The following is a 72,089-nucleotide window of genomic DNA, read 5'->3' on the forward strand; positions in this document are numbered from 1 at the left end:
CCACATCACAAGTCCACATAATTGTTCTCTAATTGCTAAGAGTATCAAAAATCATGGAATTTGTGCATATTGTTGAGAACTCAAGATTAAATATAGCTAACAGTGACTTTTCAGCACAAAAATATTTTTCATAATAGGCCAACACATTTACAATATCATGCATTTAACTCAAACTAACTCATCAAAAAATTTCAATTTTTCACACATCCCCAAACATAAATACGTGCATTGTCCTTGACCGGCTAAATCGGTGTGATTAAAAATCAACTGACAAGCGCACCAGGTCAAATTATAATATAGTGAACAAAATTCCAGATGTCGAACCCACAGGGACTGTATATATATGAATATCAAAATATATTTATTTCTACTTAATCTAGACTAATGAATAAAGGTGATTCAGATTTTAAACTAATAATAGAAAGTTTCAATTAAAATTAAATTAAATAAAACGCATCTGGAAATTTTAGATTTAAATCAAATTTGGGAAATACTCGATCAAGGACACACGTAGGTACCAGACAATTCAAGTAACAAGCAGTCAATCTAAGATATCAGACTTAATCTTAATTCACGAGAATTTTCCTAATTTGTTCGAAGGACTATTTCTAGAACAATCAAACCTATTCAAATATTGATGAACTAATCTTTTGTAATTCTAATCAAATTTGAATGCATGAATAACTATGAAAATTCAGTAAATATCTAAACCGCATAATGAAACCGAATTCTATTTCTAGTCAGTTTTACACTATGTTGATTATCGAAGTGATCAAAATCGAAACCTCCTCTGTCGAATTGGAATCAATTAACATGCAAGCAAATAACAGGCCAGGAAATTCACAAGGCAAATATAAATTCAATAAACAATAAATTCAAATCAAGTCTAAAAATTTCAAATAAACAAGCGAGTTTTCTACATCAATTGTCTGGCCCAATCACGTGGCCTTGATCGAATAAAATCTACTACTCACTAATAAACATGATTAAATAAATCAAGTCTAAAAACATAAAATAAAAAATACTAGAGTGGAAGATGTTGTAGAACTCGGCGATCAGATCAATCAGGATTGATACCCGGTGCAGCGGAAGTTTAAAATTTTTGTATGGAACGATTCCATAATAGGTATCAACCTTACGATTAAATTGTGTGTGTAAAAATAAATAACAATTATAAATTTTTACCTCCAATCTCGAATCGAGATTATGGACACCAACAGATTGCTCTTCTCTTGTTGTATATCCCTGGAACTGATGGACGAACTGTTCTTCAATCAGGTCCACGAACGGATAATTAATCCCTCTGATAGATTGCACTAGAAAATCTATTAGAAGTTTCTACGAAGAGAATTAACGAATTTGATCCGTTAAACCAGACTGTAATTCAAAATTCACAGGCTGGATTTTACCGAGTAGAGAAGGAGGGGGGGGGGGCGGCCACTATTGATAGAAAATACTTAGGTTTTCGAAAATTGTGACCTGTTGTATGTAATTTTTGTACTGCAATAACTTATTTATAATGTAGGCCACTAACAGCTTAGGGCCCATTAGTCATAAGTTCAAGCCCGACAAGCAAAGCCCGCATGTTCAGAAATTAATATAAAATTCATCGTGACTCCGATTGATAAACCGATTTTACCAATGTGCACAGAAACCATTTCTGCATCTTTTAAAGTCAAGATAAATTTTTCTGAATCCGAATTCAGTGGTTTCCAAAAATGTCCATCCCTATGTCATTTTAGGAAATCTTACTCCTCTACTCTTAAATAAGAAGTCCAACTTCTTTGTTCATTAAATTTAACTCTTTAAATTTAACTATCTCAACGGGGATTAAAAATCCAGTACACTGTGTGACCCTCAATGGTTCAGGGATACAGCTAGCCGTGGGTTCACAACTCCTTGTGACTCGGAACAACAATTTCCGACTTGCCCATCGAATCATGGTATGAGCGCCTAGCAACATCGCCCCATGATTCCCTAGGTATCACTGATAGTGCCTACAAGAACCAATAGATTTTGGTTAGCGTACAGTACGATCCCTTCATCCAAATATCCCGATCGAATCAACAACCATTGGTATATCGAGAGTCGTTCGAGATTCGATAACTATGCAATACATCTTGAAGATCAAATAGTGACATTGCATGTGCTACTAAGAAACCATTTCTTAAATCACATCATGTACTCTGGCCAGAGATTCGTCACACTAATATCTCCTCAGATCGTATAGGATATCCACACTCGCAAGTATGTGGTGAATCCTTGACAACAAAGCATCGACTCCTATATGTGTCGTAACTGTACCCAATCCCGACACCTGATGACCCCAATAGAGTCGGTAAACGAGTCAAAGCACAGTACTAGCATATAGAGTCTCAATGATGTTTCAAGTAATAAGGACTAATGGTGTACAACCAAAACCGCGGACTATATCCACTCGATAAGTGATAACCACTTGGAAAGTCCGAATAGGGTAGTTCGATCATTCATCATCTGAATATCCATTTGCATGCTTCGAACATCTCTATGTTCCTTACCAATGAAACGTGGTACTCCGCATCGCAAATGCTAGTCTCAAACTCGAGCGATCCTTATCCTTATTATCGGACGGCTCAATCGACTAGGAACAGTTTAGAATATACAGTGACTATAAGATGTGTTTCATGATAGACATCTCCATGTTCTACCACATCTTACATACACTATAGTATATTCAAGGTCTTTATCAAAACAACAATAGTATATCACAATATCACAATATGAAGAAAGATAAAGTCATTGCCTTTAATAAAAGTGTAAATAATATTAAACAAAAGATTGTTTATACAAAGAGTCATCAAAGCCCTTAGCCACAAGTTGGCTCACCGGGCACCCACTCTTTCAATCTCCCACTTGCCCTATAGCTAACTATTCATACTACGTAGACCCATTGCTTCGCGATGTTTGTCAAATAATGGTCCTGGCAAGGGCTTAGTAAGTGGATCAGCGATATTGTCTGCAGAGGCCACTCTTTCGACAGTGATGTCTCCTCTTTCCACAATCTCCCGGATGATGTGGTATTTCCTCAGTACGTGTTTGGATCTTTGATGAGACCTTGGTTCCTTTGCCTGAGCAATGGCACCCGTGTTGTCACAGTACACCGGGACTGGACCAACAACTTCAGGAATAACGCCCAACTCTTGGACGAAATTCCTCATCCAAACGGCCTCTTTAGCAGCAGCTGATGCTGCAATGTATTCAGCCTCAGTGGTGGAATCCGTTGTGGTGTCCTGCTTGGAACTCTTCCAAGAGACAACACCGCCATTGAGCATGAACACAAATCCAGAGGTTGACTTCGAGTCATCCACGTCACTTTGGAAGCTAGAGTCGGTATAGCCTTCCAATTTTAGTTCTCTTCCTCCATATACCATGAACATATTCTTAGTCCTTCGTAAGTACTTAAGAATGTCCTTCACGGCTTTCCAATGCATTTGACCGGGATTAGCTTGATATCTGCTCGTGACACTCAGAGCAAATGCTACATCCGGTCTGGTAGATATCATCCCATACATGATACTACCTATGGCTGACGCATATGGTACATGTGTCATTTTCTCTATCTCTTCATCCATCTTGGGACACATAGACTTGGATAGAGAAACTCCATGACACATGGGTAGATGTCCTCTCTTGGACCCATCCATTGAAAACCGTTTCAATATGGTGTCGATGTAGGTTGATTGAGTGAGTCCTATCATTCTCTTAGATCTATCTCTATAGATTTGTATCCCAAGAATATAGGATGCCTCACCCAAATCCTTCATCGAGAATCTACCTGATAACCATATCTTTGTTGACTGCAACATCCCTACGTCATTCCCAATGAGTAGGATGTCATCAACATAAAGTACTAAGAATGTCACAGCATCCTTAACTACTTTCTTGTACACGCATGGTTCCTCCGGATTCTTGATGAAACCAAAATCCTTTATTGTTTCATCAAATTTCTGGTTCCAACTTCTTGATGCTTGTTTTAGACCATAAATTGATCTCTGAAGCTTGCATACCTTATGCTCGCTTCCCATGGATGTGTACCCCTCAGGCTACTTCATATAGATTTCTTCCTTAATGTCTCCATTAAGAAACGCAGTCTTCACATCCATTTGCCATATCTCATAGTCATACCATGCAGCTATGGCAATAAGGATTCTTATGGACTTGAACATTGCAACTGGTGAAAAGGTTTCATCATAGTCAACTCCTTGTCTTTGAGTATAACCTTTTGCCACCAATCGCGCCTTGTAGGTCAATACCTTACCATCAGGCCCAAGATTTCTTTTGTAGATCCATTTACACCCTATTGGAACAATTCCATCGGGAGGATCTACTAAAGACCAAACTTGGTTTGTATGCATCGAATCTATTTCCGACTGCATAGCTTCAAGCTATAAATTTGAATCTGCATCAGAAATTGCTTCCTTGAAGTTTCTTGGATCACATCCAACATCGGGTTCATCTTGATCCCCTTCAAGAAGAAGACCATATCGAATAGGAGGTCTAGAAGTCCTCTTGGATCTTCTAGGTATAGGCGTGTCCAGCAATGGTTCCTGAGGTGTAGGATTGTTATTTTGTATTTCGGGTTCTTCTCGAATTTCTTCGAGTTCCATCATCTCGCTTTTCTTATTCAATAAGAACTCCTTCTCCAAGAAGGTGGCATTCCTTGAAACAAACACCTTTGTTTCAGCAGGATAATAGAAATAATATCCGATTGAATTCTTCGGATACCCTACAAAATAACATAAGCTGGATCGACTATCCAACTTATCTCCCACTGTCCGCTTCACGTAAGCAGAACATCCCCAAATCCTCAAGTACGAATACTTAGGAGCTTTGCCATTCCATAACTCGTATGGTGTTTTGTCCACTGCTTTAGTGTGGACGTTGTTCAACAACAATACCGCCGTTTCAAGCGCATAGCCCCAAAACGAAGGTGGAAGCTCAGTGAAGCTCATCATGGACCGAACCATGTCCAACAAAGTTCGATTACGACGCTCCGATACACCATTAAGCTGTGGTGTCATAGGAGGAGTCCACTGAGAGAGAATTCCATTCTCTTTTAGATAGTCCAAAAACTCGGTACTCAAGTATTCTCCACCTCGATCCGATCGAAGTGCTTTAATACTTTTACCTAGCTTGTTTTCTACTTCAGCCTTGAATTCTTTGAACTTTTCAAATGCTTCAGACTTATATTTCATTAAATATAAATACCCATACCTTGAATAATCATCAGTAAAGGTAATGAAGTAGGTGTGGCCATATTGAGTCCCAACTCTAAATGGACCACAAACATCTGTATGGATCAAATCCAACAGATTTTGACTACGCTCAGGTTTCCCCTTAAAAGGAGATTTAGTCATTTTTCCTTTTAGGCAGGATTCACAAGTAGGTAGAGAGTTAATATCAGACATATCAAACATGCCCTCTCCCACTAGCTTGTTCATCCTCCTTGAGGAAATATGACCTAGCCTAGCGTGCCAAAGGTTTGCCGGGTTTTGGCTATCGATTTTCCTTTTGTTTGTTGTTGCCGGTTTATCAACATAATTTATTGGAACGTCTTTTAGTGTTAAGTTGTATAGATCGTTTTCAAGTTGTCCATTTCCAATCAAACATTCATTCTTGTAAATATTGCAAATCCCATTCACAAAATTGCAAGAATAACCATCTCTATCAAGCATAGAAACAGAAATAATGTTTTTAATCAAATCCGGAACAAATAAAACATCTCTTAAAAGTAACTTAAAACCGTTCTGCAAAAATAAATAAACATCTCCCACAGCTTTAGCTTCAACTCTGAAACCATTCCCGAGCCTCAGCTGGGTCTCACCCATTCTAAGCCTGCGACTTCTTGTTATCATTTGCAACTCATTGCAAATATGAGATCTACATCTGGTATCCAATACCCAAGAAGTAGTATTAAGAAAAACATTTATTTCAATGTAAAATATAGTCTTTGCAGTTCGCAACTGCTCGAGGTATTCCTTGCAGTTACGTTTCCAATGACCGGGGTTCTTGCAGTAATGGCAAACTTGTTTAGACTTGTCCAATTTTGCATGTAACATTTTGCCTTGAGAACATGGTACAACCATTTCTCTAGTTCGGCCAACCTTTCGGCAGTTACATTAGCCGGGGCTGTTTTCGGAGAAGCCTTTTCTAACACTTAGAAAATCTTATCCGAACTTAGGACAATCTTGACTTTATGGAACCATTCCGTATAGTTGCACCAGAAAGTTTGTTTTGTTCAAGAACATGTGGATTACTAATTCATTGTAATGAAATACTGAGTTGAAACAGACAATAATCGATGATTGTTTAATGAATTTACTAAGACATAAAATAGGCGAAATTTATTTTATGAATCTCACTCCCACTATTTTAACGATTTCACTACCCTCTAGTGAAAACGGGAAACTGTTTTTCTTAGTGGGAATATGGAGTCCAATTGACAAACTTATGGTCCCGAATAATATCAGCCAACCATAATTTTCAAAAGGTAGAGCCCAATTGCTTCCAAAGCAACCTCCACGTTTTTACTTCATGTCCAATAAGGGCCCAATAATATGACACCGATTATTGTGACATGTCAAGATGACCCATCAATATTAAGTTGTGATGGACGGTCGCCATGTGGATCCCCCAATAATATGAGCCGATCCCATGGGAGTTCCACCCAACTTACAACATGTGTCGATCCAATGTACAGCTTTCCGACGAACGGGCCCCCCCAATAATATGCGCCGGACCATATCCGCGGGTATCATCTCATACATTGATCGTTGATGGAAGGTAGGAACATTTAAACAAATTTAAATTTCCTTTATTTATCTTGATATCAATTTTAAATCATATTTAAAATGAGGGATTTTAATTATAAAAATTTGTCTCATCATTTTTAAAATTTTGTTTGCTTGCCGAATTCACACAATTATGTCTAAAACATGCATACAACTATAATATCACATATTATATAGGATGATCGATTCCATTTCTAATCGACCCGTGGTTGCCAATCACGAGTCTTAGTCCAATCCTAGGTAATATGCAGTATGCAATGCAATCCTATTACATTTGCTTCCAATTTACATTTCTTCTGTCTTTATTGTCTGCTGGGCCCACCTCCATCTTCAAATCTTGATCTCCCACTAAATCTAATGTATTTACAATAAATAACAATGACAAGTAGGGGATACATTTTTAAGGGGTGGGAACGGGCCATAAACCAAGCCCACTTTTTATTACATATGACATTCATATTGGGCCATAAACCAGGCCCATTAATAAAACCAACAACAATAAAACAAATGTAAATTCCTAACATACACCTACAAAATTGGTCATGGCAATTGATCATCCTTATCCAATAACATTTAATTCAAAATTAATTTATTGGATAACATGCAATGGCATTTTAAATTTAAAAGGATAAAATCATATTTCATACATAAAATCTTATTTTACATACAAAATCATATTTTATCTTTTTATCAAATAAAATCATATTTTATCTATAAAATCCAATTTTATACATAAAATCATATTTTACTCAATATATCCATAAGATCATATCTTATCATCAATTGTACCAAAAATAATTAATTTCAAAATTCAATTTAACGGATAAAATATTTAAATTTTCCAAAAATTCAAATTTATCCAAAAATCAATTTTAAAATTTTCGGACTCGAACAATTCGATCCGACGCCTCGTGGACTAATCAAAAACAATTTTCGATCGGATCAAAAATAGAATTTTAACATATTAAAATTTAATTTAAAAATTAAAAAATAATTTTTCCCGCGGGCCGCCCGGGACATTCCCGGGCTGCCCGCGCCCTAATGGGGTCGGGCCGGGCAGCCCGGCTGCCCCTAGGGCAGCGACGATCGCTGCCCTGGGCAACGCCGTGCGCCGCCCTGTGCAGCGCCCAGCGCTGCGCAGGGCCGCGACCCTCGCTGGGCCCCCCCCCCCCCCGGGCAGCGATCCAATCGCTGCCCGGGTTTTTGCCCGAAATTTTTTTTTTATTATTTTTAAAATATTTATTTTGTTTCAAAAACCGAGGCCAAAATTTTTTTTGTACAATCGATTAATTTAATAGCTTGATCTGAGCAACCTGGCTTTGATACCACTGTTGTAGAACTCGGCGATCAGATCAATCAGGATTGATACCCGGTGCAGCAGAAGTTTAAAATTTTTGTATGGAACGATTCCATAATAGGTATCAACCTTACGATTAAATTGTGTGTGTAAAAATAAATAACAATTATAAATTTTTACCTCCAATCTCGAATCGAGATTATGGACACCAACAGATTGCTCTGCTTTTGTTGTATATCCCTGGAACTGATGGACGAACTGTTCTTCAATCAGGTCCACGAACGGATAATTAATCCCTCTGATAGATTGCACTAGAAAATCTATCAGAAGTTTCTACGAAGAGAATTAACGAATTTGATCCGTTAAACCAGACTGTAATTCAAAATTCACAGGCTGGATTTTACCGAGTAGAGAGGGAGGGGGGGGGGGGCGGCCAATATTGATAGAAAATACTTAGGTTTTCGAAAATTGTGACCTGTTGTATGTAATTTTTGTACTGCAATAACTTATTTATAATGTAGGCCACTAACAGCTTAGGGCCCATTAGTCATAAGTTCAAGCACGACAAGCAAAGCCCGCATGTTCAGAAATTAATATAAAATTCATCGTGACTCCGATTGATAAACCGATTTCACCAATGTGCACAGAAACCATTTCTGCACCTTTTAAAGTCAAGATAAATTTTTCTGAATCCGAATTCAGTGGTTTCCAAAAATGTCCATCCCTATGTCATTTTAGGAAATCTTACTCCTCTACTCTTAAATAAGAAGTCCAACTTCTTTGTTCATTAAATTTAACTCTTTAAATTTAACTATCTCAACGGGGATTAAAAATTCAGTACACTGTGTGACCCTCAATGGTTCAGGGATACAGCTAGCCGTGGGCTCACAACTCCTTGTGACTCGGAACAACAATTTCCGACTTGCCCATCGAATCATGGTATGAGCGCCTAGCAACATCGCCCCATGATTCCCTAGGTATCACTGATAGTGCCTACAAGAACCAATAGATTTTGGTTAGCGTACAGTACGGTCCCTTCATCCAAATATCCCGATCGAATCAACAACCATTGGTATATCGAGAGTCGTTCGAGATTCGATAACTATGCAATACATCTTGAAGATCAAATAGTGACATCGCATGTGCTACTAAGAAACCATTTCTTAAATCACATCATGTACTCTGGCCAGAGATTCGTCACACTAATATCTCCTCAGATCGCATAGGATATCCACACTCGCAAGTATGTGGTGAATCCTTGACAACAAAGCATCGAATCCTATATGTGTCGTAACTGTACCCAATCCCGACACCTGATGACCCCAATAGAGTCGGTAAACGAGTCAAAGCACAGTACTAGCATATAGAGTCTCAATGATGTTTCAAGTAATAAGGACTAATGGTGTACAACCAAAACCGCGGACTATATCCACTCGATAAGTGATAACCACTTGGAAAGTCCGAATAGGGTAGTTCGATCATTCATCATATGAATATCCATTTGCATGTTTCGAACATCTCTATGTTCCTTACCAATGAAACGTGGTACTCCGCATCGCAAATGCTAGTCTCAAACTCGAGCGATCCTTATCCTTATTATCGGACGGCTCAATCTACTAGGAACAGTTTAGAATATACAGTGACTATAAGATGTGTTTCATGATAGACATCTCCATGTTCTACCACATCTTACATACACTATAGTATATTCAAGGTCTTTATCAAAACAACAATAGTATATCACAATATCACAATATGAAAAAAGATAAAGTCATTGCCTTTAATAAAAGTGTAAATAATATTAAACAAAAGATTGTTTATACAAAGAGTCATCAAAGCCCTTAGCCACAAGTTGGCTCACTGGGCACCCACTCTTTCAGAAGAAAATTTGGAGAAATTTCTTCAGCAGCCGCCTTGTGTTTCGCGCGTACTCAAAAAGACAAAGTCTGTAAAAAGAGCATAAAATTTCTATTTATAGGTCCGTGCCAATTGGAATCCTCGTAACATTAAAATTCTCGGACTTTGCACCTAACGAACATGCTCGCGCGCGCATGGCACAGCTCGCGCACACGTAGCTTTAAAAACAGTGGCCTCTAGAATGCCTCGCGCGCGCGCGCATTCCCTGCATCTCTTTGGACAACTCTTCTGCGCGCGCGCGGGGCAGCAGCACGCCCACGCGCGCCTTGGCTCGAATGCCTCTGGAAACTTGTACTGTGCAGGCGCGAGCAAGAGGCTCGCACGCGGCTTGTCCGCACAGAAACTCCCGAAAATTGCTTATTTTCCTACAAAATTCAACCAGGAAAGTATAATGCATACACATAAAATAAAACACTAATAAAACTCACGAAAATAAAATAAATGCATGTAAAATAAATATAAAATGACATAAAATAATGCATACTAAACACACTTATCAACACCCCCATACTTAAACCTTGCTCGCCCTCGAGCAAGACATGCAACAACAAAATGCACAGATAGAAGTATGAATGAGTCATGTTCAAATTAGCCTCAGACGAGTCCTAAGCTGATTTCCCAAAAACTAAAACAACTTTCGATCGTCCACAATATAGTGTCAGTTGAACGCAAACGTGTGTGTGTGCCATGTCAATCGAGCTTCATGCAACTTTAAAAGAATCTGTCCTAAGAATGCTTAGTGACCTATGACAATTTAGTGTAAGTGTCACAATATCCAGTACTCCGTTATCTCAACAATCTCAAACAAAAACATGTACTTTCTTGTGATTAATACGTAACTCCGGATTTTGCACCCGGTATTTTTAATAAGCCCCATTAATTACCCGCAAAATTAGCTATAACTAAGATAGGATTTGATTTTCAATCCCCTCATCTATAACCCGGATGGAGCATCAATCCCATTTAACCCGCAAACTTAGCAATGGCGCAATGATTAGGATTTCAATCATTGTCCAAGCCCGGATGGAATTGTTACTTTAAAATTTTAAATTTATTAACTCCATGAAATCCGCATACTTAGTCAAGAACAGAGATTAGGATTTCAATCTCTGCTCATAACCCGGATGGAGTTAACTTAATTTTCAACAAAATTGTTTTAAAAATTTTATAGGTACTCCCAAAATCATACATGCAATGTCTAACAATCATCAAGAATCCAAAGACACTATCACGATCCACAAACACCTATTGCCGTGCAATGGTCAAACAAACACGAACATCATCAATTACATCGCTACACTACACTAGTCTAACATGCGTGCTTAAAATTATTCACGAGTCGACTGACAGCTTTTCATGTGCAATCAAGAGCAAAAATTTAGCAAAAAATTTTTTCAACACAAGTTCTCTTTTCCACTCAATCATCATTGGCTAACATATTTCATTCAACTCGCATCATTAATACAGACGACAACAAAATTAAATGCAATGAAAACAACTAGATGCAACTAACGGCACAAAAAGAACGCAAACGAATGCAAACAGAATGAACATGACACATGATAACTAAACAACTAAACACCCCCCCCCCCATACTTATCCAAAGCATTGCTCTCAATGCTTCAGAATACAAACAACGACAACCGAAACAAATTGCAAATGAAACAACAAAAAGTGAAACAAAAAGACTCCCCTGGTGACTAATCTTCGTCCTCGTCTGGAATGGAGGGATCCTGTGGTGCAGCCGAAGCAAATTGGGCCGGCATTTTAGACTGGAATGGGAATGGAGGCGGATAGTGCGGTGCTGCACGAAATCCCGAATTATCAAGTCCCAACTGTGTTGCCATGCTGCGCATCATGTCTTCCACATTTTGTAGATGAGTGGAAGTGGCCTGAAAATAATCCATGGCATAGTGGTTGAAAGCAGAGCTCTCAACGGCCATGTCCTGAGCGGTGCGGTGAGGAGTGGCCTGAGGAGGTGGTCGACTGCTAGAGGAGCTCCCAACATGCTGCTGACCGCTATAGAATTCCAAATTGCGCTTCGCCTGCTTAGAAGTAGCAAGCTTCTCATCTACGGTCTTGAAAGGCGGGAGCCACTCCTCATCGGGACTAAACTGCACACCCGCTTGGCGACATAGGGCTGTGATGGTGTGGGGAAAGTAGAGGCCCACCGTCGGAGTCCGCATCAAATAAAGAATGGAATCGTGGACAAGAGAGCCCACATCAATCGGCCACCTCTTCGTGATAGCATATACAAGAATAGCCCTATCTGCCTGAACGTCAACTATGTGGAGTACGGGTAAAAGTCGCCGGGCAATGAAGGCATACCACAATGCCGGCTCAAGTTTCAGAAAACGCTCCAGGAAATGAGTGAACCGGAGGGGATCGTGCCAATGAACACCCGCATAACACATCTCTCTCAATATCAAATAATAATCCGAATTCGCATTAAAACTCCTAAATTGGCTATCATCCACAACAGGAGTATCAAACAACCTATTCAATGTTTCGGCATCAAACGATACAAGTGTTCCTCGGACAAAAGCTTTCGAGTCCTCTCGGGCAGGGGCATTAGCATAAAATTCCCGAACCACCGGAACAATGGCGGGTTCGGGCACTTGACAAAATACAGTCCATTTTCTCTTAATAATCCCCAAAGCAACAAATTCATTACAATCCAAAGTTATTCCACGCTCAGCAATAGGATTGCGATTGAGGCGAGCATGTTCGTACCTTTCTTGGGCTTCCCGAGAGACGAACCTATTGAAGATGTCCGCGGAGGATGAGAAGATGGAGATGATAGGGCCGGACGAACGAAATTGCTTGGTTGGCATGGTGGTGGTCGACCGGAACAGAGGCGGCAATCGGCGGTGGCTGACGGTGGTGAGAGGCGGCGTTGCGGTGAGGAGCACTGAAAGAGTGGGTGCCCGGTGAGCCAACTTGTGGCTAAGGGCTTTGATGACTCTTTGTATAAACAATCTTTTGTTTAATATAATTTACACTTTTATTAATGGCAATGACTTTATCTTTCTTCATATTGTTATATTGTGATATACTATTGTTGTTTTGATAAAGACCTTGAATATACTATAGTGTATGTAAGATGTGGTAGTACATGGGGATGACTATCATGAAACACATCTTATAGTCACTGTATATTCTAAACAGTTCCTAGTCGATTGAGCCGTCCGATAATAAGGATAAGGATCGCTCGAGTTTGAGACTAGCATTTGCGATGCAAAGTACCACGTTTCATTGGTAGGGAACATAGAGATGTTCGAAGCATGCAAATGGATATTCATATGATGAATGATCGAACTACCCTATCCGGACTTTCCAAGTGGTTATCACTTATCGAGTGGATAAAGTCCGCGGTTTTGGTTGTACACCATTAGTCCTTACTACTTGAAACATCATTGAGACTCTATATGCTAGTACTGTGCTTTGACTCGTTTACCGACTCTATTGGGGTCATCAGGTGTCGGGATTGGGTACAGTTACAGCACATATAGGAGTCGATGCTTTGTTGTCAAGGATTCACCACATACTTGCGAGTGTGGATATCCTATGCAATCTGAGGAGATATTAGTGTGACGAATCTCTGGCCAGAGTACATGATGTGTTTTAAGAAATGGTTTCTTAGTAGCACATGCGATGTCACTATTTGATCTTCAAGATGTATTGCATAGTTATCGAATCTCGAACGACTCTCGATTTACCAATGGTTGTTGATTCGATCGGGATATATGGATGAAGGGACCGTACTGTATGCTAACCAAAATCTATTGGTTCTTGTAGGCACTATCAGTGATACCTAGGAAATCATGGGGCGATGTTGCTAGGCGCTCTTACCATGATTCGATGGGAAAGTCGGAAATTGTTGTTCCGAGTCACAAGGAGTTGTGAGCCCACGGCTAGCTGTATCCCTGAACCATTGAGGGTCACATAGAGTAATGGATTTTTAATCCCCGTTGAGATAGTTAAATTTAAAGAGTTAAATTTAATGAACAAAGAAGTGGAACTTCTTATTTAAGAGTAGAGGAGTAAGATTTCCTAAAATGACATAGGGATGGGCATTTTTGGAAATCACTGAATTCGGATTCAAAAAAATTTATCTTGACTTTAAAAGGTGCAGAAATGGTTTCTGTGCACATTGGTGAAATCGGTTTATCAATCGGAGTCATGATGAATTTTATATTAATTTCTGAACATGCGGGCTTTGCTTGTCAGGCTTGAACCTATGACTAATGGGCCCTAAACTGTTAGCAGCCCACATTATAAATAAGTTATTGCAGTACAGAAATTACATAACAGAGGTCACAAAATATTTTTGAAAACCCTAGCCTTGTTTTCTCTGAAGTGGCCGCCCCCCTCCCCTCTGCTCGGGAAAAATCCAGCCTGTGAATTTTGAATTTGCAGTCTGGTTTAACGGATCAAATTCGTTAATTCTCTTTGTAGAAACTTCTGATAGATTTTCTAGTGAAATCTATCAGAGGGATTAAATCTCTGTTCGTGGACCTGATTGAAGAACAGTTCGTCCATCAGTTCCTGGGAGATACAACAAGAGCAGAGCAATCTGTTGGTGTCCATAATCTCGATTCGAGATTGGAGGTAAAAATTTATAATTGTTATTTAATTTTTACACACACAATTTAATCGTAAAGTTTTGATACCCATTATGGAATCGTTTCATATAAAATTTTTAAACTTCCGCTGCACCGGGTATCAATTCTGATTGATCTGATCGCCGTTCTCCAATAGTGGTATCAGAGCCAGGTTGCTCAGATCAAGTGATTAAATTAATCGATTGTACAAAAAAATTTTTGCCTCGGTTTTTGAAACAAAATAAATTTTTTTTTTTAAATTAAAAAATTTTTCGGGCAAAAACACGGGCAGCGATCGTCGCTGCCCTAGGGGCAGCTGGGCTGCCCGGCCCGAGCCCCTTTGGGGCGCGGGCAGCCCGGGAGCGTCCCGGGCGGCCCGCGGAAAAATTAATTTTTAATTTTAAAATTAAAATTTTAATATGTTAAAATTCTATTTTTGGTCCGATCGAAAATTGTTTTTGATTGGTCCACGAGGCATCGGATCGAATTGTTCGAGTCCGAAAATTTTAAAATTGATTTTTGGATAAATTTGAATTTTTGGAAAATTTATAGATTTTATCCATTAAATCAGATTTTATGAAATTAATTATTTTTGGTACAATTGATGATAAGATATGATCTTATGGAAATATTGAGTAAAATATGATTTTATGTATAAAATTGGATTTTATATGTAAAATATGATTTTATTTGATAAAAAGATAAAATATGATTTTGTATGTAAAATAAGATTTTATATATGGAATATGATTTTATCCTTTTAATTTAAATTTCCATTGCATGTTATCCAATAAATTAATTTTGAATTAAATATTATTGGATAAGGATGATCGATTGCCATGACCAATTTTGTAGGTGTATGTTAGGAATTTACATTTGTTTTTATTGTTGTTGGATTTATTAATGGGCCTGATTTATGGCCTAATATGAATTGTCATATGTAATAAAAGTGGGCCTGGTTTATGGCCCGTTCCCACCCCTTGAAATGTATCCCCTACTTGTCATAGTTATTTATTGTAAATACATTAGACTTAGTGGGAGATGAAGATTTGAAGACGGAGGTGGGCCCAGCAGACAATAAAGACAGAAAAAATGTAAATTGGAAGCTCAATGTAATAGGATTGCATTGCATACTGCATATTACCTAGGATTGGACTAAGACTCGTGATTGGCAACCACGGGTCGATTAGAAATGGAATCGATCATCCTATATAATATATGATATTATAGTTGTATGCATGTTTTAGACTAAATTGTGTGAATCCGGCAAGCATAAAAATTTTAAAATGATGAGACAAATTTTCAAAATTAAAATCCCTCATTTTAAATATGATTTAAAATTGATATCAAGATAAATAAAGGAAATTTAAAATTGTTTAAATGTTCCTACCTTCCATCAACGATCAATGTATGAGATGCTACCCGCGGATATGGTCCGGCTCATATTATTGGGGGGCCCGTTCGTCGGAAAGCTGTACATTGGATCGACACATGTTGTAAGTTGGGTGGAACTCCCATGGGATCGGCTCATATTATTGGGGGATCCACATGGCGACCGTCCATCACAACTTAATATTGATGGGTCATCTTGACATGTCACAATAAACGGTGTCATATTATTGGGCCCTTATTGGACATGAGGTAAAAACGTGGAGGTTGCTTTGGAAGCAATTGGGCTCTACCTTTTGAAAATTATGGTTGGCTGATATTATTCGGGACCATAGTTTGTCAATTGGACTCCATGTTCTCACTAAGGAAAACAGTTTCCCGTTTTCACTAGAGGGTAGTGAAATCGTTAAAATAGTGGGAGTGAGATTCATAAAATAAATTTCGCCTATTTTATGTCTTAGTAAATTAATTAAACAATCACTGATTATTGTCTGTTTCTTTTCAGTATTTCATAAAGATGAATTCGCGTAATCCACTATTCTCTATCCTCGAACAAAATAAATTGACTGGCGCAAACTATACGGAATGGTTCTGTAAGTTGAAGATTGTCTTGACTTCGGAGAAGATGCTCTACGTGTTAGAAAAATCTCCTCCGAAGGAAGCACCAGCTGATGTAAGTCCGGAAGAGTTGGCCAAACTTGATACATGGTGGGACCATGATATCAAGGCCAAATGCTATATGCAAGCCTCGATGTCTGATGAACTCCAGAGGCGATTTGAGGATACCGTGAATGCTGCTGACATTCACGTACAACTCAAGGAACTTTTTGGGGCTCAATCGAGAGCTGAAAGGTTCGCTACTGTAAAAGAGCTAATGACGTGTTGCATGCGTGAAGGGACTTCGGTCCGTGATCATGGGGTACGAGTGATTTGGCTCATACAGAAGTTGGTAACGCTTGATTTGGTGTTGGAGCATGAACTCAACGTGGACTTATTACTTCTATCTCTTCCTTCTTCGTTTGACGGATTTGTGGTAAATTTCAATATGAACAAGATAGAGGCCTCCCTTGAAGAGATGGTCAATATGCTTGTAACATATGAATCCACTTTAAAGAAGGATAAACCGGCTTTCTTGGTGGGCTCCTCTTCTTCTGCTAAGAAGGGGCCAAGTACAAAGGGTAAGAAACGTTCTGCCCCACCCAAGAAAACAGAACCCGAGAAGAAGTACAAAACAAAGGCTTCAAACATGGAAAAGTCCAAGGATGTTTGTCATTACTGCAAGAAGCCCGGTCATTGGAAACGTAACTGCAAGGAATATCTAGAGCAGTTGCGAACTGCGAAGGGTATGTTCTATATTGAAATAAATGTTTCACTTAATACTACTTCTTGGGTATTGGATACCGGATGTGGATCTCACATTTGCAATGATTTGCAGGTGATGACAAGAAGTCGCAGGCTTAGAATGGGTGAGACCCAGCTGAGGCTCGGAAATGGTTCCAGAGTTGAAGCCAAAGCTGTAGGAGACGTTTATTTAATTTTGCAGAACGATTTTAAGTTACTTTTGAGAGATGTTTTATTTGTTCCAGATTTGATTAAAAACATTATTTCTGTTTCTATGCTTGATAGAGATGGTTTTTCTTGCAATTTTGTGAATGGGATTTGCAATATTTACAAGAATGAATGTTTGATTGGAAATGGACAACTTGAAAACGATCTATATAACTTAAAATTAAAAGACGTTCCAATAAATTATGTTGATAAACCGGTAACAACAAACAAAAGGAAAATCGATAGTCAAAACCCGGCAAACCTTTGGCATGCTAGGCTAGGTCATATTTCCTCAAGGAGGATGAACAAGCTAGTGGGAGAGGGCATGTTTGATATGTCTGATATTAACTCTCTACCTACTTGTGAGTCCTGCCTGAAAGGAAAAATGACTAAATCTCCTTTTAAGGGGAAACCTGAGCGTAGTCAAAATCTGTTGGATTTGATCCATACAGATGTTTGTGGTCCATTTAGAATTGGTACTCAATATGGCCACACCTACTTCATTATCTTTACTGATGATTATTCTAGGTATGGGTATTTATATTTAATGAAATATAAGTCTGAAGCATTTGAAAAGTTCAAAGAATTCAAGGCTGAAGTAGAAAACAAGCTAGGTAAAAGTATTAAAGCACTTCGATCGGATCGAGGTGGAGAATACTTAAGTACCGAAATTTTGGACTATCTGAAAGAGAATGGGATTCTCTCTCAGTGGACTCCTCCTATGACACCATAGCTGAATGGTGTATCAGAGCGTCGTAATCGAACTTTGTTGGACATGGTTCGATCCATGATGAGCTTCACTAAGCTTCCACCTTCGTTTTGGGGCTACGCGCTTGAAACGGCGGTGTTGTTGTTGAACAACGTCCACACCAAAGCAGTGGACAAAACACCATACGAGTTATGGAATGGCAAAGCTCCTAAGTATTCGTACTTGAGGATTTGGGGATGTCCTGCTTACGTGAAGCAGACAGTGGGAGATAAGTTGGATAGTCGATCCACCTTATGTTATTTTGTAGGGTATCCGAAGAATTCAATCGGATATTATTTCTATCTTCCTGCTGAAACAAAGGTGTTTGTTTCAAGGAATGCCACCTTCTTGGAGAAGGAGTTCTTATTGGATAAGAAAGGCGAGATGATGAAACTCAAAGAAATTCGAGAAGAACCCGAAATACAAAATAATGATCCTACACCTCAGGAACCATTGATGGACACGCCTATACTTAGAAGATCCGAGAGGACTTTTAGACCTCCTATTCGATATGGTCTTCTTCTTGAAGGGGATCAAGATGAACCCGATGTTGGATGTGATCCAAGAAACTTCAAGGAAGCAATTTCTGATGCGGATTCAAATTTATGGCTTGAAGCTATGCAGTCGGAAATAGATTCGATGCATACAAACCAAGTTTGGTCTTTAGTAGATTGTAACGCCCCGATTTTATCTTAATTGACTTTATTTGAGATAATCGGAGATTTGAGAGTTCAAGAGCCGACTTTATTTTGTTCAGGGTCCTTTTTGCAAATTTCAGATTTTTGAGGGACTAAAATGCAAATATTGGATTTGTTAGATATTTATAAGAGATTTTACTATTCTTTTCACTGGATCACCTTCCTCTTCACGCCTCCCTCCTCCATTGTTGAAGAAATCGATTCTCCAAGCTTTCAGATTTCATCTCGAGCTCGATCCGTCCGTTGGAATTTATTTCTGAAGGCAGATTAGCGATCACGGCTGCGAGAGCTTCGTTCTACCGTAAGTATTTCTCCGATCAGATACGTTCTAGTTTTGGGATGTCGTTAGAATCGTTTGAGATTCGAGTATGTTGATCTTGGCAGAGTTCTGATCGTTTATTCTCTGTCGGTTTTGAAATAGAGTGTCGTTTGGAATTGTTATGAATTTTTGAAGGGATTTTCGAAAATGTGAGTTTGGATATGTGTTGGATTTGAGTTTGAATTTTTGAATGTTGATTGATTTGAGTCTATTGGATTGATATTATGCTGTCTGCATTTCCGGTTTGATCAGATTATAGCCGTTATGCCGCCGGTTTGAGTTTTGGATTGTCTATCGGTTCGAATTGTTTGAGCCAAGCCTTCGATTGAGTTGTATGTTAATCTCGAGCCTTATTACTTTTTGTACAGATTGATTTGAGGCCAGTGGAGTTGCGAGATTGCAGCTTTGTGCAACTTGGAGATTGGAGCCGGTATAGTATCGATTCTCTTATTATCGACTAGGAAGTTTGATTGAATCTTGAATTGAGGAATCGTTGTTGTTTCCAGGTTTGGAGCATCGACGTTGTTGAAAAGAGGTATAAGATGACTTAGACTGGAATGGAACGTGTGACTCGAATCCGACTTGATTCGAGTGTTCCAAAGAATCACATATTTGCATGTTATTGCTCTTGAATTTAGTTGATTGAGTTATGTTTTGCATTGCATTCATCTTGAGCCAGAATCCTTGATTTGAACAGCGGGCAGGACGACCCTTTTATGATAGACGTTTTGGGGATTATATTGTGAGTGGTCTGGGTGTAGCCATTTCACCTAGTGCTAGCATACTCCTTATAGTCGCACCAAAGTCTAGAGGATGGAGATACGTAGCACCACCTCGATCGGGAGAGTCGGTGAGTTGTTTACGTGACCTCGTCCTCGGGATCCCAAAAGCAAAAGCAGCAACTCTTTTGATTATCCGACTTGATAATCCCAGATTTAAAGACCTGCATTGCATTTATGCATCTGAATTGAGTTTATATATGCTTTCGAAATTGCATGGTTGTTAATTGAATATCTGGAAGTTGATGCATTTCGTTTGAGATGTTTTTATGATATGCATGTTTGTCTCTTTTACTGGGAATTATATTCTCACCGGATTATCCGGTTGTTGTCTTTGTTTGTATGTGTACTTGGCAACAGGTGGGGCAGGACCGAGTCAGAGGCAGCATGGCTAGGTGGTTGAGATGATAGACGTGAGGCCTTGTTGTTTTAGAAGTCGAATATGTAATCGAACGTAGATTGTATTCGAACTCGTTTTGTATCGGTTATGGAACTTAGAAGTGATGCATGTTCTACTAGATTGATTATTGTACAACTCTAGAACTTCATGTATTGTATTTTGACAGTTTGGTGTATCAATGCATGCTTATGATTAAGTTGGTTTATGGCTTTGCACTTTCCCAAGCTTTAGTTTTGCTTTTTGAGAGTGTTTTTCAGTGCAGGTCGAAGGGGCAGCGCGCCCGCACGACTTGAGGGGCGCCCGCGCCTCCCCTGAGCTTGGAATTTTGCATTTTGCGAAATTCCGGCGCGCCCGCGCCACCAAGAGGCGCGCCCGCGCCTGAAGCTCGATTTTTTTAAAAAAAAAAAAATTTGTTGTTTCGCGACGTGATTTTGCGTCGCCAAATGTCCGATTTTGCGTCGCCAATTGTGCTGGATTAATTTTATGTTTTCTTTGTCGAGATTTGATGATTAGAATTCGAGGTCTCACATTAAATGGTCAAGATTTGATGATTAGAATTCGAGGTCTCACATTAAGTGGTATCAGAGCATAAGATTCTTGGACTGAATTTAGAAGTGAGCGGGGTAGATCGAGTCCGCATGAAATGAATTCTCGCATGCGATTGAGTTATTTAAATTGATTGTTTAAATACCATGCGAGCATGCTTTACTTATTGAGAATTATTTGAATTGCATGATTTGTGATTTTTATTGTAAAGCATGAATTATCTGGGATATAAACTGTAACTGTTTCTCAATTGCAATTGAATATTTTGAGATAGAAGAAAATTGTTGAATAGAGATTACAGACACAAGATGATTGAGATTGAGATTGAGATTAAGATTGAGATGTTTGTGTCCTAATTCTCTCGAAATTGAGATGTGTGTTTCTCGATGAATTTGGAACAGGAGACATGCCGCATCGGAATTCGATTGAACGAGGTTGTTTCTGCGACTGAAGAATGGACATTACCCCGACGTCGATGGAAGCCTTGTTGATGAGGTTCCAGACCTTTCAACCCCCAATCCTGAAGAGTACAGAGAGTGCGGTGGAATGTGTAAGTTGGTTAGAAGAAATCGACCAGTTGTTTGATTCTCTGGAATACAACGATGACCGTAGAATTCGGTTAGTTATGTACCAACTGAAAGGGACTGCCAAAAGTTGGTGGATTTCTAGGAAGAAGGCATTAGAGAATCAAGGTTTGGTTGTTTTATGGAGTTTGTTTAAAGCTGAATTTCTTAGACAAATTCCGTTTCAGAAATCAACTGAGTACAGAGGAAGTACCAATAGGGGTCTTTTGCAACCCAGAGGTCAGTCATTCAAGAAGTATGGGAGTAGTTCTTCTAGCTCCAGCGGATCGAAACAGTCTAGCTCCGGACATAGCTCAGGATCTTCCGGTGTATCTTGCAATAATTGTGGAGGTCAACACCGCAGTGAGCATTGTCTGGGAATTTTTGGATGCTGCAATATCTGCCTTCAGCCAGGACACTTTGCTAGGAGATGTCCTCAACGTTATACCATTGGATCTCAGTCGAGGAATTCTTTTAGACCAATGGTTCAACAGGAGATACAAACTCGTGTGGTGCACTCATTTCAGCCGCCGCACCATAATCGACTTAGAGGCTCTTCGATATTGAATCAACCTCCGATTCAACAGACGTCGAATCTTGCTCTCAATGAGGATCCGCAGAATTGTGTTGCACCTGATGATGACACAGAAGGTAACCGTTGAGTATGATTTTATGCTCTTATTCTAACAGTTCTATTACGCTCCTTACTTTCTTAACTGAGGGTATTATTAGAATGCTCGGTCTGCTTTTAGCTTTTGAATTTCCGTAGTTTCTCTTGTCTGTCGTATGACTGCTTGATTTCAGAATTGTACGGAGGAATTCTCTTTGTATAAAGTTGTTGTCCTAGAATCTAGCCCGAATTTGTTGATAACCAGTGGTTTGAGAGTTTGCTGACATATTCCAGATGAGATTTTTTGGATTTCCTCCGAGTCACGAGGTTAGATTCAGCATCAACTTGAGATCGGAAATCATCAGCTGAGAGTTAGTAAGAAAGAGGTTTGGAAGACTGGATTTGGAATGAGATTCTTCAAGAGATTCTTATCGTCGTGGAGCCAATTTCTCAGTTATCTTCAGAGTTTGCACGTTTGTCTGAACCAAATTTTATGAGACCAGTTCTTATTGATTAAAGAAGAGTTTGATCAGTGCTTCATTGTTCTTTATTTTCTTCTATATTGATGACCTTACGGTGCATTGCACTTCTTCTTATCGAGATTTTGGGATGTATTCTTATTCAGTGGAATTGCGCTGTAATCTAGACGTCGAGACAGTTGAAGACGCTCGAGACTCAATGTCTGAATCTGGACTTTGAGCTCGCAGCGATCTTATTTATTAGAAGATCTGTTTTCTATTGTCTTATGAGGAAATTTTTGTGATCTGTTCTAATCTTAGGAATTGGAGTATTTGTTTTCGCAGACGGAACTGATTTGGAGACAGAGAAGAGGATTTGATAATATGAGATTCTGACTGCGAATCTTTTCTGAGGAATTGTATGCAACAGCTGATGCTCTGAGCCGAAATATATGTTCTTATTTTATCTACTATCGGTATTTTCTTTGATCGATGATTGTTACACTTCTGTTTAGAGTTTGAAATAGATAGGAGGCCTATCAGGAAATTTGATTTTGAGCCGAATCAGAATGGGATAGAGATTATGTTCGAGGGATACATTGCGAGAGTTCTGTGATCTGTTTGAGTTGAGTTTTTATCTGTGTATGATTGACGATTATTAAGCTTCTATTGTTTCTCTACGGATTGGTTCTCAGACATAATCAGATGATGGATATTCTGTCAGAATTTTTGTCAGATTGTTTTGACTGTCGGATTTGGTCATTTCAGACAGAGATCTTTGTTATTCCTTTTCTTCTGGATTAGTCTCCGTAGAGGTTTTGTTATTCCAGTACATCTGAGTTCAGTTGATATCCTCAGAACGAAGGATAGTCAGATCAGACAAGGCGAACCTTAGAGGAGATGCCATGAGTTGTAGTGCTCGACTTAGCACTAGTTGGCAGAATTCTTGTTTCTTGTGAAGACTTTGTACAATGTCAACTATTTGATGAGTTATTGGAGGCACTTTGCAAGACATGTACGAGAAGAAATGAATATCTCTGTGTTTTCGAGATAATTCCTATGTCATTTGTTCTGGAACCAGAGATGAGTCGAATTGTGACTGAGCTTAGAAAGATTTTCTGACGTAAAGGAGTCGACTTTTGATTGACGGACTTGAAGGAGTGACTTGAGAGACACAGTTCGTGTTGGAACCGTGTTTGATTTCGAGGACGAAATCTTTTCTTAGAGGGGGAGAATTGTAACGCCCCGATTTTATCTTAATTGACTTTATTTGAGATAATCGGAGATTCGAGAGTTCAAGAGCCGACTTTATTTTGTTCAGGATCCTTTTTGCAAATTTCGGATTTTTGAGGGACTAAAATGCAAATATTGGATTTGTTAGATATTTATAAGAGATTTTACTATTCTTTTCACTGGATCACCTTCCTCTTCACGCCTCCCTCCTCCATTGTTGAAGAAATCGATTCTCCAAGCTTTCAGATTTCATCTCGAGCTCGATCCGTCCGTTGGAATTTATTTTTGAAGGCAGATTAGCGATCACGGCTGCGAGAGCTTCGTTCTACCGTAATTATTTCTCCGATCAGATACGTTCTAGTTTTGGGATGTCGTTAGAATCGTTTGAGATTCGAGTATGTTGATCTTGGCAGAGTTCTGATCGTTTATTCTCTGTCGGTTTTGAAATAGAGTGTCGTTCGGAATTGTTATGAATTTTTGAAGGGATTTTCGAAAATGTGAGTTTGGATATGTGTTGGATTTGAGTTTGAATGTTTGAATGTTGATTGATTTGAGTCTATTGGATTGATATTATGCTGTCTGCATTTCCGGTTTGATCAGATTATAGCCGTTATGCCGCCGGTTTGAGTTTTGGATTGTCTATCGGTTCGAATTGTTTGAGCCAAGCCTTCGATTGAGTTGTATGTTAATCTCGAGCCTTATTACTTTTTGTACAGATTGATTTGAGGCCAGTGGAGTTGCGAGATTGCAGCTTTGTGCAACTTGGAGATTGGAGCCGGTATAGTATCGATTCTCTTATTATCGACTAGGAAGTTTGATTGAATCTTGAATTGAGAAATCGTTGTTGTTTCCAGGTTTGGAGCATCGACATTGTTGAAAAGAGGTATAAGATGACTTAGACTGGAATGAAACGTGTGACTCGAATCCGACTTGATTCGAGTGTTCCGAAGAATCACATATTTGCATGTTATTGCTCTTGAATTTAGTTGATTGAGTTATGTTTTGCATTGCATTCATCTTGAGCCAGAATCCTTGATTTGAACAGCGGGCAGGACGACCCTTTTATGATAGACGTTTTGGGGATTATATTGTGAGTGGCCTGGGTGTAGCCATTTCACCTAGTGCTAGCATACTCCTTATAGTCATACCAAAGTCTAGAGGATGGAGATACGTAGCACCACCTCGATCGGGAGAGTCGGTGAGTTGTTTACGTGACCTCGTCCTCGGGATCCCAAAAGCAAAAGCAGCAACTCTTTTGATTATCCGACTTGATAATCCCAGATTTAAAGACATGCATTGCATTTATGCATCTGAATTGAGTTTATATATGCTTTCGAAATTGCATGGTTGTTAATTGAATATCTGGAAGTTGATGCATTTCGTTTGAGATGTTTTTATGATATGCATGTTTGTCTCTTTTACTGGGAATTATATTCTCACCGGATTATCCGGCTATTGTATTTGTTTGTATGTGTACTTGGCAACAGGTGGGGCAGGACCGAGTCAGAGGCAGCATGGCTAGGTGGTTGAGATGATAGACGTGAGGCCTTGTTGTTTTAGAAGTAGAATATGTAATCGAACGTAGATTGTATTCGAACTCGTTTTGTATCGGTTATGGAACTTAGAAGTGATGCATGTTCTACTAGATTGATTATTGTACAACTCTAGAACTTCATGTATTGTATTTTGACAGTTTGGTGTATCAATGCATGCTTATGATTAAGTTGGTTTATGGTTTTGCACTTTCCCAAGCTTTAGTTTTGCTTTTTGAGAGTGTTTTTCAGTGCAGGTCGAAGGGGCAGCGCGCCCGCACGACTTGAGGGGCGCCCGCGCCTCCCCTGGGCTTGGAATTTCGCATTTTGCGAAATTCCGGCGCGCCCGCGCCTGAAGCTCGATTTTTTAAAAAAAAAAAAAAAATTTTGTTGTTTCGCGACGTGATTTTGCGTCGCCAAATGTCCGATTTTGCGTCGCCAATTGTGCTGGATTAATTTTATGTTTTCTTTGTCGAGATTTGATGATTAGAATTCGAGGTCTCACATTAAGTGGTCAAGATTTGATGATTAGAATTCGAGGTCTCACATAGATCCTCCCGATGGAATTGTTCCAATAGGGTGTAAATGGATCTACAAGAGAAAGCTTGGGCCTGATGGTAAGGTATTGACCTACAAGGCGCGATTGGTGGCAAAAGGTTATACTCAAAGACAAGGAGTTGACTATGATGAAACCTTTTCACCAGTTGCAATGTTCAAGTCCATAAGAATTCTTATTGCCATAGCTGCTTGGTATGACTATGAGATATGGCAAATGGATGTGAAGACTGCATTTCTTAATGGAAACATTAAGGAAGAGATCTATATGACGCAGCCTGAGGGATACACATCCATGGGAAGCGAGCATAAGGTATGCAAGCTTCAGAGATCAATCTATGGTCTAAAACAAGCATCAAGAAGTTGAAACCAGAAATTTGATGAAACAATAAAGGATTTTGGTTTCATCAAGAACCCGGAGGAACCATGCGTGTACAAGAAAGTAGTTAAGGATACTGTGACATTCTTAGTACTTTATGTTGATGACATCCTACTCATTGGGAATTATGTAGGGATGTTGCAGTCAACAAAGATATGGTTATCAGGTAGATTCTCGATGAAGGATTTGGGTGAGGCATCCTATATTCTAGGGATACAGATCTATAGAGATAGATATAAGAGAATGATAGGACTCACTCAAGCAACCTACATCGACACCATATTGAAACGGTTTTCAATGGATGGGTCCAAGAGAGGACATCTACCCATGTGTCATGGAGTTTCTCTATCCAAGTCTATGTGTCCCAAGACTGATGAAGAGATAGAGAAAATGACACATGTACCATATGCGTCAGCCATTGGTAGTATCATGTATGGGATGATATCTACCAGACCGGATGTAGCATTTGCTCTGAGTGTCACGAGCAGATATCAAGCTAATCCCGGTCAAATGCATTGGAAAGCCGTGAAGGACATTCTTAAGTACTTACGAAGGACTAAGAATATGTTCATGGTATATGGAGGAAGAGAACTAAAATTGGAAGGCTATACCGACTCTAGCTTCCAAAGTGACGTGGATGACTCGAAGTCAACCTCTGGATTTGTGTTCATGCTCAATGGCGGTGATGTCTCTTGGAAGAGTTCCAAGCAGGAAACCACAACGGATTCCACCACTGAGGCAGAATACATTGCAGCATCAGCTGCTGCTAAAGAGGCCGTTTGGATGAGGAATTTCGTCCAAGAGTTGGGCGTTATTCTGGAAGTTGTTGGTCTAGTCCCGGTGTACTGTGAAAACACGGGTGCCGTTGCTCAGGCAAAGGAACCTAGGTCTCATCAAAGATCCAAACACGTACTGAGGAAATACTACATCATCCGGGAGATCGTGGAAAGAGGAGACATCACTGTCGAAAGAGTGGCCTCTGCAGACAATATCGCTGATCCACTTCCTAAGCCCTTGCCAGGACCATTATTTGACAAACATCACGAAGCAATGGGTCTACGTAGTATGACTAGTTGGCTTTAGGGCAAGTGGGAGATTGAAAGAGTGGGTGCCCGGTGAGCCAACTTGTGGCTAAGGGCTTTGATGACTCTTTGTATAAACAATATTTTGTTTAATATAATTTACACTTTTATTAATGGCAATGACTTTATCTTTCTTCATATTGTTATATTGTGATATACTATTGTCGTTTTGATAAAGACCTTGAATATACTATAGTGTATGTAAGATGTGGTAGTACATGGGGATGACTATCATGAAACACATCTTATAGTCACTGTATATTCTAAACAGTTCATAGTCGATTGAGCCGTCCGATAATAAGGATAAGGATCGCTCGAGTTTGAGACTAGCATTTGCGATGCAGAGTACCACGTTTCATTGGTAGGGAACATAGAGATGTTCGAAGCATGCAAATGGATATTCATATGATGAATGATCGAACTACCCTATCCGGACTTTCCAAGTGGTTATCACTTATCGAGTGGATAAAGTCCGCGGTTTTGGTTGTACACCATTAGTCCTTACTACTTGAAACATCATTGAGACTCTATATGCTAGTACTGTGCTTTGACTCGTTTACCGACTCTATTGGGGTCATCAGGTGTCGGGATTGGGTATAGTTACAACACATATAGGAGTCGATGCTTTGTTGTCAAGGATTCACCACATACTTGCGAGTGTGGATATCCTATGCAATCTGAGGAGATATTAGTGTGACGAATCTCTGGCCAGAGTACATGATGTGTTTTAAGAAATGGTTTCTTAGTAGCACATGCGATGTCACTATTTGATCTTCAAGATGTATTGCATAGTTATCGAATCTCGAACGACTCTCGATTTACCAATGGTTGTTGATTCGATCGGGATATATGGATGAAGGGACCGTACTGTACGCTAACCAAAATCTATTGGTTCTTGTAGGCACTATCAGTGATACCTAGGGAATCATGGGGCGATGTTGCTAGGCGCTCTTACCATGATTCGATGGGCAAGTCGGAAATTGTTGTTCCGAGTCACAAGGAGTTGTGAGCCCACGGCTGGCTGTATCCCTGAACCATTGAGGGTCACACAGAGTAATGGATTTTTAATCCCCGTTGAGATAGTTAAATTTAAAGAGTTAAATTTAATGAACAAATAAGTGGGACTTCTTATTTAAGAGTAGAGGAGTAAGATTTCCTAAAATGACATAGGGATGGGCATTTTTGGAAATCACTGAATTCGGATTCAGAAAAATTTATCTTGACTTTAAAAGGTGCAGAAATGGTTTCTGTGCACATTGGTGAAATCGGTTTATCAATCGGAGTCATGATGAATTTTATATTAATTTCTGAACATGTGGGCTTTGCTTGTCAGGCTTGAACTTATGACTAATGGGCCCTAAGCTGTTAGCAGCCCACATTATAAATAAGTTATTGCAGTACAGAAATTACATAACAGAGGTCACAAAATATTTTTGAAAACCCTAGCCTTGTTTTCTCTGAAGTGGCCGCCCCCCTCCCCTCTGCTCGGGAAAAATCCAGCCTGTGAATTTTGAATTTGCAGTCTGGTTTAACGGATCAAATTCGTTAATTCTCTTCGTAGAAACTTCTGATAGATTTTCTAGTGCAATCTATCAAAGGGATTAAATCTCTGTTCGTGGACCTGATTGAAGAACAGTTCGTCCATCAGTTCCTGGGAGATACAACAATAGCAGAGCAATCTGTTGGTGTCCATAATCTCGATTCGAGATTGGAGGTAAAAATTTATAATTGTTATTTAATTTTTACACACACAATTTAATCGTAAAGTTTTGATACCCATTATGGAATCGTTCCATATAAAATTTTTAAACTTCCGCTGCACCGGGTATCAATTCTGATTGATCTGATCGCCGTTCTCCAACAAGCACTAAATATGAGGATTCGGACAGAAATTGGCGGATCCGAACTTGAAGCGCGATGATAAACTCCAACAATCTGCAAATTAAGAGCAAGTATGTCAAGAATTTATGGAGGAATTGGAGGGGCAAGATTTGGGGATTTAGGGTTTATGGGAGGGAGGAGAGAAAAGAGGTAGAAAAGAATGGGAGAGAAAGAGGGACGCCCGTTTTTTTTTTTTTTTCAATCTGCGTCTCTCGCGCGCGCGCGAGACTTTTAGTGTGCCTCTGGACGATTGTATTGCCAAGCGCGCGCATTCCCCTTAGTGAGTCTCTGGAGTACTAGCCTGCGCGAGCGCGAGAAAGGGACCTCGCGCGTGCGCAGTGCATTAGGGCAGAAACTTTGGCCTTCAAAATAATTAAAACCCAACAAAAATACTTAAATAAAAAAAAACGAAATAAAACCAAAACAAAACTAAAATAAAAAAAAACAAACCATAAAAAAAAACACTGGGTTGCCTCCCAGATAACGCTAAATTTATAGTCTATAGCCCGACTGTACCTCCCTTTTTAATTTAACGGGTCTTGCAAGTTGACGGTGGTCTGTGTTTGATCCAAGATACCACCTCGATAAACTTTTATTCTTTGCCCTTTAACTTTGAATGCTCCTGTGGCAGGACTATAAATTTCTACCGTACCATACGGAATTACTTGCTTGATAGTAATTGGTCCTGACCATATCGAACGTAGCTTTCCTGGCATGAGCTTCAAATGTGAGTTATATAATAAAACAGTTTGGCCTACCTCGAGTTCATTCAACTGTAGCAAACGTTCTTCACCTGTAGCCTGCACATCAAAATTCATAAATTTAGTGGCCCATAGTGCTTTATGCTCAAGTTCAATAGGAAGATGACACGCTTTGCCATATAACAACCTAAAGGGAGAAGTTCCTATAGGTGTTTTAAAAGCAGTTCGATAGGCCCATAACGCATCATCTAATTTATTCGACCACTCTTTCCTGTTCGAATTCACCGTTTTTTCCAAAATTCTTTTCAACTCCCTATTAGAAATCTCAACTTGCCCACTAGTCTGGGGATGATAAGGTGTTGCCACCTTGTGAGTGACCCCATATTTTGTCAAAAGTGTATCAAATTGTTGATTACAAAAGTGGGTTCCTCCATCACTAATTATGGCTCTAGGGGTACCATATCTAGAAAATACGAATTTTTTCAAAAATTTCACAACCACCTTAGAGTCATTCGTCCTACATGCAAGTGCTTCAACCCATTTAGACACATAATCGACCGCAACCAAAATATATTTGTTCCCTTCAGACACAGGAAACGGTCCCATGAAATCTATACCCCATACATCAAAAACTTCACAAACCAGAATATTATTTAGGGGGATATCGTGTCTCCTAGAAATATTAACAACTTTCTGACAAGCATCACAAGCAATCACATAGGTATATGCATCCTTAAACAAAGAAGGCCAATAAAATCCCGACTGAAGTACTTTAGCGGTGGCACGACCCGCGCCGAAGTGACCTCCAGTCAGACCTGTGTGACAGTGTGAGAGTATAGGGCTTACCTCCTCCGGTGGAATACACTTACGAATTATACCATCTGCACATATCTTAAACAAAAAATGATCTTCCCACAAAAAATATTTCAACTCAGAGAAAAATTTCTTTTTTTATTGATACGTTAAATGCGAGGGAAGAAACTTACTTGAGAGGTAATTTACTATGTCTGCATAACATGGTAGTTTCGTTACCTCAAAAAACTGCTCATCTGGAAAATCATCATGAATTATTTGCGTTTCAGTTTTGTGATTTTCCAAGCGTGAAAGGTGGTCTGCAACTTAATTCTCCGCGCCCTTCCTGTCAACAATTTTCAAATCAAACTCTTGCAACAATAAAACCCAACGAATTAACCCGGGTTTAGCATCCTTCTTGCTCATCAAATACTTCAATGCCGAGTGATCCATGTGAACTATGACTTTGCTTCCCACCAAATAAGACCTGAATTTATCCAAGGCAAACACGACTGCGATAAGTTATTTTTCAGTGGTTGCATATTTCAGTTGGGCGGCTGACAGGATGATACTGGCGTAGTAAATAACATGAAGTACTTTGTCCTTCTTTTGTCCAAGCACGGCTCCCAATGCAGTGTCACTATCGTCACATATCAACTCAAACGGCAGATTCCAATCAGGCGCTACTATCACTGGTGCAGTTGTTAATTTTTGCTTCAAAATCTGAAAGGCCTGCAAGCACTCAGCATAAAAATTAAAAGGCACCTCTTTGATTAACAGATTAGTAAGGGGTTTAGCAATAGAAGAAAATTCCTTAATAAATCTCCTATAGAAACCCGCATGCCCAAGAAAACTCCGAATTCCTTTCAAATTCGTGGGAGGTGGAAGTTTTTCAATTACTTCAAGTTTTGCTCTGTCCACCTCCACACCTACCTCAGACACCTTATGTCCTAAAACAATGCCCTCTCTCACCATGAAGTGACATTTTTCCCAATTCAACACGAGGTTACTCTCCTCACATCTTTGCAACACTTTTTTTAGATTAAATAAGCATGCATCAAACGACGATCCAACCACAGAGAAATCATCCACAAACACTTCTATAAACTTTTCAACCATATCATGAAAAATAGCCATCATATCCCGCTGAAAAGTGGCAGGGGCATTACACAAATCAAACGACATCCGTTTATATGCAAAAGTACCATAAGGACAAGTAAAAGTGGTTTTATGTTGGTCCTCAGGTGCTATAGGAATTTGCATATATCCAGAATAACCATCCGAAAAACAATAAAACGCATGCCCTGCAAGTCTCTCAACCATCTGATCAATAAAGGGAAGGGGGAAGTGATCCTTACGGGTGGCATCATTCAGTTTCCTATAATCAATACAAACCCGCCACCCCGTAACAGTTCTAGTAGGAATAAATTCATTATTTGCATTTTCGATTACAGTCATCCCTCCCTTTTTAGGCACTACTTGAATTGGACTCACCCATTCACTATCAGATATAGGATAGATAATACATGCATCAAGGAGATTGATTACCTCCTTTTTCACTACCTCTTGCATCGCCAGGTTGAGTCGCCTCTATGGTTGAGTAGATGTCTTGTGCTCCGCTTCCATCAATATTTTGTCCATGCACATGGTTGGACTAATCCCCTTGATATCGGCCAAGCTCCATCCGATGGCTCTTATGTGTTCTCGAATCACCCGCAATAGTTTTTCCTCCTTACAACCTGTCAAAGAAGATGAACAAATTACTGGCAGTTTATCATTTTTTAATAAATACAAATATTTTAAATGAGAGGGGAGTGGTTTAAGTTCAAGGGTGGGGGGCTCCTCGGTGGATGGCTTCAGTGGTTTTGGAGTATGGTTAAGCTCCCCCATCTTGGTATTGATGAGTCTGTCGAAGGGCAGACTCCAATCCAAGTACCGTGCTACTTCATGAACTTCATCACTAATATGTTCTTCATTATTTGTACCTGTCAAACATATTTCTAATGGATCCACCGACAACTGTTCCTGCAGAGAACACTCAACCAAATCATCAGTAATATCAATTCTGAAACAATCGAAATTGTCTGCAGGATATCGAATGCCCTGAAAAACATTAAAAATTACTTTCTCATCATTCATGCGCAATATCAACTCTCCTTTATGCACATCAATCAATGCTTTTCCAGTGGCTAAAAATGGTCTACTCAAAATAAGAGGTATCTCACGATCCTCTTCCATATCAAGCACAACAAAATCCACTGGAAATATAAACTTATCAACCTTAACTAACACATCCTCTACAATCCCCCTTGGATATTTTATAGATCTATCAGCTAATTGTAGGGAGATAGTAGTTGGCTTAACTTCACCAATTCCTAGCTTTTCAAAACATGAATAAGGCATAAGATTAATAATTGCACCTAGATCACATAAAGCCTTATTAAAAAATGATTTTCCAATAGTGCATGGTATTGAAAAGCTACTGGGATCCTTAAGTTTCGGAGGGAGTTTATTTTGTAAAATAGCAGAACATTCCTCTGACAACTTCACAGTTTCAAAATCAACAAGTTTTCTTTTGTTAGACAAAATCTCTTTCAAAAATTTTGTATAACTGGGCATTTGAGCTAAAGCGTCTGCAAAGGGAATATTAATATGAAGCTTTTTAAAAATCTCTAAGAATTTTGCAAATTGATTATCCAATTGCAGTTGCTTGGCTCTTTGGGGGAAGGAAAGTTTACTCAAATCAATATTCTCATTAATAATTGAGTGAGAGGACTTACCTTTCTTGACCGTAGGCTTCAAGTCTGACTGGTTTGGCGCTTCCTCCAGCCCTTTTTCCTTGCTTATCTCGCTTGCTTCCTCATCCTCAGCATTTTTCTCCACAGTATCTGCTTGCGATCTAGTCACTGCCAGAATAGCATTGACATCCTTGGGATTTCTCTCAGTATTGCTAGGTAACGATCCTGATGACCTAGTAGACTGCTGTGTTGCTGTGTTTCTAACTTCTGCAACATTGCCTCCTGATTTTGTAGACGGGTCTCAGTACCAGCTACATATTTCATCATGATTTCTTCAAAAGAGGGCTTCTGCTTTTTCTCGACAGGCTTCGATGTATTAGCTGTAGGATCTGGATATTTTCAAGAGAATTTTGGATGGTTCTTCCAGCCAGGATTGTAAGTATTGCTGTAGGGATTGTACTGCTATCTCCCTTGATTCCCCATAAAATTCGCAGCATCAACTTCAAACACTTGTTGTTCGTCAGGCTTTTGAACTTGCACTTGGTTGGCTGACGATGTCTGCATAACTTCCATCTGATGAGTGAGAGCATCAATCTTGGCATTCAGTGCTGTTAGTGCATCGAATTCTAGAACTCCAGCTTTTCTCTCCTTTTTAGCATCTGGCCATCCAATGTTGCTTTCAGCCATATTTCCAATGATTTCCCATGCCTCTGCCGATGTTTTCCTGAATATGCTTCTGTTAGCAGCGGCATCCAACATGGATCGAACAGATTGATCAGCCCCATTGTAGAAAGTCTGAGTCTGCTGGCTCTGAGTGAGATTATGTTGAGGACACATCCTTAACATCTTTTTGAATCGAGTCCAAGAAGCATGTAAAAATTCAGCTTCCTTCTGCCTGAATGAGATGATATCGGAGAACAGTTTTTCCATCTTCGTGGGAGGAAAATATTTGTTCAGAAAAGTCTGAACAAGTTGATTCCAAGTAGTGATTGAACCAGCTGGCAGATCATCTAGCCACTCAGCAGCTTCTCCTTGTAGAGAGAATGGGAATAATCGCAGTCGCACTGCATCAGATGTTACCCCATTCACTTTGAATGTGTCGCAGATCGACAGAAAACGCTCCAGATGAGCGTAGGGGTCTTCCACAGATGTACCCCCAAATCTAGCTTGCAATTGAATCAGCTGAATAGTAGAGGGTTTCAGCTCAAAATTGTTCGCCTCAACAGTGGGGTGAACTATGTTAGATCCATAGCCTTCAGTTGGCGGACGGATAATATCCCAAACAGTACGGTTGTCTGCCATCTCTACTTCAGATTCAGATTCTGACTCTAGTTCAAGATTGATAGATTTCTTGGCTTTTCAGATCCAGCTAAGCGTGCGTTCGATCTCCAAATCAAGTGGTAGTAATTTCCTTGATCGAATACTATGCATGCACAACAGAAGGTACCTGAAAATCACCGAGAAATTATAGTCAGAAATTAAGAAAATAAATAAGGTCTAATCTCAAGCAAAATAAAAATTCTGATATCAAACAGTCCCTGGCAACGGCGCCAAAAACTTGACCGGCTAAATCGGTGTGATTAAAAATCAACTAGCAAGCGCACCAGGTCAAATTATAATATAGTGAACAAAAGTCCAGATGTCGAACCCACATGGACTGTATATATATGAATACCAAAATATATTTATTTCTACTTAATCTAGACTAATGAATAAAGGTGATTCAGATTTTAAACTAATAATAAAAAGTTGCAATTAAAATTAAATTAAATAAAACACAGATGGAAATTTTAGATTTAAATCAAATTTGGGAAAAACTCGATCAAGGACACACGTAGGTACCAGACAATTCAAGTGACAAGCAGTCGATCAAAGATATCAGACTTAATCTTAATTCACGGGAATTTTCCTAATTTGTTCGAAGGACTATTTCTAGAACAATCAAACCTATTCAAATATTGATAAACTAATCTTTCGTAATTCTAATCAAATTTGAATGCAGGAATAACTATGAAAATTCAGTAAACACCTAAACCGCATAATGAAACCGAATTCTATTTCTAGTCAGTTTTACACTATGTTGATTATCGAAGTGATCAAAATCGAAACCTCCTCTGTCGAATTTGAATCAATTAACATGCAATCAAATAACTGGCCAGAAAATTCACAAGGCAAATATAAATTCAATAAACAATAAATTCAAATCAAGTCTAAAAATCTCAAATAAACAAACGAGTTTTCTAAATCAATTGTCTGGCCCAATCACGTGGCCTTGATCGAATAAAAACTACTACTAACTAATAAACATGATTAAATAAATCAATTCTAAAAACATAAAATAAAAAATACTAGAGTAGAAGAAAATATGGAGAAATTTCTTCAGCAGCCGGCGTGTGCTTCGCGCGTACTCAAAATGACAAAGTCTGTAATAAGGGCATAAAATTTCTATTTATAGGTCCGCGCCAATTGGACTCCTTGTAACATTAAAATTCTCGGACTTTGCACCTCACGAACACGCGCGCACGCGCATGGCACAGCTCACGCGTGCGTAGCTATAAAAAACAGTGGCCTCTAGAACGCCTCGCGTGCGCGCGACATCTCTCTGGAAAACTCTTCTGCGCGCGCGCGGGGCAGCAGCACGCCCGCGCGCGCTTTGGCTCGAATGCCTCTTGAACTTGTACTGCGCACACGCGAGCAAGAGGCTCGCGCGCGCGCGGCTTGTCCGCACAGAAACTCCCAAAAATTGCTTATTTTCCTACAAAATTCAACCAGGAGAGTATAATTCATACACATAAAATAAAACACTAATAAAACTCACAAAAATAAAATAAATTCATGTAAAATAAATATAAAATAACATAAAATAATGCATACTAAACACACTTATCAGTCCTCAATGTACAATAATTCAATAATAAGAACGGAGAAATGCACATTCCTGTGGCATGACCGTCAGTAGTCATAGCCCATCGTCATTTCGGGTGCAGGTGAATTGATAGTCAATATTTATCGCAAATTCTAGGACCTAGAGTGGAAAATTCAATGTTAGCGTGTGAACAAAACATGTTCCCAAAAAATTAAATAAATAAATAAAATTAATAACTTAAAAGTACTAAAACAAAACAAAAATAAAATAAAACTTAGGTTGCCTCCCAAAAAGCGCTTGGTTAAAAGTCGTCAGCCTGACTGTATGCTGATTTTAGCCCATCACTACCACTTTATTGGAGATCTTGTTTCTCTCTTTCACCCTCAAAACATACTCAAAAATCATCTTGAACTTGACTTTCTTTTTCACCTTCTTTGCCACCTTCGGATCTCCCCGCTTTTCAACTATATTCCTACACCAAAATTTTTCACATAAGAATCATATAAATCAACGCAATTACAAGCACGTACCTCATCTTGGTAATTCATGATCTTATAAATATTAAAAGTAACCGCTTTACCACAAACTCGTAGAGTTAATTCACCCTCCTGTAGATCAATCAACGTTCTTACAGTTGCCAAGAATGGTCGCTCAAAAATTAGATGGACATCTTGATCTTCCTCCATGTCAAGCACTACAAAATCAGTAGGAAAAATAAATTTATATACTTTTACCAACATATCCTCAGCAATGCCACGAGGATAACAGAACGATCCGCAAACTGCAGAGTGATCGTGGTTGGCTTCACCTCGCCAAGCTCCAAGGCCATGAAAATAGACAAAGATATTAAATTAATACTTGCACTTAAATCACATAATGCTCTATTAACAGTCACACCACCAATAATACAAGGAATAGTGAAACTCCCTGGATCTTTTAATTTTTGTGGTAGTTTCTTTTGCAAGATGGCACTGCAATCCTCAGTCAACTTCACCGTCTCAAATTCCTCGTGCTTTCTCTTACTCGACATCACATCCTTCATGAATTTTGCATAGTATGGAATTTTCTCCAAAGAATTAGCGAATGAAATGTTTATATGAATTTTCTTGAAGATATCAAGAAACTTAGAATGTTGCTCATTCAACGCTTTTTTTTTTCCTTGAACCGCTGAGGATACGGTGAAAATGGTTTTGGCACAGGCGGTTTCTCACACAAAATTACGGGCTCATTAATGTCATCTATCTTTGTTGATTTGCTTCAACTTTAGTTTCTTCAACTGTTGGATTCACAATTCCAACTTTTTTTCAACTTTTCAAAGAAATGACCTTGCAATGCTCTATTGGGTTTACCTTGGTGTTGCTAGGAAAAGCTCCTCTATGCTGATTCGTCAAGACATTCGCAAGTTGACCAATTTGTATTTCAAGATTTTTCATAGAAGCACCCACATTGGTCAATTACGTGTCTCCATATTATCAAGTCTATTCTCAGTCCTCTTAATTTTTTTTGTTGACTCAGATATAAAATTACCAACCAAATCCTCAAAAGATGGTCTACCCTCACCCTTTTGATTATTGAACCCTGGTGGAGGATTCAACACATTATTATTATTTGCATATGAAAAATTCTCATGATTGCGCAAACTAGGATGATATTGATTTTGTACAGGATTACCTCAATAGCCAGTAAAATTGCGGTTGTTCACATACTGAGCTTGCTCCACATACTCAAATCCACCAGTATGATAAACTGCAGTAGCCAATGATGCCAACTCAGTTGAAACTTGATTTTCCTTGCTCATCACAGCCAACTGTGTAGAAATAGCAGTTATTTGACCAGTCAAGGCCGTGAACGCATCAACGTCATGAATTCCAGTAGGTTTCCTTATCACAGATCTCTCACTCGTCCACTGATAGTTATTAATCGTCATCTTCTCAAGCATCTCATATGCATACATAGGAAAATTTAGAAAATATTGATCCTCCAGCAGAAGCATTCATAGAAATACGAGTTGACCCATTCAAACCATTGTAAAATAATTCTATCTACTCTCAATCTGCAAAATTATGGTTTGGGCACTTTCGTAGTAATTCTTTGTAGCGCTCCCAAGCTTCATATAATTTCTCAAAATCTTGCTGTCTAAATGTGGTGATCTCAATTTTCAGTTAAGAAGACTTGGCAGGTAGAAAATACTTAGCAAGAAATTTAGAAGCCATGTCAACCCATGTTGTAATACTCCCAAGAGGCAGTGATTGTAACCAACTACGAGCACTGTCTCTAAGATAGAATGGGAATAGTCATAGTCTAATGGTGTCCTCTGTAACACCATGAATTTTCACAGTGTCAGCGATCTCCAAAAAAGTTCGCAGATGCAAATTTTGATCTTCATTAGCTGCACCCCTAAACTGATTCTACTGCACCATATTAATCAATGTTGGCTCCAACTCAAAATTATTAGCAGTGATATTTTGCTGAGCAGCTCCAAAATAATGATTGTTGACCACCGGTTTAAAATAATCTCTGATTGGCACCAGACCAGTATTTTCACCTCTTTCTCTCTCTTCAAATATTTGTTTCAACTCTTCTCTTCTAGCTTTTCTCAAGGCTTTCACATTTTTCTCAATTTTCGGATCAAACAGGAGTGAGTCGTAACTTTGGCTTTTTCGCATAAACTGCATAAATAGAGAAGAAAAAATTTAAATTAGAACCAATAAAATAAAATAAATGCTCTAAATCAAAATTAAGACTAATTAGCACAATTTAATATAAATCAAATAAAATTCATTCCCCCACAATGACGCCAAAAATTTGTTGCGTCTTTTTTTTCGCAAGCGTAAGGTGTCAAGTTATAATATAGGAATTAAGTCCAAGTCGATCCCACAGAGAATGAATAAAATAATATTATATTAAATATTTGCAACTAATAAAATTTTAATCCTATGTAGAGCTACGATGATGGTTTGAGTTTAAATAAATAAAAATTGCAATGATTAAAATTAATTAACGGTGAGTTTGAAAGACGAAAGTTCAAGGAAAGACAAATTCTAGAGGTTCGATTTCACTTGAATATCCACCAGTTTAATTCCTAAAGAAATCTATATTATAAATTCTTTTAGTTTACTAACCAAGAATTATCAATATTTTCTACTCCATTTCTCAAATGACAAGTAGAAATTCGTATCTGATATCAAACTCAATATTTCTATCAAAGTTTAGATATCAAATTCGGTAAACAACACAATTATTCTTACAAATGCTTCAATGGACTTATAGGCTTCTCGAACTCTATAAATAGCAAAGATGTATTTTTCTATGGTCCGATTTAAAATCGCCTCTCTCAAGTTCTAGATTTCAAAAAAAAAATAACAATTTAACTAGTGATCAGTTAATTAAACGCAATAAATTCAGGAAAATACAAATAAATCAAATGAAAAATTTTAATATATCAATCAAAATATCAAAAACATGGTCTCGAGTCAAGATCCGTCTACCATCTAGACTAAAAAATTAGTTCATGATAAATTTAAGCAATAAACCAAACATGTTTTTCCAGCAGTTCATCAAACTAAAAATAGAGTATCAAAGTTAATCAAGAACGAATTTAGAATAAGCTTTTCCATGGTTGGATACCACCGTCTTCCGCCTTCGTACCGATTTTTTTGGCTCTTGTGCGCTCCCAAAACTTCAATTCGTATCTAGTCTCTAAAAACTGATGCAAACCCTCGATTTCCTTTCAAATAAGCCAAGAAATCCTTTTAAAATCCGAGAAATAAAAGTTTCCAATAATATGAACACGGAGGGCGCGGGTGCGCTGTAATGTTTTCCTCCAGGGCGCAGCTGCGCTGTCCTCGGGCACAAGGGCGCTGATCGGTATCACAATTCTTCGGAAATTAAAAGCTCCAGGGCACGGGTGCGCCAATGTGCGGGCGCGGGTGCGCTCTGCATTGTTCTTTCTTGTGCGGAATTCTTAAAACACCAAACTTTAGTTCTAGTCGTTGGATCGAGATAAAATTTTGATAGCAGCTTTAAAACATTTTAAACTGTATTATGAACGGTGAAGATAGGATTTGGATCTATCTAATATCTCAGATAAATTTTGAAAGTTTGCTGCTCCGTAATTCCTTCTTTCGCCTCTTCTCGGTACCTTAACTCAATTCCTCGCATATCACAAAAACAACATCAACTACTCATAAAATCTGCTGGATATATCAAAAAAATTCAAGTCAAATCATATGTAAATTAAGTGCATAAGTTGCACTTGTCAATTGACTTTGCTAGTCTTATAGCTAAGGCTAAAATGAGGTCACCCCCTATCTGTACTTATTGTTGTAAAACTCGTCATATTAGTCTAAGTGTAGATCACTAAGACATCAGTATAATGAAAGAAGTTATTTGAAATGGAGACCTAAGATTTCACAATACTCATGAGGTGACATTATGAAAACATGAACTAAGGGAGTTCTTCACAAACCAGTTTAAACTACCTTAACTTGCGACTGGTCTCCCTGATGAACGTTGCTCTGTCTAAGGAGATATGTTTTTAAAGAGGCCTTAGCCCTATCTACCTTTCCTGGGAGCACTCTTAGAAAGTGTTGATTATGTTACAAAGTGACTATAGTTATACTTCTAACAATGATGGACCCAAAGAACTAAAGGGTACCAAAAATTTATAATGCGGGGACAGAAAAGAAGCATGCCACCAAGCATATGGTATCTTGATAGTGAATGCTCCAGACACATGACGGTAGACAATGAGCTGCTCCAATCAATCGAACCAAAAGAAAAAGGGACGGTCACATTTGGAGAAAACAACAAAGGAGTTATTGAAGGAATCAGATCTATATGTATATCTAGCTCTACTATGATTGATGATGTTCTTCTTGTGAAATGACATAAGCATAACCTACTAAGTATAAGTCAATTGAGCGATAGAGGTTATGAAGTCAAATTCACTTCTCAACACTGCACTGTATCACTCACTCATGACAAATCCATAAATTTCAATTGATATAGAAGTGAAAATGTATAAAAGTTTTCTTTAAATGTTTTTTCTTTTTCAAATGTAAAAAGACTTGTATAAGTAAATGTTGATGACAACATTATTTGGCATAGACGATTAGGTCATGTTGGTCCTAGTACCATTGAAAAACTTTTTAAACTTGATCTAGTTGTTGCCTGTTGGTATGCCAAAGCTAAATTTAATATTAGATTCTGTTTGTGATGCATGTCAGCTTGGCAAACACACAAAAGAATATTTTAAAATCAAATATTTTGTATCCATTTCTATGACCCTTGAACTTCTCCACCTCGATCTATGTGGTCCCTCGAGGAACGCTAGTCTAAGAGGAAAGTTTTATGTTTTTGTCATTGTGGATGATTTCTCACATTTCACTTGGACATTGTTTCTAGCCCACAAAAATGATGCCTTTGACTATTTCAAAGCTTTTGTCAAAAGAGTTGAAAATGAGAAAATATTTTTATCTAACAGATCCGTAGTGACCACGGAACTGAATTTCAAAATGAAAATTTTACAAACTTTTGTATATACAAAGACATTGGTCATAATTTTTCTTGACCTAGTGCTCCTCAACAAAATGGTGTAGTTGAGAGGAAAAATAGGACACTTGTAGAGATTGCGATGACCATGTTTTGTGAGCATTCTCTACCAAAATATTTTTGGGCTGAAGCAATGAGTACTGCTTGTTACATTATCAACCGTGTATCAATAAGCTCAATTCTCTAGAAAAATCCATACGAGTTATGGAGGGGGAGAAAGCCTAACATTTCATATTTTCGAGCAATCGGATCTAAGTGTTTCATTCAAAAATATTAAGGATAATCTTGGTAAGTTTGGTGTCAAATCTGACAAAGGTATTTTTCTTGGGTATTCTACTTCTAGTAAAGCTTATAGAGTTTTTAATAAATGCACTTACTTGTAGAAGAATCTATGAATGTTGTATTTGATGAATCTATATATATATCTTCTTGAACTAACAATGATGATGTAGAATTACTCGAAGAAGAGATGGTCTCCTTAAGCTTGAAAGATAACAATGATACGAGTGAGGACACATCGCTTCCAAAAGAATGGACACTTCACAAAAACCATCATATGGATCTCATCATTGGATGTTCATTAAAGGGAGTATCTACTCGTTCATCTCTTAATAATTTATGTAACCATCTTGCGTTTGTTTTACATGTTGAACCTAAATCCATTGATGATGCATTGTTTGAATATTCCTGGATTATTGCCATGCAAGATGAGTTGAATGAATTTAAGAGAAATAATGTATGGAATCTTGTTCCTAGACCTGTTGATAGACCTGTGATAGGTACTAAATGGGTGTTTAGAAATAAACTTGATGAACATAGTACTATCACTAGAAATAAATCTAGACTTGGAGCTAAAGAATATAGTCAAGAAAAATATATTGATTATGATGAAACCTATGTGCCTGTTGCTAGACTAGAATTCATTCGCATGCTACTTGCTTTTGCTTGCTCTAGATATTTTAGATTATTTCAAATGGATGTTAAAAGTGCATTCTTGAATGGTGATTTTAAAGAAGAAGTTTATGTTAATCAACCATCTGGCTTTATTGATCTCCATTTATCTGATCATGTTTACAAACTTGATAAATCCTTGTATGGATTGAAACAAGCTCCTCGAGCTTGGTACGAAAAACTTTCCTCTTTACTTATCTCTAATGGTTTTTCTAGAGGTTTTGTTGATATTACTTTGTTTATCTTGTCTAAAAACGATTAGTTATTGATTGTGCAAATTTATGTGGATGATATCATTTTTGGTTATACTAATGAAACTATTTGCCAAGAATTCTCTAAGATTATGCAAACCCACTTTGAGATGAGCATGATGGGGAAACTTAACTATTTCCTCGGATTTCAAATCAAGCAATGCAAAGATGGTTTCTTTATCAACCAAGGAAAATATATTAAGGGGATTCTCAAGAAGTTTGGAATGGAAAACTCAAAAGCATCATCTACACATATGAGCACATCATTCAGACTCTACAAGAGTGAGAATGGTAAAACTGTAGATCAACAATCATTTCATAGCATGACAAGAAGATGATTGATCCAAAAAGTTTGCTTCCTGCCTGTATTTGTTTTTCATTCTCTTGCATATAGTGTTTTATCTCCCATTGAATGTACCTTGATTGGTGTAATTTTAGAATTTATTCCATTTATTTATGTATTATTCTACTTTGTTCTTTGTAGGTGAAAAAATAAACTTGGCCGAGATTATGGCGTGCATAGAGAAAAACGAGAAAGCTGCGTCAAAAATTCCGAGAAAATATTAAACAAAGGATTGGGCTATCTCTGGTTCCCAAGAGTTTCCACGGAGGAGGAAGTATCCCGGGCCCTCCGATCCTGCTCATCGTTTTGGTCCACCACCCAAAAGATCTGACGTGCATGATAGAAATATTGGTGGCAAAATGAAGGATGTTGTAGTCGGACCCGACATCAATGCACGTATTATGAAGGTCGATGATATAAGAAATAAAAAGAGAAAAAAAACGTGATGATGAATGAGTAGTCCATCTCGACGCTCTCGAGGTGGCCACTTGTTCGTGGAAGGAATGAATCATAAAAATAATTGTTTGGGATTTTAAGGATCCGGAGATTGGTTGGAGAACATGAGCTAACCTAATTGGAGATCATGACAGGTTGCATTTATTGTCTCAACCTACCGAATTGTTAACTCGGTCTCTAGCTTCGAATTCCTTTCAGGTATATTATTACTTATTCCATTTCTTATGTAGTAAATAATCTTCTTTGCCTATGGGTCTTTACACATTTTATCTCTTGCCCATACATTTCAATTTCGAGAAGAGAGATCTCGAAATTTCGAGAAGAGATTGGATGAAGAAGTGGCATCATTAAGGGGTGAGTGCAAAAGACTTGGCGAGGAAGGCATTAAGGCTCGAGATGATTTTCTCAAGTTGCAAAAAGAGCTTAAAGAAAAATCCAAAAGGTATTATGTCTTATTTAAGTAGATGGAGCAACTTAGGGGGAAATATTCCCATGAATTGGAGACTGGTGAGAATTTTCTCAACTCGTCAGTAGGCAAGAATCTCTTGCGAAGTACCAGAGAAAAGGCGATTGCAGGCTACCGAAAGTCCTCAGCTTTTAGAGATGAAGTGATTCAGCAGGCGATTGTTATTCATGATGAAGTTGTGGTGGATTTTTGCAAAGAACAATGGATAACTAAACTAGTTTTAGAGAAAATTATTATGATGATTCATCCTAATATTCTAGAGCCTAATGCTGTAGAAGTTGAGGATGGCTCGGTCCTTCCCTCGGGAGACATATTGGGAGGTTTGGGTGATGAGGAGATGATCGAAGCTTTGCGCTTGAATTTCTAGTTTGGGTAACAATAACGATGATGGCCGCATGTCGTAGCTGAGCAAAGACTACTCTTTGGGGCCGTTGAATAATTTAGTTTTTACTAATTCTTGTCACTTTCGGGCAAGTTTTTGATATGTAATAATTAGCTGGAGTGTTTGATTTTGCTTGCTCTTTTTTTGCATATGTAAGAAATCGTTTGTGGTAACAAGGAATAAAAACTATTCCTTTATTTGGAATTTCACTTTTGTCGATTATCATATCTCTTTGTGTTTTTTAGTCGTTATTTTATACTTGATTGATGAACAGGATACTATCGCTTTAACATTGGAGCACTTCAGAAGGGATCAGGATCACAAGATTTTGTCTCATGGGAAAGTCCTAAACCCACTTGATCTCGGGACTTATAATGTTATTTCATCTTGACCTCTTACAGCATCATAAGTTCAAATGCCCCGGGGTCGGAAAATTTAGCTTCATATGATAGGTCGAGCTAATGGCTTGGAAAATATAGAGACTTGATCGTCCCATGATAACATTGTATGCAGATGAAGACTTTACTACGAGGAATTTCACCATCTTAGTAGATCGTTTGGGGTATGAACCCAAGGAAAGAGGAAGCGTTATTTCTCCCAAAGCTTCAACTACTTCTCCAGAAAAACCGACCAGTGCAGTGTTGATTGGCGTTAACTGTGCATTGCTAATACCCATCTTGACGAATGCATCATGAAAAAATATGTCAGCCGAAATTCTGGAATCCACTAGAATTTTCTTTACCCAAAAATTAGAGATTGTGGCTGAGATGACTAAGGCATCATTATGGGTATCCCGAGGGTTTTCCAGATCATTGTCGCTGAATGATAATCCGCCTTGGATGGTTCCAATTTCATACATTGGCAGGGATTTGGGGCTGAATAAATTGTTGCTCCCATTTGCTTCCCGTAGAAGGGCTTTTTTTGCATTGTTCGAGTCGCCACAGGCAGGCCCCCAGTTATTACGGTGATTACTCCTCCAGTGGGCAAATTTTCATCTTCTCTTTCATGTTGTTTCCCGATTTCATCATGGCACTTTTGATGGTCACATTTTGGTTATTCATCCCGGTGCCTATCATCTCATTTTTCACCGTGGGACTTGTCCCCAAAATTCCCCAAATGTACGCGCTTTATGATTTTTTCAATCTCTGCTCGCAAACTGAATCAATCTTTTATAGTACGACCTTTATCTTTGTGAAAATGACAATACTTGCCCGAACATTGGCGCTTTGGGTTATTTTGCATTGGACGAGGGAATCGCAACAATCCTTGTTTTTCAGCCACCACTAGTATATTGGTCAGACGTGCATTGAGGGGTATATTCTGGAGGCGGGAGCTCTGTGTTGTTCGCTTCTAGTCTCGCCTTCTAATATCTGATTTATCTTCTTCCCTCTTCCTTTTATTCAATTAGTGTGACTCTACAGATTCTTCAACTCATATGTATTTCTCATCCCTTTCCAGCAATTCTTCTAAGTTTTTGGACGGCTTCCCCGCGATTGATTCCTTGAACTTCCGATGGCACAAGTTTTTCTGCATTATTCCAGCTAACAGATCATGGTTCACGTGTAAGACCTCGTGAACCGCATGAGTAAACCATCAAACATAGTCTCTCAAACTTCCCCTTATTTCTGAATGATTGTGAACAGATACACTGCTGTTTTCGGATATTTCTTGTTAATTGAAAATTGTTGGATGAATCACTCGGTAAGTTGCTCCAAATTGGCGATGGATCCAGAAGGCAACTTATTGAACCATGTGATTTCTCTGCCTGCTAATATTTTTCGGAATATTTTACAGCATGCAACATTATTGATGCCATACAAACCCGCTTTCGCGTAGAACTTCTCAATATGGTCTTGGAGATCCACTTGTTCCATCGAACTCTGGTAAGCTGGGGATTTTGACCCCCTTTGGTAATACTTCAGATAGGATGGCATTAGTGAAGGGGCTTCGACATGACAACAAGATTGTTGACGAATTTTTTCAAGTTACATATGTGTGAGACCCATCTCCTCAGGTTGGATTAGTGGTTTTTTTTCGCCAGAGATGTCGTGAACTGTGTGAGCACTTGTTTCGCCCTCTTTATGAGTAGTATTTTTCTTGGTCCTCTCAGGATCTTTGTCATTCATTTTAAACTTAGTTTTCTTTGGGTCTTATTTATCAGGGTCACGAGATGATGAGCCTTCACTCTGAGCCTTCTTCTTGGTGCTTTTGCGCTTACGGGATTGCAGGAACTGAGCAACTGCTTTTGTTGCTGCGTGTGCGGCTATGTTTTCCATTAATGCAGTCAAGGATTCCTGGGTGAAAGTAGACCTTGGCGGTACGTCTCCGTTGCGATTATTTTCTTGAGATATTTGTGATTGTATGTGTGCTCTTAATGACGTAGAAAACGAGTTCCCACAGACGGCGCCAAGCTGATGTAGCCAAAAAATGCTTGTACCCGACAAGTTGCTTCCGCAAAATCCGGAGTATCAGTATTTTCTTGTACGTTCTCAGTTGAAATCTTCAATGGGTCGTTCCTAAGTCATAAAGAAAAGTCAGAGGAGCCGGGAGAGTTTTCAACGAAGACACTCCGACACTCAAGTCAGTGATTACTCAAAAAATAATAATCGAGAGTAGAGCGCTAAAAAAAATGTTTACCTTAATAATGAGGTGACTTGAGCTATTTATAAATATTAGGAGAGTTTAACAAGCTTGAGCCTCTTATGAGCTTTTGTATATTACAAGGTCTGCTTAAATAAATTTAAATAATAATTAAATAAGCTTGAAACCCAAAAAATATTTAGACTTGACCTTTTTTATTGGATCTGGGCCTAGTGGATTTTTTAGATGTAACTCATCACTTACTTTGGTAATCATGTTTGCCCCAATTGTAGATCTGAATAAAGGTAATTTTTCATAATAAAAAAACATTTTTTGAACTTGAAATATTTGAAGGCATAAATAATTCTTGGTACATACGGTGTGAACATATTAGGACGTGAAAATAACATAAAACTTTGACAAAAATCAAAATGGATAATAGAAGACGCAAATCATGCTAAACATATATATAAGAATTGCAGAGGGTCGGGTTCGGGGCGGGTTTGGGCAAACCCGAGACCCTCCCCGCCTCCCCTTGGACCCGACCCGACCCGACCCGCCCCGCCACGGCCCGTGAACCCGGCGGGTCCAATCCGGGTTAGACCCGTTGGACCCGCCAAATTTTAGATAACTTAAATTTTATTAAAAAATTTAAATAAATTAAAAAATTAATTAAAAAATCATTAAATTTATTTTTCAAATTTATATTAACAATATTTAGGACAAAAAATATTCTCACAAGTTAAAAATGTATTATTTTTTATTTAATTAACAATTAAAAACTAAAGAAATTTTATAATAATATATTTTTATATTAAAAATATCATGATATATTAAAATTATTTCAACCCAAAAAATATTATAAACTCAAATTATGAATAAAGTATTGGTTATTTAATATAAAAATATAATTATATATTATTAATATATATATACATATATATTTAATATTTATATATTAATATATATTTTTGGTGGGGCGGGTCTGGCCAAACCCGAGACCCGCCCCTGACCCGCATATGGACCCGCTTGGCCGGGTCTAGACCCGCCCCGTCGGGTCGGGTTCGATGCGAGGCCGGGTTTAGACCCGACCCATTGTCATCCCTACATATATACTTAGAAAATGTCGTGATTCATGGATTAATGTTTTGTTTTTCCAGATAATTTTTTAAATCAATTTTATGATCTTTCAAAGCCATTGTAATTGACATTATTGAAAGTAAGGTTATTTCACTTTCACCTGATGGATTTTACTTTAATTTAATAATATAAAAATATCATATAATACAATCCTCACACAACATAGTTTGATGAATTATTTGAAAATTGATTCTGCTACTTTTCCTCAGATGGCATCAACATATTTCCAAGTGAACTCCCAAGGGAAAAAAAACAAGATCAATAAAATAGATATCAACTGTTTGTATACTGAAAAGGTGAGCATTAGATTTCCTGTGAGACGTTTCGACTCGACACATATCTGCAACAAAAATTAATATTTGGACGTAAAAAATAATATTTTTCATGGGTGTGCCAAAAAAGATATATGTTCTAAATTAAGTCGTTTGATCGTCTCATACGATTTTTTTTAAAAAAAAATAAGAATTGGATCAAAATCATGTTTAAATTGAGTTATGATTATGAATCATCTGAAAGTGTTAAAACGTGCTTCTGTCAGATTTAATGTGAATAGAAAATTGATCAGATCAAAGTACAGTGACCAAATGAGTTCAGTGATCAGATGAGTTCATGGTCAAATCGAATCTTGGGATCGGATCGAAGTTTATGCTCATATGAGTTATTCGGATGAGTTCAGGCATATCGATTGCTCGAATGGTGAGACTTGGTTAGAAGTCGGATGAAGTGTCCGTGAAGCTGTAAGATTGAAGGCAGATCGAAGTACAAGAGCAGATCAGACTGATGCGAGAAGACTTATCGAATTGGGCCACATTGACTTTGAAGTTGGGTCTTAGTAAGTTGTTGACCTAAAGCACAAGAAGAAAGTCGGTGTATCTTCTCTATATAAGTAGATGGAAGCAGCCGTAACCAACATAATAGAAAATCAAATTCTTCAACCTCCATAAAATATTTGAAAGAGAAGAAAAGAGAGAATTCAGAGGAGAGAACTGGGGCGTAGATTGTGATGGAAAGATTCAAGGATTTAAAGCTTGAATCGAGTCTGTATCTATCATTAGAGTTGTATGGTCTGGTTCTGTAATAAGCTTGGGTTTGAGCTTGGATTTCTTCTATTCGTGATTAATAAAAGTGTTGTGTTGCTCTCCCGTGGACGTAGACAAATTCACTGTCGAACCACATAAATACTTGTGTTGTTTATTTGCTTTCGCGTGTGTTGGTGTTTGATCTGTGTTCCGTGGGTTACATCTGGGATTGTGTTCTTGCGTTTTGTTGTGGGTTTGTTTATTTGGTAATTCTCGGAATATCAAGTTTGTTTTTTTGATTGATTCCTAACAAATGGCGCCTTCTGTGGGAAACTAAGCAAAGATGGTGGGATCAATGAAATTTGATATTGAAAAGTTTACGGACAAGAACGATTTCTCGTTCTGGAGAATTAAGATCCGAGCAATCCTGATACAGCAAGGATTGGTGAAAGCACTTAAGAAGAAACATGAGATGTCTGATGATATCGAGAACAAGGATGAATTGCTCGAGAAAGCACACAGTGTGATTATTCTCTATCTGGGTGATTGACCTCTTCAAGTGGTGGCGAGAGAAGAATATGTTGTGGCTGTGTGGCTTAAACTTGAGAATTTATATATGACAAAATCTCTGGCTAACCGTCTGTACATGAAATAGAGGTTGTATTCCTTTGTGATCAAGGATGATAAGAACCTGAAAGACCAGATCGAAGAATTCACCAAGATATTGGATGACTTGGAGAATATTGAAGTAAAGCTTGAGGATGAAGATCGGGCTTTGATACTTCTGAATGCACTTCCTAAAGCATATGAAAATTTCAGGGATGCTTTGCTCTATGGAAGAGAATAGACGATAACACTGGAAGAAGTTATGTCTACTATTCAATCCAAGGAACTTCAGAGAAAGTCAAACACAAACACTGAATCACATGGAGAGGGTCTTATGGTGAGGGGAAAAAGTGATTAGAGGACATCCAATGGGAAGTATAGGCCAAAATCCAGATCTAAGAGTCAAGGAAGATACCAGAACAGAAATTTGGGGAATCTGAAGTGCTTTGCATGTCATAAGGTTGGGCATATCAGGAGAGATTGTTCAGAAAGGAAAGGGAAGCAACAAGAAAAATCAAAAGAAGATGGTATCCTGGACGTAGCTTCAGATGGATATGACTCAGCAGAAGTATTGGTGGTTTGTAAAGGTGATCAAAACCACGAGTGGATACTAGATTCAGGGTGCTTTTTTTACATGTGTCCTATAAGATCCTGATTTGAAAAGTTGGAGGAATCAGATTAGGGCATGGTATTGTTGGGAAATAATCAATAATGCAGGATAAAGGGCTCTGTGAATATCAGAATAAGGATACATGATGGGATTGACAGAGTACTCACTAATGTGAGGTATGTGCCCGAGTTGAAGAGAAACTTGATATCATTGGGAACACTTGATGCTCAGTAATACTCATTCAAATCAGCTGGAGCAGAAAGTCTCTCAGTGTCTAAAGGGTCTCTGATTATTATAAAGGCTATCAAAAGGAACCTCATATATGTACTATAAGGTGAGACAATCATTGGAAGCACAACAAGTATTCAGGAACAACAAGACAGAACCAAGCTATGACATCTGAGACTTGGACATGTAAGTGAGAAGGGATTACATGAATTGTCTAAACAGGGTCTGTTAGGTGGAGTTAAGATCGAATCACTGGAGTTGTGTGATAGTTGTGCTCTTGGGAAATCAAAAAGAGTATCATTTGGTCAAGGAAGTCACAAAACTGAGCAACCATTGGCCTAGATACATTCAGATCTATGGGGTCCTTCTCGGACAGAAACCCATGGAGGAGGCATATACTTTATGTCTTTGATAGATGATTACTCCAGGAGAGTATAGATATTCATCTTAAAGACTAAGGATAAAGCTTATGAAAAATTCAGAGAATGGCTGCTGGCAGTTGAGAACAATAGTGATCGAAGAGTTAAACACCTGAGAACAGATAATGGGCTGGAATACATATCAGAGAAGTTCATTAAGCTATGTAAGGAGAAAGGCATTACCAGACACAGAACAATGGCAGAAAAACCACAGCAGAATGGCCTAGCGGAGAGAATGAACAGAACTCTTCTGGAAAGGGTCAGATGTATGTTGATCAATGCTTCTCTTTCTAAGTCCTTCTAGGGAGAAGCATTATCTACTGCGTGCTATTTGGTCATTAAGTGTCCATCAAGTGCAATTGGTTCCAAGACACCAATGAAAAAGTGGAATGGAACACCTCCAGATTACTCAAACTTGAGAGTATTTAGATGTCTTGCATATGCTCATCTGAAACAGGACAAATTGGAAGCAAGGGCAGTCAGATGTATATTCATTGGGTATCCAGATGGTGTGAAAAGGTATAAAGTTTGGAACTTTGAGTCAAAAGGTCCAAAGTGTTTCAACACCAGAGATGTAAAGTTTGATGAAACCAAACTGGGATATAAAATGAATACAGATGGAAAAGAAAAACAGATCAGTGAGAATCTTAAACTACCGATTGAGGTGGAGTCATCTGTGACAGATACAGGGTCAGATGAGATGCAAGATGATAATATGACAGCGAGTGATCCAAAATAGGACTTGAGTACTTATAATCTTGCAAGAGACAGAACCAGAAGGGAGATCATAGCTCCTAAGAGGTTTGGAGAAGTTGATCTGTCTTGGTATGCACTTACAGTAGCTGAGGAGATAGAGTATTCAGAGCCGAATACTTATGATTAAGCTATGGCTAGTAAACATAAAGATAAGTGGATAGAAGCTATGAATGAAGATATGAACTCACTGGAGAAAAATCTAACCTGGACATTAGTAGACAGATCGAAGCATCAGAAGACATTGGGATGCAAATGGATCTATAAACAGAAGGACGGAAATCTTGGTACATATCAGATCAAGTATAAATCCAGATTGGTTGCAAAGGGTTTTGTTCAGGTAGAAAAAATATATTTTAATGAAGTCTATTCTCCAGTGGTGAAGCATTGTTCCATCCGGATTATGTTAGCACTGGTAAACCAGCTCGACTTGGAGATTGAGCAGCTTGATGTAAAGACTGTGTTTCTACACGGTGACCTTGAAGAAACCATTTATATGGAACAACCTAAGGGCTACATACATCAGAAGACACAAAATAAGGTCTGCTTATTGAGGAAATCATTGTATGGGCTAAAGAAAAGTCCGAGGCAGTGGAACAGGAGGTTTGATGAGTTTATGATTCATATTGGTTTTGTGAGAAGACAATATAACATATGTGTCTATCTGAAGAAGGATGAAGGGCAGGTTATCTTGTACCTACTGATTTTCGTTGATGATATCTTGATTGCAAGTAAAAGTAGGGCAGAGATATCATCCTTGAAGCAACTGCTCAACTCAGAATTTGAGACGAAAGATTTAGGAGAAGTAAAGAGGATTCTAGGCATGGACATAATGAGAAACAGGAAAAGACGGGAGATTCATCTGAGTCAAAAGAATTATTTGAGGAAGGTAGTTCTGAAGTATAATATGAATCAAGCAAAATCCATCTTGACCCCTCTGGGACAGCATTTGAAGCTTTCTGCGAATCAGTCACCTGAAATTGAGGAATACAAGATAAAGATGGCTGGTATACCATATGCTAGTGGAGTGGAAAGTCTTATATATGGAATGGTGTGTAGTAGGCCTGATCTGGCATACGCAATCAGTGTTGTGTCAAGATTTATGGCTAATCCAGGTACATATAATTGGGAAGCTCTTAAATGGATTCTCAGATATCTTATAAACACGACTGGGTTGGGATTGAAGTTTGAGAAACAACAAGATGGGATTGATCCGGTTGTTGGATATTTGGATTCAGATTTTGTTGAGAACTTAGACACGAGAAAATCATTGACTGGATATGTGTTCACATTTTATAGCACAACGATCACTTGGAAGTCTAATCTACAGTTAGTGGTTGCCCTTTCTACCACTGAGACAGAATTCATAACTGTCACCGAGACCATAAAAGAAGGATTGTGGTTAAAAGGAATTATAGCGGAGCTTGGTATGAAACAAGATCAAGTTGTAGTATACTGTGACAATCAAAGTGCAATACACTTGACAAAACACCAATTCTATCATGAACGATCGAACACATAGATGTGAAGATGCATTTTCGTCAGAGATGTAATTGAAAAAAGAGATGTGATCCTTGTGAAAATAGCATCAGAAGAAAACCCTGCAGATGTTATGACGAAGTCATTGTCGTATGCTAAGTTCAAGAAATGTTTAGACTTAGTTATTGTGGTGATTGGAAATTAGCAAAAGGAGGCTAAGATGGAGAGCAGCATTCAACCTGAAAGAATCATGGTGGAGATTGTTGAATTGTGCTTCTGTCAGATTGAATGTGAATAGAGAAGAGATCAGATCAAAGTACAGTGACCAGATGAGTTTAGTGATCAGATGAGATAATGGTCAGATCGAATCTTGGGATCAGATCGAAGTTGATTGTCAGATGAGTTCTTCGGATGAGTTCAGGCTGATCGATTGCTCGAGTGTTGAGACTTGATTAGAAGTCAGATGAAGTGTCCGTGAAGCTGTAATCTTGATGGCAGATCGAAGTACAGGAGCAGATCAGACTGATGCAAGAACACTTACCGAGTTGGGCCACGTTGACTTTGAAGTTGGGCCTTAGTAAGTTGTTGACATAAAGCCCAAGAAGAAAGTCGGCGTATCTTCTCTATATAAGCAGATGGAAGCAGCCGTAACCAACATAATAGAAAATCAAATTCTTCAACCTCCAGAAAATATTTGAGAGAGAAGAAAAGAGAGAATTCAGAGGAGAGAACTGGGGCGTAGATTATGACGGGAAGATTCAAAGATTTAAAGCATGAATCATGTCTGTATCTATCATTAGAGTTGTCTGGTCTGGTTCTATAATAAGCTCGGGTTTGAGCTTGGATTTCTTCTGTTCGTGATTAATAAAAGTGTTGTGTTGCTCTCCCGTGGACGTAGGCAAACTTTTTGCCGAACCACGTAAATACTTGTGTTGTTTATTTGCTTTCGCGTGTGTTGGTGTTTGATCAATGTTGCAGGGTTACATCTGGGATTGTGTTCTTGCGTTTTGTTGTGTGTGTTTATTTGGTAATTTTCGGAATATCAAGTTTGGTTTTTTGATTGATTCCTAACAGAAAGAGACAGAACAAAAATACAACAATAATTAATATAATCATTGCTACGCTAAAAAGTTTGGGAAAAAGTTAATTGTGCTACAAAATCCCTTGAAATTATATACGAAGATTAGTAATACATTCTAGATTTTCTCAAATTTCCCATTGGAAACTCAATGATCTCCACTCCATAATAATATAAATTTATTCCCCACTTACAAATTTCTTGAAACTCACTCATCCTTACATTGAAAAGCCACCTTAATATAAAATCTCAATCTCTTGAAAGCTAAGGCCACTTCCAAGATTTACACTCAATAATCCATCCTCAGAATTGTATGTGAACTCCTCATTCTTCTGGTTTACTTTACAAGAACTTGGTTTGACACTTGAATATGCTCCAAATAATCCAGACCCTCTAGCTTTGATTGTCACACTTGTATCATTAAATGTGCAATCTTCAATTGCTCCTCCAGAGTTGTACATTTTGATCAGCCCGATCGGGGCGAAACACACTTTTTCGCCGAGTTCCTGATGGAAAGAATCCCAGAATTCAGTCCAAGTCTGGTGTTTTGGTTTAAAACTAATGAAATTGGAAAGTTTTCAAGATTTTAGCATACCTTTATGGGAGAGATGGTAAATATTTCACATTCTAAAATGTTCAAAGAAACTTCAACAGTTTTGTTCTTCGGAACAACCGAAAGAGACCCTGCAACATCAAACAGTTCAGAAATCAAATTTCTAACAAGATTTCATACTGTTGCATTGGCTAAAAATAATTGTTGGTATCAAAATAACCTGAGTTATGTCCGAATACAGCATAGTTTCCATTCCAACTTTCCTCTTCTATTTCATCGAGAAATTCGACATCAAGGGGACTCACAGAACCAGATATTTGTTTCGAGGTTGGAGCGGATTCAGGAGCTTGTTTCATTAGCCAGGTTCCGGCACCTTGGCAGTTGAAAACCCCTACTATTCCTGTTCGCTTATTCAAGTTCCATATCTTTAGCAAGCTGTTGGCAAGTTCAGAAGAAAACGTAAACAAAGTGCGAAAACGTGGCACTTGTGCTATTATATATATGTGGTCCAAATATTCAAGTTGCATTGTAACTAAAGATCATAACTTTTAACGCATCATGGCAGCAAAATGGTATAAAAGAGATTTCATGATTACCTCTTTCCGTCCATGACCGGATCGATAAACAGGCAGTCCCGAGTCGGCCTGCCAGCGTATCTAGCCCTTAAGATGGATCCATCAGACAGAACAAGTTTCTTTAGGATGTTGAAATCTTGTTTTCCTGGCTTGTCACTGTAATGTCTCGCACAATCACATTGATGAGTAAAGCAAAAGAGTAGGTCAAGAGACTAATCTTTTCGTAGGGATCGAGAAAATATCAACATGGCTTTTTACCTTACATAGACAGGACACCCTCCTATTGCTCTTGCCGCCCCGTGGAACTCAGCAGTGTTGTGATTGCTCTATATATCAAGAAGAAGTGTTCAGCAAATATTAGTCACTTAAATTCCGAGGAACAGAATCAGATCGTTGTTTTGTCGCGACTAATTTGGAAGAAGAGAATAACTCTTACATGGAACATATCCCAATCCGGCACGAAAACTTCGCCTAGAAGGAGACTATTGAAAGAAACTGATGCAATATGCAGTGTCTGAAAACTTGGTTCATTTGGCATGAAATCCTCAGATGCTCTTGCAGTTGCACTCTTCTTTGAACTGAGAATTGACATAAGGCATCAAAAATATTATGAATAAAGACTCTGCAGAGTATTCAACAAGACTATATTTAAAGCATATTTTACCTGAAAATTGAGTCTGTGTTGTGACACATGCAGCAAATTAGATTATTTTCCCCGAAATTCTTCTCCATAGATTCATCAAGAGCTTCATGATATTTTTTAGTAATCGAAACTCTTCCTCCGTGCGTGCTGCCTAACGTTTCTAACAAATTTTGAACGTCGACTTTTACGCCATCCGCACCACAACTAGCAAGATAGCTGTGCATATCGTTGTAAAAATCGTGAACTTTTTCGGGGTCGACTACTCCAACTCCAAACTTTTCCAAGCCATCCATGGCTACGTCTCTGATGTTCCCGAGTCTACCAGGTGATTGGACTGGATATTCGAGCTTCGGGTTGTATTTTTTCAGCGCTTCAGATGAAGAAAGGACTCCACCCCAGTAACCAGCCAAGGCATGCCACATATAAACATATCTGCAAAATACCATCAAGCTTTTGGTTTAGAAATCATGGAGATCAAGAAAATTTTCTTGAACTTTCATTTCAATCAGAGAATCTTACTTCAAGCCATAATTTTCTTTGATGTAATGGATCAATTGCTTGAGATTTGTTCTCGAACCATCTGCTTCTCCCTTGAACTTGCTATTTTCCTTGATATCTACCAATCTTGTAGCGAATCTACACCGAAAGAAGCATCATAACAATCAGTACAATGAATGGATAACAAGATTCAATTCATACAGACAAACAATAGAAACTTACTGTGATCCTTCGATCAGCGGCTCGCCTTCCTTTATAAATTCGTTAACCGTTTCTTGCCATCCGTCGTCTATGATCAAGAACTTGGGAGAAATCCCACCTTCTTTGAAACTGAATTCAAGTAATATAACTCAATAAACACAGCCCATATCGCAATTCTATTCAAATAGTACCTTATGCAGTTTTTTTCACATCTTGGATTAGTAATCTGACCTTTGAAGGCCCTCTTTGATTCCATTCGGAGACACTTCAGTGTAGAATGCATCCCAAGTGCACCATCCAAACCAGTCTACATGAGCAGGAATCTGTGGAACGATATATTAATGTTAATATCTCGATAATTTTCGCGGTTTATATGACACAGTTTCCATTCCTATTATCAAATTTACCTTCTTGGTATCCAGGTGACTAAATGTTCCCTTGTGGTTAGCCAAAATTCTGCACACATACAAATGACAGATACCATTGTAACACATCTTCAAAATCAATAAACCAGATCAATGTTTTGACAGTGTAAACAAACGTACTTGATCGAATCCCTGATAAGTTCAAAAGGGTTGTCCCCTGAATTAACAAATACTCCTTCCAATGCTTCAGAAGTTTGGACTTGAGGATCACCTTAAGCAATGAACAAGCCACATGATATTCCGATCAGTAAATTAGCAAATTCTTAAACCAAAACGGATAAATAAAGTCTTGTCAGATTCGCAAAACCAACCGCTTTCATAGCAGAATTGGAGCTCATTTGATTTACTCCCCTGCAAACTTGTTCTAAATGTTCCATCCAGAACAGGCAAAACAAGAACGTAGAATTTGTTTCCGCTGTTCGGCTCCGCCGGAGTTTCTTCAACCGCCACATCGAGAACAGATTCTTGATCCACCTCCAGCAGAAGCATTTGTGTCTCCATAGGAATGTCACTGGCGGATTTTCCGACACGCGGTATCATCCACCAGATCTTGGCTATGAAGAGACACACGAACTTGCAGTCCCTGGAAAAATTATGTACCGATCATGCCATGTTCTTGGGGAAAACAAAGCACATAACTTGCTTAACGAAGCGTACGCCAAACACGAATAATACAGGTACATTGTTCCCAGTGGGTAAAACAAGAAGTTGAAAGCTGGATGAATTATATAAACACAATGTCATCAAATGAACCCATCAAAATCTTACACGCCTATTTCTACCTCTAGACTCAGGATTGAAAACCAGAAACCAGAACATATATGATACAGAAAAAAAATATGAGCATGAAGTCAAAGACAAATGCTTACTGAAGAACTCCGAGATTGAAAACATGGCGAGAACTGGAGCAAGATGAACTTGCTCCCAGAAAGGCCGATCCGGAATTTGCCGGCGAGACGACAACATTTTGGGGAACTCCTGTCAAGACAACCTTGCCACGGAACATGAGGCAGCCATTCTTTATAACCGGCGCTGCTCCGATGGTCATTTTTGTATGTAAATTTACTGCACAGAATCATTTCAAAAATCCCAGTAAGAAACTCGTATGAGATCAAGAAAACGGGAAGGGAAGATCGTTACTTTTATTCGTAAGAAAAACTAAACAGCATTATGTACGTAGTTAACCTTTTGAACAAAAAGAGACTTGAAGATTAACAAAATTTCAAGAAACGGGGATCAACGAAATCAAGGGTGAGGAAACGTGAGTTGAGAACTGAGTCTTATATAGGGAAACAGAGGCATGTTAGTCCAACAATCTCCAAAAGGCGACAGCAACGGGACATAGGTTGTTACGCGTACATGTTATATATTTTTTTACCGTCCCAACGAACTTATGTAATAGTTTTGAAATCAGGTCAGATAAGTAAATCACGTTGAACAAACCTAAATTTTTTCTATCGACCAAATCTTATATAACAAGTTCGTCTCTAACGTATTTGTAATGATATACAACTCCTACTTGCTAACCGACTCAAACACCTTGTACTAGTTGTATTGGTTACCCATGTATATTATGGAAATGACAACTTTTGCAATAAAATATTTATAAAAAATATATGAGACCGATCTATATAGGATTTCAAAAAATCAACACAATTTTTTAATTGTTATATTTACAGTATATATATATATATATAAGATTAAAGATTCCGTCTGAATTTATAAATAATAATTGTTTGGTGGAACAAGAGATTAATTAATAATAAATGAGAGATGGGATACATCCAAAGGAGATTGACATGGAAATGAGTCATCATACTGTGGACTCGTGATTATTAATGGTAACATAATAATTAAAAGAATACAGCTACTTTCTAAATTTGTAGGTTGGTAAGCATTCGACCTGCTGAAGGGTGCGTGTGTTGCTTTGATTATTATTATTATTTTTTTTCACAAGAGTGTTGCTTTGATTTTTGTAATATATATATATATATATATATATATATATATATATATATATATATATATATTTGTATCTGTGCCCGCACGCACTATTTAAAATTGTGTTTCTTAATAATAGATGAATATTTTACAGTTTTAAAATAAGATATAATAAAATGAGAGAGTTACTGCAAAAAAATATATTTATAAAAAAAAACTTAATGTTTTTATTGAAAAATCGGAAAATTAATATGCTAATTGTGGTATTTGTGTCGACAGTAAATATATTCTAGAAAAAAGCCAGCAAACATGGTAATTTATTAAACTTATACTAAAACACCTTCAATCTAATCAAACTTACTACATCTTTCACTATATTATGAAATCATAATTTTTTAATATTTTCCTTTTCTTTTTCCACCATCTCAATCTCAAAAATTAATAAATATAGTTCAGTTTTTTAAAATAATTCATTTTTTTTACGGATCACAAAAATTATACGTATCACGATTTGCTAGTGTATAAAAATGGGTCAATGATCTTGTGTTTGAAGATATATTAAACAGCCGTCAAATTGTTATTCAACAAGCTTTTTAATTTGGCAGCCGTGCAAGAATTCAATTAGACTTCTTACACAAGGTTTTAAGAATACTTTTGTTTAGATTCAAAAAAAAAAAAAAAAAGAAGAATACTTTTGTTTTTTTTAATCTTAAATTTTTCTTTAATTATACGATGGAATAATAAAGTAAATACTACAAAATTGGTAGGTTCTTTGTGAAATTTTATTATTATTGTAATACAAAATTTGACTTCTTTAGTCGTTATGTTCATATATATATATATATATATTTCCCCCATTGATTCAATAACTGAGTAGTATGCTCGTGTACCGTTGCGTGTTTATACAATACGTGTTTTTTTTAAAAAAAAAAAAAATTTAAAATTAAAAAAAATACAAAAAAATATAGTGTTTTATAAATAGATAGTTACTAAAACGTAATAAATACATCACTTTTAAGGGGGTGTGTGTTATTTTCGTAAATAAAAAGACAACAAAGATCACAAAGTTAATGTTATTTTGGTAAATAAGAGAAAATCTAATGATTAAAAAAAACATGGTCATATAAATTAAATTACTAATTTGCCTAATAACTAGTTTTTGTTGTGAATTAAGTTAGGATATAATGGTAATTTTATCTCAAGCTTCACAAATTAATTATAAGTTAGTTAATTAAAATGTATCTACTATAATAATATACTAAGATATACAATTAAATAACTAAATGAATGAATTGGAAACACCTCTACGTCTCCGGAGATTCAGTGTTATATCGGATGTAATCGAACCGAGTCGAACTCTTGAATATTTGAGTTTGGTTCGTTTATAATTGAACCGAACTCGAACTTTATTTAACGAATATATTAATGGATATATCACGAGCTTATTCGAGCTTTTATCGAGTTTAAACGAACATGTTAGAACTTATGGAGTTTTGATTATTGGCAAATTCCCAAGTCAATTGATTCTGCTCAGCTTCGAGAGCAAAAAGACATAAACTAAACGAGTTTCCAAAGCTAAACTGAAGACTCAAAGTTAAACTGCATAAATCAACTGAGTTGATCATTGACCAAAGCTCAACCGAAGTGAATGAAGTAAACTGCATTCCTCCAGTTTACCTTCTCAGTCCAGAAAAACGAGCAAAAAGCACTTCAAAGCTTTCTATCACAAGTCGAAAAACACAAGCACAAGATTCAAGTACATCAGATCAGTAAAAATCATTTGTTGCTAGGTATTGGATTGTAACAAGTGTTGTATTTGTAATTTATTAGTTGAGGTATTGGCGTACTGCAAACCTCGTTTTAACAAGAATCAGTCGATGGCTGAATTCTAAAGTGTCCAGGAGTTCTGTTATAAGCGATTATATGTAAGCTAGTCCTAGTCTTAAAGTGAGCTGTTGCAAGTTGATTGTAATAGTCAAAGTCTTCTAGAGTGAATCCTTCCGAGGTGGAAGAAAGGGGTGAAGTAGAAGTCCTTGATATCTCCGAACATCCATAAACAAACCCGTGTGTCTCTCATTTTCAGTCTATCACTCTCACCCATTCACGATTCTATTTGATCTATGTTCTAATCTGTTAGTCGGTCTCATTCCGTACTTTACAAGTTGATTGATAACATAGACACACGAGAAGAAAAGGATTCAGTTGACCAACTGATCACCTCCAAACACGATCCCATCAAGTGATATCTAAGCAGTTTACCTCACCATACCAGATCCTAACATAACATAATAAAGGTAAACTATAGTTTAAATATTAATTACAAATTAAATTTATATTTAGAGACAAATATAATATTCTTATTAAAATTTACAATTTTTATTCTAATAAATAAATTTAATCGCTTTTTATATATTTATTATAAATCAAATATCAAAGCTAGTTCACAAGCTAACAAGTAAACTATCGTAAAGTTTGAGATTGAATATATTATATTAACGAACCACATTTAACGAAATCAAAATTTATTGAATCGAGTTTCGAATAAGTCACAAATGACTTAGTCCATTTACATCCAATAAATATATCTTAAACGTTCTTTAAAAAATACAATAATAAAATATTTGGATCAATTATTACAACGTACACCATTTTTATTATAATAAATAAAGAATATATTTCAATTTAATTTTATATTATTATGGAAATATTTGAGTTCTTTGATGCATTATTAGAAAACTAAAAGCTTATATTTAAATCAAAGATTATCATCACAAACTCTTTACTTATTGGAGAAAGAAATATATTTTTTTAAAAAAATTATAAATATGGAAAAAAACATGTTAGGTTTGAGAAGAGAAGAAGATAAAAAGATGTACGAAGATTAATAATAAGCTCACACATCAATGTTATATAATAAATATTATGCGGGATAAAAATAAAAATAGTCCTTGATATTACAATGACAAATCAAAGTGGCTATTATGATTAGTTCAAATATTATATAAAAGTAAAGATAAAGCATAACTTCCATTAAAACAAATTCTCTATTCATTAAATCGTTTACACTCGTTTTTTGGAATCAATTTTTTATTGGACAGACGGATTGATTCTCGCTTATCAAGAAATCAAATGATAGATGATAGTGCGTATTTAATTTGTAAGGAATAATACATTGACTCTGAGGTCGTTGGGGATTGACGAAGGGATTTGAAGTTATAGATTTAAAATCAATTTAATAGTTTGAATACATTTATTTTTGTTAAATTTCAAATCTTTAATTTGTATTTGTTAATTTATGTAGATGCAGTGGTGATTAGCATGAAATGATAGTACCTACATCCAATTAATACATCTCAATTAATTTATGTACTTTTTCTAATTTTTAATTTATTTTTTCGCAAAATATTAAATTTGATTGTCAGTTTTGTTTTTTAAAGTTGGCTAGTCACCGCAAAAACTTGGAACATGGTAGGTAGATTTTGCCATAAAATTCACATGTACAAGTTGTTAGATGTTACTACGTCACCTTTTTTTGTTCTCTCGTCACATCGCACGGCTCCTCTCATGCTAAATGACCTCATCAACTTGTCCCTTGTTACATAACTATACGTATGTACGCATGTGCGCACATACACATAATACATATTATATATATATATATATATATATGTATGTATATATATATGTATGTATATATATGAAACAATATATTGTATATAATTTTAAAATTTTTATTTGAACATCAATACCTCATGTGAGGTGTGAGATTAATCAAGCATTAATACTAGTTAGTTGTAAAGTAAACAATTAAATATGAAGAGATTTTTATTTCCTAAAATATCTTTCAAGTTTTTCAAAGATTTGTTTAAGTATTTTGTCTTCTTTGGACTTGAAGTTTTAATTTGAATTATTTCCTTATTTAATAGATATGAGATATTGTGTACTTATCATAATATATTTCAATCTCATTAACTTAATGATTTTTTACCTTATCTTTGCAGATTCAATTTTGAATGAAGGAAATCAGATCAATTTATTATGGAGATAAGAGTTCACTCCTACATGGAAACAAGATCATGAAGGATTTTGTAAAAGTCGTGAAGGCTTGCATAGAATGTACGTAGAATGAGAGAGAACTTCAGCGTAGGAATTGAGAGATCTCGAAAACATACTTGAAGCTGAAAAATTTTCTAAGCCATTGTTGCTGAATTTATTGTTAGTAGATGTCTTGAAGTTTTGAGAGCATTTGAAGATCAAATATTGAAGATTGAAGATCGAAGGCTTGTTGCTCTCGTATTTTGGCATCTAGGGCCAACTCTCTTATTCTCTTTTCTTTTCTACGTTTAGTAGAATTTTATAGAGTTGTTTTTATTGTTTATTTTCTCACTTGTTTTTGAGAAAATTATTTTGACTACGATTCACTAGTTTTAGGGTTTTGTAAAACTCGTTATTATTTTTCTAGTGAAACTTTTTGCCCTGAGGTATTATTTAAGTGTGTTTATTTGTTTATTGCTTGTTTTATTCATGTTTTTAATATTTTTGCTATTCATGTTTTTAATATTTTTGTTGCATGATAAGCCAGATGTTGCCAACATCTAGTGACAACATCTGAATCTGATATAGTTTGCAACAATTTATTTCTTACAAGTGGCATCAGAGATAGAATCTTCATACTCTAAGAACTGGTCCTGGTTAATATCTCTTTTTAGGGAATAATATGGATTCAGCAACTGCAAATTCCTTTTTCAAACCTCCAGTGTTAGATGGGACAAATTATGCCTTATGGAAGCCTAGGATGCGTAGCGATGGATGTGCGTGCATGGAAGAGTATCCACAATGGGTGGACACCTCCGAAGATCTTATATTCTGAGGGTGAATATATTCTCAAGCCAGAATCCACCTGGACCACCGAGGAGGCACAAAGTTCGAGCTACAATGCCAAAGCAATTAATGTAATTTTATCAACCATGGATATGAGGATGTTTGAACTCATAGCAGATTGCACTACTGCCAAGGATGCATGGGATGTATACAAGAACACTGTGAAGGGACTGAAAGTGTGAAAAGAACGAGGATGAGATTTCTAAACACAAAGTTTGAGAATCTCAGGATGAATAAGGATGAAACTATCGTAGACTATGACAAGCGTCTTAGGGAGATAGCCACGGAGGCTTTTGCTCTTGGAGGACCTATTGCAAATAAAAATATGGTGAACAAAGTTCTTTGATCTTTACCAGAAAGATTTAATGAAAAAATATGGGCCCTTGAAGAAGTGAAAGATACTTCAAAGATGAAGTTGACAGAATTTATAAGCATTCTTCAAGTATTTGAAATGAACTCGACGACACAAAAGAAAGACAAATGAAATTCTATAGCTTTTCAAGTTTTAAATGACACATAAAAGGATTTTGTTCAATTCGGCCAAGAGGTATTTTAGTCAGACTTGGAAGAGGACTCGATCTCACTCTTCACCAAAAAAATTGGTGATTATTTGAAGAAGATGAAGGAGACAAGGAATACTGATAAAAAACTCAAAGCTACAATGTTTTTTGTTAACAAACCTTTGAGAATCGGTGGGCATGATCAATCATCAAGGAAGTTCCCTGACCCTCAAAAGCCTCAACTTATGCTAGAAGGAAAGAAAAAGCCTACTACAAAGAATATTTACATGGTACAATGTCATGCATGTTAAGGTTATGGGCATTATTTAAATGAGTGTGATAATACACTTCGAAAATGGATGAACACTTCCTTGAGTGATGAAGAATCTGAAGAAGATGAATAACAAGATGATAAAGAAATTCACACAGCCCTATTAGCTTTGTTGGAAAGAAAGAAGAAGTTTCAAGTAAATCCCTTAGGTGTTTTCACAGGTGTTGCCACACCTAGCTGCAATATCTCCCAAAGATCAGTATGTTTGAATTCTTCCACTACTAATAGTGTTTGTAATTCTGATGCAGGTGATGAAACAATGTCTATGGAAGATGTTCGTATGCTATACGAAGAGCTGTATGCTGAATGGACTGAAAGAAATAAGACGAATAATATTATTTCAAAATAAAATGCTGACTTGAGGGCTGCTGATAAGTGCATTGTGTATGCATTATTTTGTGTCATTTTTATGGTTATTTTGTATGCATTTATTTTACATCATGTGTTTTATTTATATTTTTTTTATTGTGTGTGCATTCTACTCTCATGGTTGATTTTTGTAGGTTAATGGAGCTTTTAGAAGAAAACGGAGATAAAGTCTCGCATATGGGCGAGTTCCCATCTCGCGCGTGCGCCACAGCAATTTCCAGCAATGCGAGATTTAGGACGCGCGCGAGCGAGCCACTACCTCGCGCTAGCGCACAAGAAAATTCCAGCAACAATGTTTATAGGACGTGCGCGAACGAGTATTTATCTCGCGTGCGCGCGAGAGGAGGTCAAGAAATCTGTTTTAAAGACTTGCGCGCGCGGGAGGATTTTTTCAGGCGCGGGCACAAGTTCGGGATTTTGAGTGTCCGTGAAATTCTAGGTTGAAAAGGAATTTAATTGGTGCGGACTCTATAAATAGGAGTATTATTATCTTTTGGGATACTTTTTTGGACGCAAGACTGAAGGCGGCTCTTGAACATTCTCCTATTGTTTCTTCTATTCTCGTATTTTCGAGTTTATGATTTTATAATTTGTTTTATTAATTATGTTTATTCGTGAGTAGTAGTTTTTTATCGATCAAGGCCACGTGATTGGGCCAGACAATTAATGTAGAAAACTTGATTGTTTATTTGAGAATTTTCAAACTTGATTTTATTTTATTGATTATCGAATTTATATTTTTCTTGTGAATTACCTGGCCAGTTATTTGCTTGCATGTTAATTGATTCCAAGTCGACATAGGAGGTTTCGATTTCGATCACTTTGATAATCAACATATTGTAAAACCGACTAGAAATAGAATTTGGTTTCATTATGCGGTTTGGGTGTAAACTGAATTTTCACAGTTCGTCATGCATTCAAATTTTATTAGAATTACGAAAGATTAATCTGTCAATATTTGAATAAGTTTGATTGTGCTAGAAATATTTCTTTGAATAATTTAGGAGAATTCCCGTGAATTAAAATTAAGTTTGAGTCTTAAATCGACTGCTTGTTACATGAATTGTCTGGTACCTACGTGTGTCCTTGATTGAACTCTTCCCATTTTGAATTTAATCCAAAAATCTGTGCTGCATTTTTAATAAGTTGAAATTTATTTAAAATTTAATTTCTTAGTTAAAATCTGAAATCATTCTTTTTTATTAGTCTAGATTAAGTAGAAGTAAATATATTCTGGTAGTCATATTTATACAGTCTATGTGGGTTCGATATCTGGACCTTTGTCCATCTTACTATTACTTGACCTGGTACGCTTGCCAGTAGAATTTATTCACACCGATTTAAACGATCAGCTGTTGTGTCAAGACTTGAAGTAGTGCTGAATAAGAAGGACCTGGAATTGTTTCAGGTAAAGGAAGAGCTTGTGAAAGCTAATGCCACACTGTCCAAATTCAATTCAAGCACAACAAGCTTGATTCTTTGCTCATGATGTGAAGAGATGGTAAGATAGGGTTAGACTTTGAAAACAATAAATTTGAAGTTGGTGAAACTTCAAAAACTCCTGTGTTTGTCAAAGAAAGTAGTTGTATTGTGAGCTCTCCCAAAAAGGCCATATGAACCGATCTACCTAAATCAAAGCCACAGCCTACTGCTCCTAAAAATCCTGGAAGAAAACGTAAGTTTGTCTGTCACTACTGTCATAGACCTGGTCATATCAAACCCAACTGTTTTAAGTTACAGGAAGACTATAGACAGAGGTCTGCATCTAAGGTGTTGTCTAAGGTGTTGCCTAACATATCACACAACATCTCTAAGAACAGATATACTGTAAGAAAGGTTGAGGTACCAAAGGCTGATATTCATTGTTATATGATCTATACTGCTTTGAAAACTAATGTTTCAGGTGCTTGGTACTTTGATAATGTAAGCTCACGTCATATGATAGGTTCTAGAAAGTTTCTCACTGATTATGTTGAACAGAAGAGTGGGAAAGTAATTTATGGAGGAGGTTCAAAGGAAAATATCGTTGGAAAAGGCACAATAAATGTTGCTGCTTTACCTAAGTTTCGCAACGTGCTCCATGTTGATATTTGCCAACTTTGTGATGATAACTTATATGTGCAGTTTGCTAAGAAATTATGCAAAGTTTTTTATAGTTCTAATATGTGTGTGATGACAGGTATAATGTCATCTGACAATTATTATCAACTTGGAGAGGAGATGGCTTGTAGGCATACAAAGGTGGATGAATTTAACCTTTGGCATCAAAAGTTGAGTCATGCTAATTTCAAGACATTGACGAATTTGAGTAAGCTTGATGTTGTTAGAGGTATGCCAAATTTAAAATCTGAAATTCCATTTGTGTGTGAGGCATGTCGAAAAGGGAAGAAAACCAGGGTGTCGCACTAGGTATTGCCAACATCTGAGACAACACGCTGTCTTGAGCTTATACATATGGATTTGAAGGATACAATAGATGTTGAAAGCTACGGAGGTAAGAAATACTCTTTCATTTGTGTTGATGATTTTTCAAGATATACATGGGTATGTTTTTTGAGAGAAAAATCAGATACATTTGATACCTTTAAGAAATTGCTCACAAGGATTGTTAATCTACACAACCTGAAGGTAGTCAAAATTCGGACTGATCATGGTAAGGAGTTCGAAAACTCTTTCTTTGCAAATTTGTGCGACAAGAGAGGTATTTCTCATGAATTTTCTGCTCCTAAAACTCCACAACAAAATGGAATTGCTGAAAGAAAGAATAGAACTTTGCAAGAGATGGCTCGAGTGATGTTGAGTTCTAAAAATATTTCAAAACATTTTTTGGCAGAAGCCCTAAATACAACATGTCACATCTCAAATAGAGTATACTTGAAGAATATTTCTACTATGACTTCTTATGAAATTCTCATGGGCAAGAAGCCAAACCTTAAGTACTATCATGTTTTTGGCTGTGCATGTTACGTTTTGAATGATAGAGATCATCTTGCTCTGTTTGATGCAAAAAGTGATAAATTTTTGTTCTTAGGTTATTCTTCGAATAGTCGAGCCTATTGGATGTTTAACTTAAGAACTAGAACAATTTTTAGTCTATTAGTGTTGTTTTTGATGACTTTGCAGATCTAAAGAAAAAAAACTGCCGAAGATGAAGTTGATGATCTGCTTGAAATTTTTGGAAATTCGGATGTTGTCCAAGTTGTTACAACACCTGTGACAACATCCTCATCCGAATCTCCAAAAACAAAAATTGAACTGTCCACTGATAAAAATGAGGATGCAGACAGTGAGGTAAATGAAGTTGATAAGAATATTCCTAGCAAAATTCAGAAGAACCATCCAATTTCACAGGTCATTGGAGATATTCATGGAGATATGCAAACCCGAAGGAAAGAAAAAATAAATTATAGGAAGATGGATGGACTGATTTGCATGAGCTCCACGTTCTCATAGGTAAGATTTACGTGTTTTATCTCAAACATTAAACCAAAAAATATAATAGAAGCTTTGAAAGATGAATTTTGGGTCAATGCTATTCATGATGAACTAGAACAGTTTGTTAGAAATTATGTTTGGTACTTGGTACCTTGTCCTGATCATGGTAATGTAATAGAAACAAAATGAATTTTAAAAAATAAGACTAATGAATCAGGAAACATCATAAGAAAGAAAGCAAGGTTGGTAGCTCAAGGGTATACACAGGTTGAAAGGATGGATTTTGATGAAACTTTTGCTCTTGTAGCCCGCATTGATTATCTGAATTTTTCATGCAATTTCATGTCATATGAGAATGAAATTTTTTCAAATGGATGTAAAAAGTTCTTTTTTGAATGGTGTGTTGAATGAAGAAGTGTATGTGAGAAAACCCAAGGGGTTTGAGGATCCACATCATCTAGGTCATGTTTACAAGTTGAAAAATGCTTTATATGAATTGAAGCAAGCATCTCGTGCTTGATATGGGAGACTTACAGATTACTTGCTCGGTCTTGGCTTCAAAAGAGGTAAAGTAGATAAGACACTGTTTGTTCAGAAATCTCAAGGTAATATTCTCATTTTCCAAGTTTATGTAGATGACATAATTTTCTGTGCTTCTTGTGAAAAACTTGTCGATGAATTTTTCAAATACATGTCTTCTACTTTTGAGATGAGTATGGTTGGTGAGTTGAGTTATTTCTTGGGATTTAAAGTCAAACAAATGCATGATGGGATATTTTTGTGTCAGAGTAAGTATGCTTGAAATTTGGTGAAAAAGTTCTTGAATGACAACACTAAACACATGCGTACACCTATGGGGTCTAGTGAAAAACTGTCGAGAGACGATATTGCCGAAGATGTTGACAAAATCCTCTACAGAAGCATGATTGGAAGTCTTTTGTATTTAAGTGCTACCAGACCTGATATCATATTTAGTGTTTGTTTGTGTGATAGATACCAGTCTAACCCAAAAGTTACAAATCTTAAGGCCGTAAAAATAATATTGAAATATGTGGCAGGTACTTTTGATTTGGGTTTGTGATACACTAAAGAAACCAAAAATAATTTGATAGGATTTAGTGATGTTGACTGGGCTGGAGATCTAGATGAGAGAAAGAGCACCATGGGAGGTTGTTTCTACTTGGAGAATAACTTAGTATCTTGGTATAGTAAGAAACAAAATTTTGTATCTCTTTCAACTGACGAATCAGAATATGTAGATGTTGGAAGTTGTTGCTTACAACTCCTATGGATGAACCAAATGTTGGATGATTATGGGATTAAAAGTAGTGTACTGTGATAATTCAAGCGCCATTGATATTTCCAAAAATTCGGTACAACACTCTCGAACCAAACACATTGACAATAGACATCACTTTATTCGAGATTTGGTAGATAAAGACATGATCTGCATTGAGTTTGTTGGAACTAACAACCATTTAGCTGATATATTTACAAAAGCTTTAGATTTCGAGAGATTCTCCAATCTAAGGAAGTCTCTCAGCTTGTGTGCATTATAAACAGACATAGATGTTGTCTCGAGTATTGCCAACACCTGAGACAACACCTAACATGTATGTGCATCTTTAGGATCTTTAGGCGTTTTGCATTCATGCATTAATACTGCTTTGTGAAGTGTTTGATACTTTATAACCATCGATCAGTCCACACTCAGGTTTATATGCAAAATTGATTTTACAGCCTAATAATTGTTACATTAAATGGAGCTCTGACTAAATTACTAAGTAGTTGAGGGATGTTTGTGTATTTCATAATCTTGTCCCATGTGAACAATGATTTTGCAAATTCAGAAGCTCAAATTGATGAAATTCTCAATGACAATTCATCTGATCATCAAGCTCAATGGAGCTCTAGAAGAAAATGGAAAAAGCTACTTAAAGGAATCCTTTGAAGACCGTTCCTGTAGTGACCCATATCCAAAATTGACGATTAATGAGTAATTAATCATGTAATCATGTTTAGATTAAGTAAAACATGAATAAGGAAATTTCAAAAGGGTTAACGGAGTCCAGAAATGGATTCAAAACACTCGAAAATGGTAAGTAAGGTTCGAGGGGTTCAGACGCTCCGAACTTGGGTTCGGAGGATCCGAACATGGACGGAGCCAGGCTTCGGAGGCTCTGAAGGCTTCGGACGATCCGAACCATGACCCAGCCTGCTGTCCTAAATATTATGTCATCGGTGACATCATTCAGGGTAAGTTCGGACGACCCGAAGGGTGGCTTCGGACCATCCGAACAGTGTATCGGACAGGTGCATGATTTCATGCAATTGGATTGACACGTGGCGGAGATCGGACGATCCGATGAGACGATCGGACGGCCCGAAGCAGTTCGGACGCTCCGAAGGCTAGTTCGGACGATCCGAACGTGTTCTATAAATATGAGGACCGAGCTCCTCATTTGATGCAAATTCCGAAATCCTCTCCTTCGCCCACGTGGCTCTATTTTAGGGCTTTGGGTACTCTTATTTTAGAGTTGGAGTAAGGAAAATATTCTAGCATAGTCAGACAGTGTCTGACATAGTAGCGGAGTAGTACTCGTGTAGTGGAGCAGTGCTCGAGGCTGTGGAGCTGCAGCAGGGGTGTGCCCTAGTTGCGGGATAGTCGCCATCAGTGGGCTGACGACGGATGCAGGTATAGTCGCCATCATTAAAAATTTCTGAAAATCTTGAGTGTTGCTACTAGATGTTGCCAACATTGCCGATAACACCTCACTTGTCAACATACTTTGGGCATGTGATTGCATTCTGTTTTCCTGTCACACTCTGTTTTAGACATATTTAAGACATGCATATTTAGTTTGTGTGAATATATCTTGCTAAAAAGTTTGACGTTCGAAATAAGCATAAATTTAGTGATTTTCCCTATCCACTGATTTTTTGAACAATCAAGTGATA

The 72,089-nt window shown here is 37.5% G+C and overlaps 3 protein-coding genes and 1 non-coding gene across 4 annotated transcripts; 1 reads left to right on the forward strand and 3 right to left on the reverse strand.

Moving 5' to 3' along the window:
* Positions 1-36,925: 36,925 nt before the first annotated feature.
* Positions 36,926-37,495, reverse strand: LOC140877415 (uncharacterized). The gene is made up of 3 exons (XM_073280950.1): positions 37,204-37,495; positions 36,996-37,159; positions 36,926-36,937 (listed from the first exon to the last, which is right to left on the reverse strand). Exons 1-3 carry the CDS (start codon positions 37,493-37,495, stop codon positions 36,926-36,928), a joined length of 468 nt encoding a protein of 155 aa, XP_073137051.1.
* A 1,028-nt stretch (positions 37,496-38,523) lies between these two features.
* LOC140885712 (small nucleolar RNA R71) lies at positions 38,524-38,630 on the forward strand. Its single transcript, XR_012151130.1, has one exon. It is a non-coding gene; the product is annotated as a small nucleolar RNA R71 (small nucleolar RNA).
* Positions 38,631-45,270: 6,640 nt separating this feature from the next.
* Positions 45,271-45,726, reverse strand: LOC140877416 (uncharacterized). The gene has a single exon (XM_073280951.1). It carries the CDS (start codon positions 45,724-45,726, stop codon positions 45,271-45,273), a length of 456 nt encoding a protein of 151 aa, XP_073137052.1.
* A 9,058-nt stretch (positions 45,727-54,784) lies between these two features.
* LOC140880189 (probable galactinol--sucrose galactosyltransferase 2) lies at positions 54,785-59,002 on the reverse strand. Its single transcript, XM_073284400.1, has 15 exons — positions 58,860-59,002; positions 58,544-58,739; positions 57,986-58,257; positions 57,795-57,885; positions 57,657-57,705; positions 57,481-57,572; positions 57,271-57,378; positions 57,070-57,186; positions 56,572-56,982; positions 56,344-56,485; positions 56,166-56,233; positions 55,929-56,063; positions 55,553-55,767; positions 55,375-55,463; positions 54,785-55,285 (listed from the first exon to the last, which is right to left on the reverse strand). The coding sequence occupies exons 2-15, from the start codon at positions 58,720-58,722 to the stop codon at positions 55,016-55,018; spliced, it is 2,238 nt and encodes a 745-aa protein (XP_073140501.1). The 5' UTR covers positions 58,723-58,739; positions 58,860-59,002; the 3' UTR covers positions 54,785-55,015.
* Positions 59,003-72,089: the final 13,087 nt, after the last annotated feature.

The sequence above is a fragment of the Henckelia pumila genome, chromosome 2, assembly GCF_033568475.1.
Source record: "Henckelia pumila isolate YLH828 chromosome 2, ASM3356847v2, whole genome shotgun sequence".
Taxonomy (NCBI): Eukaryota; Viridiplantae; Streptophyta; class Magnoliopsida; order Lamiales; family Gesneriaceae; genus Henckelia; species Henckelia pumila.

Bases quoted from the DNA above. Each gene is read 5' to 3' on its own strand.
- LOC140877416 (XM_073280951.1), bottom strand. From the start codon at position 45,726: ATGTATGAAATTGGAACCATCCAAGGCGGATTATCATTCAGCGACAAT.
- LOC140877415 (XM_073280950.1), bottom strand. From the start codon at position 37,495: ATGTCGAGTAAGAGAAAGCACGAGGAATTTGAGACGGTGAAGTTGACT. The intron at 37,160-37,203 runs GTTGGTAAAAGT...CTGATTTTGTAG, and splicing joins CGTGGCATTGCTGAGGATAT to TGCTTGACATGGAGGAAGAT.
- LOC140880189 (XM_073284400.1), bottom strand. From the start codon at position 58,722: ATGACCATCGGAGCAGCGCCGGTTATAAAGAATGGCTGCCTCATGTTC. The intron at 57,573-57,656 runs GTAAATTTGATA...ATCGTTCCACAG, and splicing joins GTCACCTGGATACCAAGAAG to ATTCCTGCTCATGTAGACTG. The intron at 55,286-55,374 runs GTATGCTAAAAT...TCTTTCCATCAG, and splicing joins TTACCATCTCTCCCATAAAG to GAACTCGGCGAAAAAGTGTG.